The 67,983-nt window shown below is 36.5% G+C and overlaps 5 protein-coding genes and 1 pseudogene across 7 annotated transcripts; 4 read left to right on the top strand and 2 right to left on the bottom strand.

The window, feature by feature from the left end:
• Positions 1 to 3,853: 3,853 nt before the first annotated feature.
• LOC132165830 (cysteine-rich receptor-like protein kinase 25) lies at positions 3,854 to 7,074 on the top strand. Its single transcript, XM_059576514.1, has 7 exons — positions 3,854 to 4,753; positions 4,835 to 4,951; positions 5,039 to 5,229; positions 5,322 to 5,532; positions 5,639 to 5,876; positions 6,028 to 6,178; positions 6,561 to 7,074. The coding sequence occupies exons 1-7, from the start codon at positions 3,979 to 3,981 to the stop codon at positions 6,858 to 6,860; spliced, it is 1,983 nt and encodes a 660-aa protein (XP_059432497.1). The 5' UTR covers positions 3,854 to 3,978; the 3' UTR covers positions 6,861 to 7,074.
• An 18,716-nt stretch (positions 7,075 to 25,790) lies between these two features.
• Positions 25,791 to 32,694, bottom strand: LOC132169287 (uncharacterized; annotated as a pseudogene).
• Positions 32,695 to 35,923: 3,229 nt separating this feature from the next.
• On the top strand, positions 35,924 to 37,593 carry LOC132174578 (expansin-A16). 2 transcript variants are annotated; one of them, XM_059586222.1, is made up of 3 exons: positions 35,924 to 36,393; positions 36,523 to 36,841; positions 36,967 to 37,593. In XM_059586222.1, the coding sequence occupies exons 1-3, from the start codon at positions 36,261 to 36,263 to the stop codon at positions 37,268 to 37,270; spliced, it is 756 nt and encodes a 251-aa protein (XP_059442205.1). In that variant the 5' UTR covers positions 35,924 to 36,260; the 3' UTR covers positions 37,271 to 37,593. The 2 variants fall into 2 exon arrangements, with proteins under 2 accessions (XP_059442205.1, XP_059442199.1); XM_059586216.1 differs by having other exon boundaries at positions 35,924 to 36,841.
• On the bottom strand, positions 37,412 to 41,772 carry LOC132174595 (protein THYLAKOID ASSEMBLY 8, chloroplastic-like). 2 transcript variants are annotated; one of them, XM_059586233.1, is made up of 3 exons: positions 41,419 to 41,772; positions 39,911 to 40,300; positions 37,412 to 37,673 (listed from the first exon to the last, which is right to left on the bottom strand). In XM_059586233.1, exons 1-3 carry the CDS (start codon positions 41,734 to 41,736, stop codon positions 37,635 to 37,637), a joined length of 747 nt encoding a protein of 248 aa, XP_059442216.1. In that variant the 5' UTR covers positions 41,737 to 41,772; the 3' UTR covers positions 37,412 to 37,634. The 2 variants fall into 2 exon arrangements, with proteins under 2 accessions (XP_059442216.1, XP_059442221.1); XM_059586238.1 differs by having other exon boundaries at positions 37,412 to 37,670.
• A 732-nt stretch (positions 41,773 to 42,504) lies between these two features.
• Positions 42,505 to 47,184, top strand: LOC132174568 (glutamate--tRNA ligase, chloroplastic/mitochondrial). The gene is made up of 12 exons (XM_059586208.1): positions 42,505 to 42,917; positions 43,057 to 43,178; positions 44,099 to 44,281; positions 44,522 to 44,640; positions 44,778 to 44,826; positions 44,952 to 45,053; positions 45,205 to 45,307; positions 45,453 to 45,516; positions 45,893 to 46,007; positions 46,269 to 46,369; positions 46,511 to 46,667; positions 46,828 to 47,184. Exons 1-12 carry the CDS (start codon positions 42,554 to 42,556, stop codon positions 47,056 to 47,058), a joined length of 1,710 nt encoding a protein of 569 aa, XP_059442191.1. The 5' UTR covers positions 42,505 to 42,553; the 3' UTR covers positions 47,059 to 47,184.
• A 6,403-nt stretch (positions 47,185 to 53,587) lies between these two features.
• On the top strand, positions 53,588 to 65,113 carry LOC132176637 (brefeldin A-inhibited guanine nucleotide-exchange protein 1). The gene is made up of 11 exons (XM_059588904.1): positions 53,588 to 54,885; positions 55,601 to 55,918; positions 57,878 to 58,208; positions 58,471 to 58,893; positions 59,306 to 59,598; positions 59,981 to 60,254; positions 60,591 to 61,093; positions 61,507 to 61,828; positions 62,174 to 62,534; positions 63,147 to 63,829; positions 64,301 to 65,113. Exons 1-11 carry the CDS (start codon positions 53,822 to 53,824, stop codon positions 64,910 to 64,912), a joined length of 5,184 nt encoding a protein of 1,727 aa, XP_059444887.1. The 5' UTR covers positions 53,588 to 53,821; the 3' UTR covers positions 64,913 to 65,113.
• Positions 65,114 to 67,983: the final 2,870 nt, after the last annotated feature.

The raw sequence follows: 67,983 nt of genomic DNA, 5'->3' as shown, positions 1-67,983 counted from the left end.
CCCTCAAACTACCACCCAATTGACAATGTCCCCCCTAAACTTTAAATTGCGACAATGTACCCCCCAAACTACCAAAACATTGTCAATGTACCCCTCATTGACGAAACTACCCTTAGTAAAATTTAAAAAAAAAATACTAAAATTTCTGGAAAAACCTAAAATAAAATTAAAAAAAATCTTTTTATTAGAAAAAAAAATTAAAAAATTTCGATTTTTTTTTTTATATAAAAATTGAAAATTTTTCGTTTTTTTTTTTTCTGTTTTTTTTTTTTTTAAAAAGTTTTCTTTTATAATTTTTAAATAAAAATTTCCGTTTTTAAAAAAATTAAAATTTTTTCGTTTTTTAAAACATATTTTTAAAAAAATCTAAAAAGATAAAAATTGATTTTTTTTAAAAAAAATAAAAATTTCGGTTTTTTTTTTAAAAATCTTTTAAAAATTAAAATAATTTTTTTAAAAAAATTAAAATTTTCGTTTTAATTTGTTTTTTTGAATTTTAGGGGTATTTTTGTCATATTGATAAATATATAGGGGCATTTTGATCTTTTTGCTAGCTTTGGGGGGGATATTAACAATATTTTGGTAGTTTGGGGAGTACATTGTCGCAATTGAAAGTTTGGGGGGGACATTGTCAATTGGGTGGTAGTTTGAGGGGGGTATGTGGACTTTACCCAATAAACTTTTATATTTGAAAGTTCAATGTAAAATTGTAGGAAAAATGCTTTTTTACTAGGACTAAAAAAAGAGAAAGACATAATGATTAAATTTAACTAAAAAGCTAAGTTATAAGTACTGTTGGAGTTTTTGAAGCTGAGCCAACCGTAATGCCCCCTCCCCCACAAAAAAAAAACTAATCTTTATGTACAAATGTTACAGGAGACCCACATTTGTGCATAATATATATATAGCATTACTTTTTGGTTAAAGGACCGTGTCACATAGACTTTGCATGTTGGGTGGATGAGGGAGTGGCAAATAAAATTACTCTAATGGATTGCCAAAATGAGTAATTGTTTATTTATTTGTTCTTCTACATAAGCTGCAGGTTTAATTGTTTTCTTATTTTAAAAAAGCTATCTTTCTTGCAGCTTGGGGTCTTATTTATTTATTTGTTCTTTTCATTTAAATCATTTACCCTTCTTCTTTTCGTTATTTTTCTTCCTATTTGCTAGAGCAAATATGGTTTATTGTTATTATTATTATTATTATTTTTTTTTTTTTGCAGAATGTTATTATTGGAAGAATCCCTATCATGTTACGGAGTAGTTGTTGTGTCTTATATGGAAAATATGAGGCTGAACTTGTAAGACTTTCTTTGAGGCTCTTTCTTGCCCCTGTTTTGTGCTTCTAGGATCCTTTTCCTATATCATGGTAAATATGATAGATTTTTATTTTTTGAATCGACTTTGAGAAATATGATAGATTTTCTAACCACGTGTACTAAAAATCTGAACTACCTTTTTTTTTTTTTTTTTTTACAAACAGATGTAGATACTTTTTTTTGCCATTTTCTACGTAGTTTTAGAACTTTGATTAATGTAAGTGTTGTATTTTTGAGTATTTGTTGATTGAATACTTGTATGATTTAGGAGTTTTAGTTGTTATCTACATAACAATTGGCAATTATATGAATAAAGTTCATAAGTTATTAAAAAAAAAAAATCAAGGTTATCAACGACTCTGTCTCTGTCAATGAGTAGAGAAGATGAGATGCTTAGGTGGCAGAATAAAGATGTGATTAGTTGAATTATTTTATCTTTTACTTTTTTAAATGTAAAGTTCAAATGCTAATGAAGAAACAGGGTAATTGAGGCTATTTGCACTGGGAAATTGAATGCAAGCATGCAATGCAACCCTTAATAATATAACATTATGTGGAGTTAGACAGGAAATCATTCATGGTAAGAATTTTTTATTTGTTTTTAATTTAATAAATAATGTAAATTATATTTATGTTGGATGGAAAATTTATATACGCCTGATTTCCATGGCAAACAACACAGCATATATATGCTGAAATGATATGTAAGGCCAACAAAGTTAGTTCTCCGAATGGACTTTACTACCATAAACATGCATATACCATATACATCCACAAACGCATGCACACCCGAATTGCATCTTCAAGAGCACCAACATTAATTTGAAGAACAATGTAAATATATGTAAGATTCACATACCCCATGAAAATTAACCAAGGAGTTTTTGATCGATCAACGGAAGCCATGTCCTTTTTCATCCACTCATACTGAATGAAAGATTTGCACATCTTTGAAAGATGGTGATATCATATTAGATTTGGAGGTAAATATAAGAGAAATAGGAAAAGAATCAAAATTTCTTACTTTCCAAACGTATGTTTGAAGGAGACCGGGTTCTCTCTAAATTATGTCATTTCACATTTAAGAAATTAAGTACTTAACATTGATAAGTTCAAATGTTTGAGGCAGTTGAGTTTTGTGAATTTCCTCGAACTAATCAGTGTTGTGTATATTAAGTCCAGGGTTGGATTTTATTTCACGTTCTTTGTTGGAATGACAAGAGAAGACATGTTGATAAGCCGATGGATCTTGTTCACTTTGATTAGTGTACAATTGGTATAAGTCCATGTTATAGCCAATAGTCTAAACAGTAGTACAGAGAGGTATTGATGAGACAGAGCAGGGGGCTACAAACAAGTGGTGCTGAGGGAGTTTATTGGATGGTGGAAGTCTTTTTCTTTGCTTCTCTGTCTTTCTGTTGGACTCCACTCAAGGAAATGTGATTTATATTGAGGAATCAAAGAAAAACCAAAATCGAGAGCTCCCACTTGCATTATTTTTGATGACTTAGAAATAACTTGTAAACGAGTCTTTGTATCGGATTGGAATCTAATAATAACTTAGAAATAACTTGTAAACAACTTAGTTGGTACGACTTTTATCTCCTAAATGTGATAGGATATTGAAAATTATCATTGAATAAAAATCTAATAATAATTCAATAATAATTTTAAAAAATTATAGGAAATAAAATTCTTATGTATAACAGTACACCTCAAAAGAATCCTAAATTGGCTGGGAGAAGGAGACTTGGGCGGCTGAACTTGAAAACCCAGTTAAAAAAAAGAACTGACAGTAGGCGCACAATATAATTCAAAAACAACTCGGACTCGGAGAGTAAATAACGGCCCTGTTTGCCAATGGCCCTGGAACAAATCCAAAAAAAAAAAAACTTTTCACCTCAAAATTAATCCCAACATCTCTACTATTTATACCACATCAATCATTTTTATTATTATTATTTAAATAAAAAAATCATTACAAAACAAATTTTTTACATTTTCTCATATAAAATATATTTTTTCACTTTTTCTCACAAAACATTTTCACTAAAACCATTTAAACACTTATTCCCAAAAAAAGGCTATAGTACCGGCCCTGGAACAATACCGTTCCAGGGCCATTGACAAACAGGGCCAACGTGAGCCAAAAAGAAGTCTTTTTTTAAAAAAAAAAATTAAAAAATTAAAAAAATTAAAAAAATCAAGTCATTCACGCAACATAAGCTCGGTCCAAGAGCCATTTGTTTACCTATAGTCAACATCAATTGTAATACTTCTAAAAAAAATAAAAGAAATCGAAAATAATATTGGAGATGTACCTCCAAACAACATTAGTAAGTTACAAGTAAATTTAATAATGTTAGTCGATTATTTGACTCTTACCTTGGTGAACTCCATTGACTATTCAATAAACAAAAACAAAAAATTAATGATAATATATACTATGGGCTTTGGTTGGTCAACTCACGAAACTACAGGTAAATTTGTTCAGAAAAAAGATTTTGTCAGTATCCAGATCGATGCAGCGCGGAAGTTTCTGTGCAATTTCAGCGGTTTAACATGACACAAGCTTGAAGATAAATCGGGTTGTCGAAGGTTGAAATATTCAGCAGTTCAACTGAAGCAGTCATCCAATTTTCTAGCATATTTGGAAGATGGAAAAAGATGATGTTGTTTCAGCTATGGTTTTCTTAATTATACCACTTATAATGCGCCCTATACTTGCCAGCGGAGATCCTGTCTTTACATTTTGTAAGACAGATTCCGGAAATTACACACTCAACAGCCCATTTGAAAGCAATCTCAAGCTTCTTCTTGAGTCATTGCCATCCAATACTGCGGTAACAGGTTTCTACGACAACTCTACTGTGGAGGACCCAAAAGTCTATGCTCAAGCACTTTGTAGAGGGGATGTCAACTCCACAGTTTGCCGGGATTGCACAAAGAATGCAAGCCAGGAAATCTTGAAGCAGTGCAAAACTGAAGATGCAATGATTTGGTTTGAACTCTGCCAAGTTCGCTACTCCATGCAGAATTTCTTTTCCTTGATGATTTATACTGGAAAGTATCCAGACCAGAATTATCTGGAGAAAAATCTATCAATTAATCCAGTTCGTTTTGATAAAGTATTAACCTACTTAATAGATAACATCTCAAGCGAGGCTGCGATTGATCCTTCGAAACGCCTGTTTGCAACAGGGGAAATTAAATTTTCCAGGAAGGAAACAATTTATGGTCTTGTACAATGTACTAGGGGCATCTCTGAAAGTTCCTGTCATAATTGTCTGGTGGATGCCTTGGGAGATCTTCATGCATGCTGCGATTCACGCCAAGGTGGAATTATTGTTAGTGCGAATTGTAATGTGAGGTTTCAGCTCTACCAATTCTACAACGCCTCAAGTGTGTTCTTAACCTACCCAAGTTCCAAAGGTAAGGACATAAGAATTTTGCTGATTGATTTCCTTTTAAATAGTGGTCTTGGTGAATCGAAATCTTCTTATGGAAAAGCAGGGCCTAAATTGAAGATTTGGATGGTTGTGGTGATTGCTTGTATCCCAATATCGGTTATAGCAGTTGTTGTTGGGTCTTGTGCTGTTTGTCATGGGAGGAACAAGAGAACACAAAGAGGTGAATTTATCTAACAGGCTAACTACTAATTACCATCACCATCATAGATGTTTACCAACAAGCAGGTAATTTCATGTTTATTTGCAGATGATGAGAAAAGCCAGAAAACACTATTACATGAGCTGACGAGCCACACTGGAGTTGCCATTACACAAGATGGTGAATTGGTGAGTGCTGAAGAATTGTCCTTCATGGATCTATCGACAATAGTGGCAGCTACAGACAACTTTTCAGATTCAAATAAGCTCGGACAAGGTGGCTTTGGCACGGTCTACAAGGTAACACCAACTTTTCTATTTCTTTGTCATGGCCTAATTATTGCTTTATTTATATGGGGCCTAAATTTATTTATGGATGATTCTCCGAGCAGGGTGTGCTGGCAGATGGTAAGGAAGTAGCAGTCAAAAGATTGTCAAGGAGGTCATGGCAAGGCTTAGAGGAACTTAAAAATGAGGTCATACTTATTGCAAAACTTCAACACCGAAACCTTGTAAAGCTCTTGGGATGTGGCATAGAGGGAGAGGAAAAGCTGCTTGTCTATGAATTTATGCCCAATAGAAGCCTTGACTTCTTTATCTTTGGTTTGTTCTTTGACCCTTTTTCTTTATTAACTTTCTTTATTAGCTTAAACTTTTTTATCAGATGATAGGTCGTGAATTCAAATCTAATTATCTTTCTTATTTTTAGATTCAGAAAAACGCATTGAGCTTAATTGGAAGACATGCTATAACATTATTGCTGGTATTGCTAGAGGACTTCTTTACCTTCATGAGGACTCCCGTCTTAAAATCATTCACCGGGATCTAAAGCCTAGCAATGTATTGTTGGACGATGAAATGGAAGCCAAAATATCAGATTTTGGAATGGCTAGGATCTTTGGTGAAAACCAATACTCGGCTAACACTCGAAGAATTGTTGGAACATAGTGAGTTCACTTCTTCTTCTTCTTCTTCCTTTTTGTGTTATTTCTTTTTTTCCAATTTTGATTTTTAAATGAAATTCAGACAAAAAAAAAAAAAAAAAAACAACAACAACAACAATAACATGCATGGTAATGCTATATATGCTCAAAACAGTGGATACATGGCTCCCGAATATGCAATGGAGGGACTATTTTCTGTAAAATCTGATGTCTTTAGCTTTGGAGTGATATTACTTGAGATTATTAGCGGGAAGAAAAATAGCGGCTTCTACCTCACGGAGCATGCCCAGACACTGCTTGCATATGTATGGTTCTTTTGTTGGCCTTTTTGTTTTTTTTTTTGTTTTGTTTTGTTTTTTTTTTTTTGGCACAAGAGTGGGGATGCCACCTAATCCAAAAGCTTAATAACCATATGAGTTTGAATCCAACTTTGTTATATCAATCACTCACATTTATTACATATTTTCATTATGGGTCTCAAACTTGTCCACAATACTCATAATTGTATACTAAAAAAAATTCACTCATTTTTATCTGTTTAAGCTTTTAAAAAGAGCGGTTATTTATCATATATATCTTAAACTCGTGAACTCACCCACCCTTTGCTCATGAGGGAGGAAGTGCTAATTTGTAACATGATGTATTGTATGCATAAGAAATATATTTACTTTAAATGTGTATTGACAGGCATGGAGACTATGGAATGAAGGAAAAGAATTGGAATTTGTAGACCCTTTGTTGATGGAGTCGTGCCCGACAACAGAAGTTTTAAAGTGCATGCATATTGGGCTTTTGTGTGTGCAAGAGGATCCAGCAGATAGACCCACGATCTCATATGTGCTTGTTCTGTTGGGAAACGAATCAGCATCTCTTCCTCACCCAAAACAACCTTTATTTGTTGTGGCTCGAGTCATTCAGACTGATCACATTCCCACAACTAATCTTTCTGTAAATCACCTTACTGTTTCCAGTCTTTCACCTCGATGATGACTACTCACAAGATTGCCCCCCTTCGTGTTATATAGCATGCTAATAAACTGGTGAAATTGTATCATATTTATGGGATATTATAGAAAATAAAAGGATCATGCACTAGATGTATTAATTGAATAATTTAGATTTGTATATATTAAACTTTTATAGTAATGTGATGGAGGGTGTTCTCCCTGTGAGATACCTTAGGGTTCCCCTAATTTCTTCTAGGCTATCTTTTGCTAATTGTGGTGTGCTTTTGGATAAAATAACTGGTAGAATTGATTCTTGGTTATCCAGGAATCTCTCTTATACAAGCAGGCTTCAATTGTTGTCTTCTGTTTTGTATAGCTTGCAAGTTTATTGGACAGGTATTTTCATTCTCCCCAAGAAAATTATAAAGGCTATAGAGCAGAAATTTAATCAGTTTCTGTGGAATGGAAAGGATGTTGAGGCTGCAAAAGCAAAAGTGGCTTGGTTTAATGTTTGTTTTCCTAAGAAAGAGGGTGGTTTGGGGTTGAAGAGTATTGGTGTTTGGAGAACTAGAAATGATATTAAACATGCAGGTCAGCCAAGCACAGAGGAGCAGATTTTGAAGAAAATATTGTGAGAAGTTCGTGCAAGAGTTGTTGGGAAAGGAAAGTTCCCAAAGACTAGGGAAAATATGGGGCTCTGTTCCTTATGGAACTTGCCTGCAATTTTACTTTGCTGATGCAAGTTGCTGCTGGTTTTTGTGCTTCTGGACCTTGCTTGATATTTTCTTTGTTGATGCAAGTTGTCTGCATTCTTATTTTTTCTGCACTTGTTTTGCTTCTGTTTTGAGGCATTTGTTTAGTCCTTTGTAAGGGCTTGGTTTTGTTTGTTCTGGGTTGCTGTTGGGGTTTATGCTGCTTGTGCTTGTTTTAGTGTGTTTTGGTTTGGCCTCTGTGTGCTGGTTTTAGCTTGTTTAGACAGGCTTGTTTTAGGTGTTGAAATGTAGGTTATTTTTCGATGGCTCTATGACTTCTTGGGCTTGTAAATTGTAAATGATGAATAATCGGTAGTATCATGGAAGCATGAACATTTTCATTTGCCAAACGCTAATACCAAATTTAATCTGGGCCGTTTGTCCAAACAAAGCCCATTTGTGAAGTGAAACACCTTCCATGTCCAACAAAAGAACTAGGGACTCCCTCCTCCCATCTGTCCATTTATCATCCAAGCCCACCAAGACTAAACGACTAACAGGATAGCTTCGGCCTTTATTAGATGAAATTATATATTCCCTTGTATACTTTCTTGTCGTAAAGTCAATATAGAGTATGATTGTTCTTCGGCTTTTTATCCCCATTGGGTAAGTAATGAATCCTCTCCCTCCCAGAGTCCCACTGGGCCACTCCCAAGTACGCTCTGTTTTTTTCTTCACATGCATGGTACCATAGCGAGGAAAGAACCTGGCCAGAACAGAATTGTTTGCCAAATTTTTCATCGCAGAAGCCAGAAGGTCTTTCTTCTGAAATAGTTTTTTTTTTTTAATCAAAATTTAATAATAATTTATCACAAATTCAATAATAATTTTAACAGACACATAAAAACAAATGAAGGTATCAGGTCAAGCAGGTCTTTCCCTAGAGAGGAATTTTCATTTTTGATTTGGTAATTAATTGAAATCCTAAGTTGGAAAACTGGTCTCCCTCTCTAGATTTCCCATAATGGAATTTTCTTTTTAGATTTGGAATTTTAAAGTCTAATGAACCTAGTCTGACAATATGTGGGATCCGCATCCTCTCAAGTCCAAATATTCAGATAATGGTCAAGATTTTTCTAAAGATCTAGAGGCCATAAATATGACATATATCTTATTAATAAAAAAAATAAATAAATATATATATATATATATATTTTAAAAATTAAAAAAAATTAAAAAAATATTAAGGGGTGGTAGGCTACCCCATTGGGGTTGGGGGTGGCTTTAGCCACGGTCTGGGGTGGCTGAAGCCACCCCCATGGCCCTTGGGGGTGGTCCAGGCACCACCAAGGGCCAAATTGGCTGATCCACTCCCAACGGCCATGGGGTGGCCGAAGCTAGGGGTGGACAGATTAACCGGTTACCGATTACCGGCCGTGTACCGGTTTCGACCGAACCGATATTAACCGTAATCGATATACCGATATCCTTATCGGTTAAATTTTTTATACCGGTATGCTTATCGGTTCGGTTAGAAATTTCATATCAGTTAACAGTTTAACCGATATAAACCGTTAAATATTGATGCCAAAACGACGTAGTTTTGGGATTATATATATACCTATGTAACCTTATCTTAAATAGTAACATCCAAATTAGTAAATAGTAACATAAATAGTAAATAGGAAACCAAGTTGACACGTTATTAAATAGTAACATCCAAATTAGTAACATGCAGCACATGTTACTAACATTTAGTAACGTGTTAAGCCTATTGACACGTTACGAATGTGTCGTTACTAATCAGAAGGTTTTTTGTAGTGATACAAATCAAAACCTAAGGAGAAAAAAATAAAGTGTCCAAACCTATGGGAATTTTTAGTATTTAACCCAACAAAGAATTCAACTTATCCAACTTCGTTAAATAGCAGATGGTCATGTGTCCTTATAGCCATGACAGCTACTCATTAGTTTTAATAAAGAGTAGACATCTTTTCCTCCAAGTTTGGGCATGGTCGCTTCCAGACAACACAAGAGAAACAGAAGTTCTTTGGACGGGTCAAGGCATAATAATATCCCCTTGTCAGGTGTTTTGGTCATCAGGTTAATTTAGGCTATGCCATGCAATTTTCTATATGGACAACTATGAGTCTCGTAATTTGTTTCTGTGGTTTGACATGCCGAGGATTTATTTCTTTGGTTTGTCATGTTGAGGTTTTGAACAGTATTTTGTCTAAAGTTTTGTATTGGTAAGGATATTGAGATTTCAAATGATTATTACTGCTTTGAAATTTTGGTTGTCAAAAAATAAATAAATAAAGAGTAAACATCTTTAATTATACGTCCCTGTGGCCGGGTTAGGCCGCGACATTGTATATCAATACTAATGACTAAATTGCATTCATCGTACTTGACCCCAGAATAGTATCCAATGAGAAAATTCCGAATGTTCGTTAAAACGTCAAAGCGGACTAGGATGCTAGTAATCAGCCTCAGCATGACAACTAAATAATGGATTGAAATTTCTTCGTATTTTTTAAAATATGATATTTTTATATTGTAAAATTTGACCTATTCATTTCATTTAACAGTTTAAATAAATGCACAAGTTTGTATATTATTGAGATAATTAATTTTAGTTTTTCAATATATAAAATTTATTTACCTCGGTAACACAAATTTTTGCATTTATTTAAATCGTTAGATGAAATAGATAGTTCATATTTTAGAATATGAGAATCTCATATTTTAAAAAATTGGGTATAGTTCACTTAACAATTGATAGTTTATGAGGTAAATTGTTATTGGAGTGATAATTTAAAATAGACTTTACTCTAAGAAAATATGAGGAAATTCAAATCCTAAGTGATTTAGTATTTTTGCTGATTTACAATAATTAAGATATAAAAGCTGTTGGCTGAATGCTGTTCTCTCATACTGAAGGCTGGTTCTGGTAAGTGGTGATGAATAATTGGTGCATATTCTCAAGCCTTCTTCCTGGTATATGCTTTCACTAAAGCATTATGAATAAGTACAATAAATATGAGCATTCAAAGTCTCATGATCTTTGCTGGCTAATAGGGGTGTTAAGTGAGCAAACTTGAAATCGACTCGTATAAGCTCGGCTTGTATTCGACTCGATTATTAAATGAAATACTTTGTGAACACAAATCATGGCTTGAATATTAAACAAAGCAAATTCTGTTCGAATCGGTTAGGCTCGTGAGCAAGCTCGTATAAGCTTGTGTGTGTGTGTCTATATATATATATATAAAATACATAATTAATTATAAATCTCATAATTATTAAAATCTTAAAATTGCATTTATATTTAAGCGTTAGAAAATGAAAAATTCTAGACCCTTCGTGATCAAAGGGAGAAAGAGAGATCAATCATTAAAAAGACCTCGATTCAATTAGAGCAGACACAAACGAAAGGAAGAAAAATCAAGTAGAAACTATTGAGGGAGATTGCGAAAAATAGAAACTATTGAAGAATCAAACAGACCCAAACACTTTCACTACCTGTCTGGTCAGCGAGGGTGAGAGAGTGGGAAATGAGAGTTCAGGTGGAAGATGTGCTATGACTGGTGAGGGAGATTGAGAGAGAGACGTTAAAAAAATATTTTTTTTGTAGGGGGCGTTGTCCCAATGCAGTCTGAATACAACCTGTTAACTTATCTCATATTGCTAAGAAAACACCAATCCCCAAGTTTGCTTATCTAGAAAAGGATGCATATTCTCTCTCTTTGAAACCAAGTGCCTTACTGTATTGACTCAGGCTCTATACTCAACTAGCCACTCTAAGCAAATGCTCATATGCAAGCTGGCTTCTTAAGCCGTTTAAGAGTACTTGATGTTTAATTTTTTTTTAAAAAAAAAATTAAATTAAATATAAGAGCTCGACTTATTATGAGCTCGAGATCGAGTAAAATTTAAACGAGCCAAACTTGAACATGAAAAGTTCGCTCAAGCTTGACTTGTTTACATCCCTACTAGCTAACTACTGCTAGAGTTACTGCAAACGAGTGTTGTTTAAACATATATAGTTGTTGCTACTCATAAGTGGACACACAAGCCTTCTCCCTGATTTTAATTACCATGTCAAAAAATTTGTACTTAGAGCATCTCAGTTTAGCTACTGAAAAAGTACAACTCATTACTTTAGCTACTGTTTTTTCACTACACACTCCAATAGATCTTCTATTTTACAGTTTACTTCCTTTTAAATATTATTTCTCATTTTTTTTATTATATTTTTTTTCCAACACTCAATCAAAGAGAAAATAAACATATATATGAAATCATTCATTTCATATATTGTTGTGAAATACTGGAAAATTATTATTCTATGCTATTCTCTTGTAAATTCACACACAAAAATTGTGTATATATAGCCATGTATATTGAAGAAGTAATCAACATTAACATTAAACCCCAATTGTGACGAACATCAACATTAAACCTCAATTCACCACAATGTCTACATATATACAAACGTTCACAGCCAATTTAATTTAAAAAAAGTCCCAATTTTTTACAGGAAATTAAACAAAAATTCATCAAAGCTTCAAAACCCAAATCTAGTAAAACCCATGAAATCTGATTTCAACCCTTTGAACCAAAATTTCGTAAAACCCATCATCTTGATCAACCCTTTGAACCAAAATTTCCTAAAACCCATCATCTTCGTTGACCCATTAAACGGAAATTTCTTAAAAAATTTTCACTAATTCAAGAATTTTCTTTCCAGCTTCCTAGAGTTTCAGAGACAAAAGTTTCGAGGAAAAAAAAAATTGGTTGCTGAGAATGAAAGAGAAGAGAGAAGAAGAGAAAGTTGGAGAGAAAGAGAAGAAGAGGAAAAAATATTTTGGATGCTGAGACTGAGAGGTGTTTCGGTGGAGTCTTAACTCTTGAGTCTTGGAGATGAACCCGAGAGAGAAAATGAGGGAGAGAAAGAAAAGTTAAAGAGTAAAATAAGAAATTGAAACAGTTGGAAATGATATTATATTAATATAATTGTAGAGAAAAATGCTATTTTACAAAATGATTGCTGGAAAAAAAAAAAAAGAAAGAAAGATATAATTGCTAAATTTAACTAAAAAGAGGAGTACTACACATATCAAATTTTTTTCCCAAAAATTAGTTCCCAAATTAATAATGTATCACAATCTCATGAGATTTATTATTTTGGGAAATATGTCACCAACTCATGGGATGGTGACATATCATTTGGAAACCAACTTTTAAGAAGAAAATTTAGGATGTGTAACATTTCTCAACTCAAAAACTAGGGGAAAGTCTACATACCCCCTCAAATTAACACCCAATTGACAATGCCACCCCCAAACTTTCAATTGTGACAATGTCCCTCAAACTACCAAATATTGTCAATGTTCTCTCAATGAAGAAACTACTCTTAGTAAAATAAAAACAAAAAATAATAAAACTTCTAAAAAAAACCCTAAAACTAATATACATATATACACCAAAGGTGGCAAATTAAAAAAACAAAAAAAAAAAAATCCTTTGTATAAGAAAAAAATTAAAAAAATTCAATTTTTTTTTTTGTTATAAAAAATGAATTTTTTTTTTTTTTTTTTTGTTTGTCTTACAACTTTTTTAAAATAAAAATTTCTGTTTTAAAAAAATTAACAATTTTTGTTTCAGAAAATAAAAAAATTTCGTTTTCTAGCTAAATTTTTTTTTTTTAAAAAAAATGTTTCTTTTAAATAAAAATTTCAGTTTTAAAAGAAAAATCGTTTAAAAAAATTCTTTTCAAAAAAGTAAATGAAAAATTCCGTTTAACAAATAATTTTTTTTAAAAAAAATCGTTCTTTTTAAATTAAAATTTTTCGTTTATATATATATATATATGGGTATTTTTTTTGTTGAGAAAAATATAGGGGTATTTTTATCTTTTTACTAGCCTTAAGGGGGATATTGACAATGTTTTGGTAGTTTGGGAAGACATTGTCACAATTTAAAGTTTTAGAGGGACGTTGTTACAATTTAAAATTTTAAAGGACATTGTCAATTGAGTAGTAATTTGAGGTTCATGTAGACTTTACCAAAACACTAAGTTACAAGTACCGCCGGAGATCCTCTCAGTTCTCAAAGAGACAACCTCTAAATTCTCGAAGGCCAACAGTACTTACGAAAGTGTGAAAGATTAAAGCGAACGTGCGGCTTAATTAAAGCGAACGTGCGGCTTAATTTCTCACATTCTTGAAGCTGAGCCAACTTAATAATGCGCCTGGCCAGCTATTTCATGTAAGGTGGTGGCCTTCTCCCACCAAAAAAAACTAATCTTTATGCACAAATGTTACAGGAGACCACTTGGGGATGGGGATATATATATATAGCATTACTATATATATATATATATATATATATATCATTACTTTTTGGTTGGAGGACCATGCCATATAAAGGGGTGGAACAAGAGATTTGTGTTTGGGAGAGCAAAATTAAAAAAAAATAGTTTGGGGGTCAAAAATTAAATTTTATAAGAACTTTATAATTTTTTTTTTTTTTAGACCACCTTGGGCCTTGAGAGGTCTAGGGTCTCCCCAAGGCTCAACTTGGTTCTGCCTCTGGCCACATAGACTTTGTTGGGAGGTGGATGAGGGAGTGACAAATAAAATTACACTAATAGATTGCCAAAACGAGTAATGTTATAGGTACGACTTTTATTTCTTAAATGTGATAAGATTTTGAAAATTATCATTGAATAAAAATATAAAAGTATGCTAAATTCAATAATAATTTTAAAAACTATCTCACGTTTAAAAAGATAAAAAGGAAATAAAGTTCTTATGTACAACAGTACACCCCAAAAGAATCCTAAATTGGCTGGGAGAAGGAGACTTGGGCAGCTGAACTCGAAAACCCAGTTAAAAAAAAAAGAATTGACAGTAGGCGCACAATATAATTCAAAAAACAACTCGGAGAGTGAAAAACGTGAGCCAAAAAGAAGTCGCAACATACGCTCGGTCCAAGAGCCATTTGTTTACCTATAGACAACATCAATTAATGAAGTATCAATTATAATACATCTAAAAACAAGAAAAGAAAATCGAAAATATTATTGGAGATGTGCTCCAAACAACATTAGTAAGTTACAAGTAAATTTAATAATGTTAGTCGATTATTTGACTCTTACCTTGGTGAACGCCATTGGCTGTTCAATAAACAAGAACAAAAAATTAATGATAATACTATGGGCTTTGGTTAGTCAACTCAAGAAACTACAGGTAAATTTGTTCAGAAAAAAGATTTTGTGTCAGTATCCAGATGCAGCGCGGAAGTTTCGGTGCAATGTTCAGCGGTTTAACATGACACAAGCTTGAAGATAAATCTGGTTGTCGAAGGTTGAAATATTCAGCAGTTCAGCTGAAGCAATCATCCAATTTTCTAGCATATTTGGAAGATGGAAAAAGATGATGTTTGAAAAATTCTAAACAGATAAATATCACAATTTTATGCGGAATTAACAGATATATATCAAAACAAACATTCACCAAAATATGAACAATCACACACAAAGATTTTGGTGACGAAGAGGAAACCTTTTAGAAACCGATCTAAAAGTAAAACCTCTCCGGGGCAGCCAAACCCAGGAAATCACTATCAAAAGATTATCCAGAGATTACAAACACTAAGAACACTTACAACCCTTTGCAAGACCTTGGCTCTGTAAGATCGACAAGCCTACAACTCGTTTCCTTGCTCACAATCTTCTTCAACGTGATTCTCCTTTACCGGACCCTTCCGATAGACTTCTCAACCGTAGATTTATCAAAGGAATAATTAAAACTCTAAGAGATTCACTTTAACGCTCACCACATATGATCTCTCTTAGCACAGCCTCCGACGAACTCTCTGGGGGTGAAAATTCGTACTCTTTCTTCTATAATGATGTATATATACCCCCGACAAAACCCTAGACCTAATCCACTTAAAATCACGTTTTTGGGCCTAAAACTTACGGGGTGTCCGGACATGTTAATGGGCGGTTCGGACACGGCTTCGCGGAGCAAGATTTTAGTTTCTGGAAATGAGGTCCGGACCCGGGGAATTGCGGTCCGGACCCGACCTGTCCAGTCTTCATCAACAGCTCCGATCGATGGGCGTTTGTGGTCCGATTGAGCTGAAATTTTGTAGGGACATTCATAACACATGAATCTACATTATGAACGGTGGAGATTGGATTCTGAGCATTCTATATCAGTGTTTGAGCCGTGAACAGTAACATCTGCATTTTGGAACTGAATTAAGCCAACACAAGAACTAACAAACTCTCACTTTGGCAATTCAGTGACAAAACCAAAATGTCGAGCCAATCCCATCATCTCCCCATATTTACTCTCCCTTTTTGTCACAGAATGACAAAAGGTCTTCATATTTCCTAAAACACTTCACAAAATACATCAAGGCATATGTGGAACAAGAAGACATAAATAAAACTCATGATAAAAAAATGACGTAGAATGCGTGATTATAAAGAAATATCAGCAAAACTCCCCCTCAATGTATAACTCAATTAACAACAGGAAACTGGAAATGCAAAGCATGTTTCTCCCTCTTAAAAGTTAAATGAACACACATGATAACACATCAATGACTCATGTATTGCACAATGAATATCCAAACATGCTCCAAATATGCAAAATATACATGAGACTAGAAATGGCTAGAAACTCATATTGCTTAACCCAAGCCAAGAAAATGTTTCATTCAACCTATGCTTGTATGGTGTGTGGGTAAGCCATCCAAAGAGAAAAATTTTCAATTTACAAAATGAGAAGAAAGTTTCACCACCATGAGGTTTTGACAAGTATATCAAATCAAAAGTCAAACTTTATCATACTAGGGCCTAGCCACTCTCATCCTATACAATTCTCTTTGTAAAATATTTTGCACAAGTTTGACACAGTGAAATAAATTCTTTTTGGAATATGATCTTTTGATTTTATTTGTTTCACTATTTTGTTTATTTTTCTCTTTGAGAAAGTGTCCTTAAACTTTTGGTGCTTATCACAACAGAGAAAGCAGGAATTTTTAAGCCCTAGGTTCAACTAGCATATGGTCAATTTGAAAAATATGACTAGTCAAAAACCTCATATGGCTACCTAACAGACCTCACAAATAAAGTGAAACAAAACCTCAATTTAAGCTTAAATGTGCACAAAAGATAAAGCGTAGGCAAAATGTACCACATAAGCTCAGGCTTTAGGTAACCACAAAAACAAGTCCATTAACACAAATTTTCATCTCATGCATATTAAGAACATTCCAAGACGTAAGGAATTACATCCATAAAACGTAACATGAGAAATTAATGGACTATCTAGGTGCATAAGACAAAAGAAAGAAAAAGAAACAATCAAAGTAACATATTTTTGTCTTTTTGAAATTTTTCACAAAAGAAATGCACACAAAAGAAAAAACAAATGCAAAACAAAGAAAAATGCAATGCAAAACAAAACAACATGCTTGAATTGAGATTACAACAGGCAAGACATGAATGTCCTTTAGCATTAAACTTTCATCACATCTTATAGGTCCCACTACAAAATAATGATTTGGTTTAATAACTACTTCTAGGTCTTCACAAGACATTACACATTCCTGAACATTTGATTAGCAAGTAGACAAAAATCTTGGTGGTCCGCACACAATATCTCATCTATAAGCTTTTCAAAGATCATGATATATGAATTTCTTGAAAAATCCTTTATGAATATGCCTCAAAACATGAATCTCAAAACAATCATGTATATATTCTTCATACAGAAAGTGTAACAACAAAAACAATGCAGTGCATAAACAATAAAGCAAAAACAAAAAAAAATGCAATGCAAAAAAAAACCAACATGCTCTAGGATATTACAAAATAAGCAAAACAATCAATCCTAGGCATGTTATTCACTCACCTAACTTTAGGTGAGATCACTACCACTCCCCCTCAATGGGTGAATGGTATCATCCTTCCTAACCCACACTTGAGAAATCTTAGGTCTAGACTTATGACTTTGCTCAAACTTATCTAGCCTAGATAGCACTTCTCTCATCATTATGACCAAACCCTCACTTTCTTGCCTAGAATAGGAATTTTCACTTTTATGCTTATGGGATTTCAAATCAAAACACTTTGGTCGAATATGACCAACCTTTCCACAATGATGACAAGTGGGCACAAACCTTTTAGGAGGTAGATTCCTAGGAGGATGGACGACTCTATATTTGGGGTAAGATACATAAGGTTCAATATGAATTTTCTTAACTTTCTTACCTTGTGAGTTCGAGGCAGCTTCTGTTTTTCTTTTCACCACAGAGTCTTCTACTTTTTCTGATTTAACAAATATTATCTCGGAAGTAGAATCATTGTTAGAAGACAAAGCAACATGACAATCAAAACTTAACTCAAATTTATCACAATCAGAATTCTGAGTATGTAACATATTCTCAAGGGAATTGCTAGAGAATTTTTCCAATTGAGCTTCTGACTCTTTTAATTTATTCTCTAACAAATCAACATTAGAACTTAAAACAGAATTTTCAGATTTTAAAGAATCAATTAAAGCATATGATTCAGACAATTTAGTAACAATAGATTCATTCACATGCTTAAGATCTTGAAACTCCTCCAAACAATTTGTGTATTGATGTCTCAAAAGAGTGAATTTTTCTAACAAATTGTTGAAGGAGTTTATAAGATCATATTCCCCTTGAGAAGTATTCATAGCAAACAGGAGTCAACAGATCTCACTCAAGAATTTAATCCAAACTGAGTGAACCCGCTCTGATACCAATTGAAAAATTCTAAACAGATAAATATCACAATTTTATGCGGAATTAACAGATATATATCAAAACAAACATTCACCAAAATATGAACAATCACACACAAAGATTTTGGTGACGAAGAGGAAACCTTTTAGAAACCGATCTAAAAGTAAAACCTCTCCGGGGCAGCCAAACCCAGGAAATCACTATCAAAAGATTATCCAGAGATTACAGACACTAGGAACACTTACAACCCTTTGCAAGACCTTGGCTCTGTAAGATCGACAAGCCTACAACTCGTTTCCTTGCTCACAATCTTCTTCAACGTGATTCTCCTTTACCGGACCCTTCCGATAGACTTCTCAACCGTAGATTTATCAAAGGAATAATTAAAACTCTAAGAGATTCACTTTAACGCTCACCACATATGATCTCTCTTAGCACAGCCTCCGACGAACTCTCTGGGGGTGAAAATTCATACCTCTTTCTTCTATAATGATGTATATATACCCCCGACAAAACCCTAGACCTAATCCACTTAAAATCACGTTTTTGGGCCTAAAACTTACGGGGTGTCCGGACATGTTAATGGGCGGTCCAGACACGGCTTCGCGGAGCAAGATTTAAGTTTCTGGAAATGAGGTCCGGACCCGGGGAATTGCGGTCCGGACCCGACCTGTCCAGTCTTCATCAACAGCTCCGATCGATGGGCGTTTGTGGTCCGATTGAGCTGAAATTTTGTAGGGACATTCATAACACATGAATCTACATTATGAACGGTGGAGATTGGATTCTGAGCATTCTATATCAGTGTTTGAGCTGTAAACAGTAACATCTGCATTTTGGAACTGAATTAAGCCAACACAAGAACTAACAATGTTGTTTCAGCTATGCTTTTCTTAATTATACCACTTTTAATGCGCCCTGTCCTTGCCAGTGGAGATCCTGTCTATACCTTTTGTAACCCAGAGTCCAGAAATTACGCACTCAGCAGCCCATTTGAAAACAATCTAAAGCTCCTTTTTCAGTCATTGCCATCCGGCCCATCCAATACTTCGGCAACAGGTTTCTACAACAACTCTACTGGGGAGGACCCAAAAGTCTATGGTGAAGCACTTTGTAGAGGGGATGTCAATTCGACAGTTTGCCGGGATTGCATAAAGAATGCAAGCCAGGAAATCTTGAATCAGTGCAAAACTGAAGATGCAACGATTTGGTTTGAGCTTTGTCAAGTTCGCTACTCCAGGCAGAATTTCTATTCCTTGATGGTTTATACTGGAAAGTATCCAGACCAGAATTATCTGGAGAAAAATCTTTCAATTAATCCAGTTCGTTTTGATAAGGTATTAACCTACTTAATAGATAACATCTCAAGAGAGGCTGCGTTTGATCCTTCGAAACGCATGTTTGCAACAGGGGAAATTAAATTTTCCAGGAAGGAAACAATTTACGGTCTTGTACAATGTACTAAGGACATCTCTGAAAGTTCCTGTTATAGTTGTCTGGTGCAGGCCTTGGGAGATCTTCATGCATGCTGCCATTCACGCCAAGGTGGAATTATTGTTAGTGCGAATTGTAATGTGAGGTTTCAGCTCTACCAATTCTACAACGCTTCAAGTGTGTTCTTAACCTACCCAAGTTCCAAAGGTAAGGACATAAGAATTTTGCTGATTGATTTCCTTTAAAATAGTGGTCTTGGTGAATCGAAATCTTCTTATGGAAAAGCAGGGCCTAAATTGAAGATTTGGATGGTTGTGGTGATTGCTTGTATCCCAATATCGGTTATAGCAGTTGTTGTTGGGTCTATCAGAGCACAGGTTCTGAATCACCTCAAAATTTTTTTGCGGCTAAATATTTTTCCTCCGGCGCCGCCAGTGTTATTCGGCGAATCCTTCTCTCTGATCTTCACGGTTCTCTATCTTCTCCTCGAGGTTTTCAGCTTATCACTATACCGCTTGAAAGCCAGGAAGACAACCGTCCCAGAGCCGCCTCACACATCCATATCGGAGCCCTCACGCACCCTCACGCGCCGTCCAAAGGTTCGGCAATTCCGCCACTGCCGTCCAGCCACCGGCCGCCACGGTGGTCCGATTGCTTCCTCCAGGTCACCGATCGATAGATCTGCTCCCCAGGATTCCAGAACAGGCCTCAGATCCTCCATACGAGGCTCCACGCGCCGCCACGCGCCCCCAGAAGGTCCGCGCGTCAGATCCATGCGCCAGCGAAAGACTCCTCCGTTCGCGCGTGTAACACACGCGCCATCGCACCCACGTGCCACGCCATTCTTGCCACGTCAGCCCTAATTGCCACGTCAGCATAACCACGTCAGCCCTACGTGCCACGTCAGCCTGTGTGCCACGTCAGTTGTATCAAGTCAGACCCTGCCACGCCAGCGTTGACTTTGACCGTTGACCGTTGACTTTTTGTTGATTTTCAGAGTTGACCAGGTGCTTTCTTACCTATTTTTTCGTCCTGATTTCATATTTGTAGTCTGTTTTTGCATTTGAGCCTTCCAGATGGCACAAAACGAGATTTTTCATCATGTTCAGACTGTATTGGATGGAATAAACTATATGTTGTGGTCTCAATCTATGCGCAGCTTTCTTAAAGGCCGCAAGCTTTGGCTTTATGTCACTGGGGAGATCCAAAAGCCAGTTAAAAAGGATTCTGAGGCAGATGAGGCTTTTACCACTCGTCTTATTGATTGGGATAGCAAACATCATCAAATTCTTACATGGTTCCGTAATACCACTATCCCATCTATTTCTGCACTCTTTGGCAGCTTTGATGAAGCAAAGGGTGCTTGGGATATGCTTGCTTCTCGTTATTCTTCTGTAGATGGTGCTCACGAGTATCAGCTTTTGTTTGAACTTTTCCATCTCAGACAGGAATCTGGTCAGAGTATTAATGATTTTCTTGCCCGCATGCAATTCTTGTGGAACCAAATTGATGTTTCTGATCCTATTTGGAAGGATCCCACTGATGCTCAGATGTATGTTACCCGTAGAGATCAACATCGTCTTCACCAATTTTTGATGGCTTTGCGTGATGATTTTGAGCCTGTTCGTGTGCAACTATTACATCGTTCTCCTCTTCCCACTTTGGACACTGCCATCTTCGAACTTGTCCGTGCCGAGACTAGATCGCAGACTATGCGCTCTCAGCCTAGTCATACAGTGTTGGATGCACCATCCTCTGGCTCCTCGTCATTCCAGCGAGAGTATTATGACAGGTCAGGTACTTCTCGACTCCCTCCTAAGTCTCGCGATAATAATTACTGTCGCTATTGTCGACGTCGAGGGCACACTATTGACAAGTGTTGGCGTAAGGGAAGATCTAATGCACCCACAGCAGCAGTTGCTCATACTGAGAGTGGTTCATCTCCAGCTGCTCCCTCTTCAGTTGCCCCCTCTAGCCACGCATCAGGATCCAGTGTCACCTTATCTGCAGCTGACTTCGAGACAATAGTCAACCAGGTCGTCCTATCTCGTTCTGGTAATGCATCTTCCTCTGTCCTCTCAGTTTTGCCAGGTACCTCTTCCTCTTGGCTCTTTGACTCTGCTTGTTGCAATCACATGACACCTCACCATGTTAAGAATATTACTTGTTATTTACTTCTTTAGGTATTATTAGTCTACTAGGTTTACCTTTTCTTATTCTACTAGGTTTATCTTTCCTTATTCTACTATGTTTACCTTTCCTTAATCTATTAGGTTACTTGCCTCTCTATAAATAGAGGCCTCTGTATTCATTATTATTATCAGAGTCAATACAATGTAGTCCATTGTGTGCTTTCGCTCTCTCGCTCTTCTCTCTCTTTCTTCCGCTTCTAATATATTATCCAATATATTTAACATGGTATCAAAGCCACTTTTCTGTGGCCTCCAATAAACGTCTTTGACGTTTTCCGGCGCCGCCAGTGTTATCTGGCGAATCATTCTTTCTGCTCCTCACGGTTCTCTATCTTTTCCTCGAGGTTTTCAGTGTATCACTATACCGCTTGAAAACCCGGAAGACAACCGTCCCAGAGCCGCCGCACACAGCCCCATAGGAGCTTCCACGCCCCCTCACGCGCCGCCCAAATTTTTGGCAATTCCGCCACTGCACTTCCACCACCAGCGGTCCGATCACTTCTCCAAGGCCACCGATCGATAGCTTTCATCTCGGTGATTCCAGAACAAGTCCCATATCCTCCATACGACGCCGCACGCGCCCCCACGCGCCCCCAGAAGTTCCGCGCGTCAGATCCACGCGCCAGAACACGCCTCCTCCGTTCGCGCGTGTACCACACGCGCCATCGCACACACGTGCCACGCCATCCTTGCCACGTCAGCATAACCATGCCAGCCCTACGTGCCATGTCATCAGTGCCACGTCAGCATGTGTGCCACGTCATCAGTATCAAGTCAGACCTTACCACGTCATTAGTGCCACGTCAGCGTTGACTTTTCAATCGTTGACCGTTGACTTTGACTTTGACCACTGAAAAAAGTTGACTAGGTGTTTCCTACTCAATTTTTCGTCCTGATTTCAAATTTGTGGTCTATTTTGCTTTTGGCATCTCTATATGGCAGAAAACAAGACTCTTCTTCAAATTTAGGCGTTTGTTTTATGCGGTTCAAGTTGGGTTATGCTTGTTCAATTCGGTTTTATAGCCTGTTCTTTGGCGCAATTAAATCCGGTTCATTCTTCTTGCGGATGGCACTCTCGGGTCAGACCAATCTTTCCTTAGGTCCATGGGTTTTCGGGCCAAAGAAGCCCCTTTCAACCGGCCCACTTATGCCTTGTCAAATGCCGCCATCACCGGTCACTGATTTGCCTCTTCAACCGGCCCTTTTTCTCCCTACTTAGCTCAGCCGGCTAGGCGAGACGGTCTACTAGTTAGATGGGCCAGACTTTAGTTTAGCCGACAAGGCGAGACGGTCCAAGGGTTTCAGGCATGATTAGCCTATTCAACCGGCCCTGCTTATCTCAGCCGACCAGGCGAGACGGTCTACTAGTCAGACTTTAGTTCAGCCGACAAGGCGAGACGGTCCAAGGGACATGATTAGCCTCTTCAATCGGGCCTACTTATCTCAGCCGACTAGGCGAGACGGTCCAAGGGTTTCCATGATTAGCCTCTTCAATCGGGCCTACTTATCTCAGCCGACTAGGCGAGACGGTCCAAGGGTTTCAGACATGATTAGCCTCTTCAACCGGCCCTACTTATCTCAGCCGACCAGGCGAGACGGTCTACTAGCTAAAATTTTTGGGTCAGACTTTAGCTCAGCCGATCAGGCGAGACAGTCCAAGGGTTACGGGCCAAACAAGCCCCTTTTAACTGAACCTACTTTTCTCAGCCGACCAGGCAGAATCCACGGGTCTCTAACAACTTTTATGGCGTTACTTCGGCAATTGTTTCGGCACAAGCAGCTTTTTCGGCGAATTCCTTTTTCTTTCCCTTTTCGTTTATCCAAACTCAAGTTTACACATTGAGTTTGAGGGGGGATGTTAAGAATATTACTTGTTATTTACTATTAGTCTACTAGGTTTACCTTTTCTTATTCTACTAGGTTTACCTTTCCTTATTCTACTAGGTTTACCTTTCCTTAGTCTATTAGGTTACTAGCCTCTCTATAAATAGAGGTCTCTGTATTCATTATTATTATAAGACTCAATACAATGTAGTCCTATATGCTTCCGCTCTCTCTCTCTATTCTCTCTCTCTTTCTTCCGCTTCTAATATATTATCCAATATATTTAACAGTGTCATATCAGCAAAAACGTGTGGTATTTGTCTATATTTCATGTCATCATGCCACATTGGCAATTTATGTATAATTATTACAATTTTTTTTTTTAAAAAAAAAAAAAAAATCAGGAAGTTTTGGGACAATTTGATGAGATTTGTGGGTGGGTGCAAGGGAAACGGCAAGAAAGATTCATTTTTGATGTCAACGGTTTCATTGTTTCAATTTGTAGACATGGAGGTGGCCCCTTTTTTTGACCCCGCAAGCAGTCATGGAGCTGACTGAACCGGTGCTACTGGACCGAATCATTAAAACCCCATTAAACATACCCTTAGGATTTAGGAGTAATGCTATTTTAAACATTTTGCATATAAGATAAGAGTAATGCTATTTAGTATATACGATTATCATATAACTACGATAACATGACAGTTAAAATCAGCCTTTGGATCAACACGGGCTCGTTAAAAAGATAGTTAAGGGCCAATTTTTACTACCATGTTGTCCTAGTGTATAGGAGTCTACAAAGTAGCATTTCTCAAAAGATAATTCTAACAATAAATTTTGTAAATTTGTGAGATTTAGGTGCTTGTCAAATGAGGATTAAGGGTACATTTGGTAAGCGGAATGACTTTTTCATTAGAAAAAAAGTAATAGCCTTTATTAAGAATGAAGGACGACGGAATAAAATAGCATTGGTGTTAAAGTATACATATACTCTTAACACTTGAAATAGTCATGCACATGGCCCATAATGGAATGACTATACCTTAAAATGAGGAATAGCTATTTCTCTCAATTATTCTAAGACTAATTCATTCCATCTTCTTTTATTTTCAATAAAAACTATATATATATATTTTTCTAATGGAATAGCTATTCTGCATACCAAACGTAACCTAAGCATTATCTCTCAAGGCCTATATCTCATCATGGACATGTCTTTTCCAAACCCTCGCACTTATGTTTTAGGGTTTTCTTGTAAGAGGATTATTAGATCATTCTCAGCAGCTTATTTGCCATTTTTTTTTTTATATATATATTTAAGGATCCAAACTACTTTTTGCTTTCTTATGTCAAAATACACTACAATAGCTTCCCTTAATCATTCTCTATATCATTAAAATATTTATTTTTTTAATTTTATATATATATATATATGAGAGGAGAGATGAGAGAGAAATGTGAAACATGAGATGAGAGAGGAGAGAGGAGAGATTTTTTTTTTTTAATAATCATAAGGATTGCAATAGTAGAACCCAAAACATTGGGTTCTATTGTAGCAATCTTAATGTTTAAAGTTCATTTAGGAAGTCTGTTGTGCGACCTTTTTTGCGATTTTTTTTTTACATATTTCCTAAACTTAGGAAACAGACTCTCTTATAAGGAGTTGCTGGGAATGCTCTTAGCAATGTCACCAAATTTTACTCATCAAAATAACTAAAAGTATACTTTTCTCAATTTTAAATAACTAAAACATGGTTTTGGTGAGATTGCAACTGGTGCTCGGTCTGTTGTACTGGTTTTGGTAACACCTCCGTAATATATGTCTCCCAACTCACCAATTGCACTGGTCTGTTGTAGTTTAGAGTTTAGACCTCTAATGATTGGTGTAACTTCCAAGTCACCGAATCCCCAAACAGATAGCAGGCAATCTCCTATTTGCTTCCAAAATTTGCCGGACAACAAATTGCAGGATCTCTATACTTAACCTAAAATGACACCCAATTCATCAACAAATAAGCTCCAAAATTGAGTCTAACTTATAGTTGGAGTCCGCGTGCCCGCCTTCAAGAACACCATATTAACCGAAACAACCTCGCCCTCAGCTTTTAAACCTGCCTTCACCAAATCCAACTGCGAAGCTCGAAACCTCCTCACACTCTCAATGCTTTTCAACAGATTCTCCATAGCAGAATTGTCATACAACCTCGACCCATGGCCTGGCTGCCCAGTAGCCTTATCACCAGCCACCACGGACCCCTTTCCGCATAAAACGCCTTGTACTTCTCACTAATCAAAGCCAACCCTGTTCCCAAAATTACACAAATACCTTAAAACAGAGTACAACAAATTACCTTAAACAATACTAAATAGTGCCAAAAATCAGTTACCTTCGTCAAGTAAAATGCTCACATTCAAACTCTTGAAAACATCGGAATCCACGAACTTCTCGGCACCATCGTGGCCGCCAATCTCCTCGTCCGGCACAAAGGACAGGTAGACAGAGCGAAGGGGCTGGAACCCAGAAGCCTTCAACTTGCGAATGGCCTCGAGGTACTGTATGCCAACGCACTTCATGTCCTGGGACCCTCTGGCGTAGATGTTGCCGTGCTGGTCGAGGTGGGCACTGAAGGGATGGTGCGACCACTTGTCGAGCTCGGCGGCAACAACGTCGGTGTGGGAGTTGAGAAGGATTGTGGGGAGGCTGGGATCGGAGCCGGGCCATTTGAGGAGGATCAGAGGTTTGCCCTCCACGAACTCCAGGGTCTGCGCCTCGAGCGCGATGGACTTGGCTTGGGAGAGGATGAAATCGGCCGATTCAGCGTACTGTTGATTTGGAGGTACTGTTGGAATCTTGATATAATTGACGACGACGATGATGATGATGATGGGTCTGCTTCAGCTATTGCTGTTAATGATGATGATGAGAGGAACAATAATAGTAGAGAAATGAAGTAGAGGATAGTTCTGCAACTGAGCTCCATTGGCTCTTTTGCTCTGTTTTCTCTGTTTCAGTGAAGGAGGATGAGACGTATGACTTTCTAGGTGACGCTTAAGAACACTATCCAAGAATAAAACTAAAAAAACTGAACATATTTAAAAAGAAAAAAGAAAAAAGCTAAACAACATTTTTTAGAGAATATTCGAAGAATTGATTCGATTACTCGAAATGTAAAATCTTATAATTAATTATTATTATTATTATTATTATTTTTAAGTTCATTTAACCATCTCAAACTATCACCCAAGGACAATCTACCCCTCAAATTATCAATTACGACAATTTATCCCATAAACTATCAAAACAATGATAATGTACCCTCCAATACTAGCAAAATAATGAAATTTTCACTCTAAAATTTTTAATAAGACAAAAATACCCTTAAATTTTGAAATAAATAAATAAATTTTAATATTTTTGTTTTTATTTTAGTAAAGGTAATTTTATCATTTTGTTAAAATCGAGGCTACATTATCATTATTTTGGTAATTTGGGGGGTAAATTGTCGCAATTGATAGTTTGATGGTAGATTATCATTGGGGTAGTAGTTTTAGGGGATTAAGTGAACTTTACCTTCTTTTTTTTTTTTTTTTTTTCATCATTCAATGTAAGGGAAGAGAAAGAGAAGCGTTTAATTATTTAAATATAATGATGGACTTCTTTTTTTTTTTTTTTTTGAAGGAATATATAGATATTCATTGATTCAAAAAGATCCAAAGAAGATCACACAGGAAGAAGAGATTGCTCCCTTCTTACAATGTCACCAATACTTGATGGGGTATTCCCCAACCAAGTAGAGAAAATGACATGGGTGGTAGCCAATTTTGCAAGCACATGCGCAGCATTATTGGCGTCCCTCAAAACATGTAAAAATCTAGCATTCTCTACACCACGTAGCTCTAATTTTATACCTTCTATGAATTGTCCATAGCTACTAAAACACAGCCCTTTTGAGTCAATCGTCTTGATAACTTGCATGGCATCACCTTCGAAGAGAACGTTATCAAAACTCATTTCTTTGCTAAAGAGGACGGCATGCAAAGCAGCCATGGATTCTGCTGTAATGGGATCTGTTATAGCTTCATGGGTTATACTGCGTGCAGCCAAAAATTTTCCCGTCGAGTCCCTTGCAATGAGACCCAGCCCAACTCTCTTTTCCTTCACATTCACCGCCGCATCCCAGTTCATCTTCACCATGTTTGCTGGTGGGGGTTGCCACTTAACAATGGCCCGTTCCAAGTCATGGTTCCTTTGCGCTGAGTTGCCCTCATTCACCCGATGGTACTCATCCAAAGCACATTGTGCCTCACGAAGGAGCTGGTTGGGATGGAGGAAAGGATCTCCATGTACCACAGCATTCCTTCGCAGCCAAATGCGTCGAGTAGTAACAGCAAAAAGCTCCATTTCAGTCCTATCACAGCGCTCCAACAAATTCCCAAAGATATCAGAGAAACTGCCACTCATTCCGCCAGCTTTTTGTAATTTTGGCGGACCACTACTCCATACATCTGATGTCGACAGGCAGCTCCACAAAATATGTTCTACTGTCTCATTTTCAGCTTCACAAATAAGGCACAAAGGACTTTTAACGACACCTTTTTTAAAAAGATTAAACTTTGTAGGGAGCAGATTATTAAGGGCTCTCCATAGAAACATTTTGACCACATTTGGAACCGACAAATTCCAGCATTCGTTCCATGCAAAACTCTTCGTTGTTTTTGATCCCCTACTTCGCCTATTTGCCATTGATTCCATCTCAAGATGGTAAGCACTCCGGACAGAGAAGGTGCCATTTTTTGTACATCGCCAAATAAGTCTATCTTTTGTTTTTACCGGACTAATAGGTATACTTTTAATCACCTGTGCTTCCTCCTCAAAGAAAATTTCTGACACAAGTTCGACCTTCCATTTTCGTGTTTCTGGATCAATAAGGTCCGATACCCGGGCTTGCCTCCCCAAACTTGTTGGCGGTGATTGGGCCATAAAAGTAGTAGGTTTCGGAATCCATCTATCCCCCCACACTCGGATTTCATCTCCCTCCCTAATCCTCCACATCAGGCCATTTTGGAGAACCGGTTGTGCAGCCATGAAGCTTCTCCAGACGAAAGATGGACGATTCCCCAAGTTTGCTTCCAAAATAGAGCTAGAAGGATAATATTTGGCTTTGAGAATTTTACTTGCCAAAGAATCCGGACTTTGCAGCAACCTCCATATTTGTTTTGCAAGAAGGGCCTTATTGAAGACCCCTAAGTCGCGAAAACCCAAACCTCCATTTGCTTTGAATACTCCCATTTTTTCCCAACTCATCCAGTGTATTCTAGAGGTGTTCTCCTTATGACCCCACCAAAATCGTTGCATCATGCCTTGTATTTCCTTGCACAAACCAAAGGGGAGTTGAAAAACGCTCATGCAATATGTTGGTATTGCCTGTGCCACTGCCTTTATTAGGATCTCCTTTCCAGCTTGCGACAAGAACTTTATTTTCTAGTTGTTAAGGCAATTCCACACTCTATCCTTAATGCATGTAAAAGCCAGCGTCCGTGACTTACCAACAAGAGTTGGAAGTCCCAAATACTTATCATAACTTTGGGTGGCTTGGAGACCCGATTGTTGGGAGATCTTAATCCGCTTCTCCGGGCTAGTATTGCGGCTGAAAAAAATGCCGGTCTTCTCCTTATTAAGCATCTGTCCCGAGGCAGCTTCATATTTTTCAAGAAGCTTTGTTAATCTTCTCCATTCAACCGAATTCGCCTTGCAGAAAATCAGGCTGTCGTCTGCAAAGAAAAGGTGACTCAACCTAGGGCCGTTTTTGGAAGTGGGCACCCCGGTTAAAACCCCCTTCCTTTCCGCTTGGGTCAAAAGAGAGCTAAGTACTTCCGCACACAGCAGGAACAAATATGGGGATAGCGGGTCGCCCTGTCGTAGTCCCCATGAGGGTCTGATACTACCCGCAGGTTGTCCATTCACCAAGACAGCGTAAGATACGGAGCACACACATTCCATAATCAGATTTACCCATACTTCCGGGAACTCCATTTTTCGCATGACGGCTTCTAAGAATCCCCACTCCACTCTGTCGTAAGCCTTGCTCATATCTAGCTTTACCCCCATGTAACCCACCTTACTCCACATTCTAGTATGCATGGAATGAAGCGTTTCATATGCTGTCACAATATTATCAGAAATCAATCCCCACCTTGAGTCGGTTCGCCAATACCTTGGAGATGATTTTGTATATCACATTGCAGAGGCTAATAGGCCTGAAATCAGAGACACAACTAGGATCTATCTTTTTTGGTATTAGTGCAATATGCGTAACATTTATGTTCGCCTCCATTTTATAACCATTAAAAAAATGAAGAGCTGCATTACATACCTCTGGGCCAACCGTAGCCCAATTTTGTTGATAAAACCCCGCCGTAAAGCCATCTGGACCCGGGGCTTTGAGAGGTCCCATCTGCATTAGAGCTTTATGCACCTCCTCCTCCGAAAAGTTTGCCACCAACTGTTGTTTCATTTCATCTGTGAGTCTACCTTCAACTGCTGCTAAGCACTCCTCTACATTTTGGGGGACAGTTGTAGTGAATAATTTCTGGTAGTAGGTGACAAAAGCATTCTCCATAGCTGCCTGGGTTGCACACAACCGTCCCTCACAGTCAAGAATTTTCTCGATATTGTTTCGACGTTGGCGTTGGTTTGCACATGCATGAAAATATTTTGTATTACGATCTCCATCACGCAACCAGTCTTCTTTTGCACGTTGACGCCATTTAAGTTCTTCTTGTTCCATAAGCACATTCATTTCTTCTTTTAAAGCCCTCTCGGCTTGCGCATTGTTGGCGTTTGCTTGATGGACTTCTTTATGGAATCTCATTCTCAGCCAAATCATAAAGAAAAATCGTCGGCTAACAATTTACCGGACCAAAAATTGCATCAACACATTGTATGGCTTAATCTAAGGAAGGCAATTACTGATTAAAACCGATCAATTTCAATAAACAATCTAAATTGAAGGAATTAGGTTTAGCTGACAAATAAAAACCAATTATATACTCAAACATTTGGCTCTTAACGTGAGTATTAGTCACATGGTGGCTGTTCTTATCCATCTAGCCACATGTCACACATATTACCTACCCCCTCATATATGTCACAAGTATTTACTACGATAAACATTTAAATATTATTTAAACATTAAAAAAAAAGAATTATTTAAACATTATCTTAACATATGGCAGCTCAGCTCTTTATTTTTAAAATTATGACAAAACTCACAAAAAAACGCTATTTAACAAGCTTTCAACTAAATGTTAAATTTAACTCATATCAGCGATGCTCTCCCAATCCAAAGAGCTCAAAAGTGAAAGTCATTTGATTTTAAATATTATGATTAAATACTTTATTAGTACTTGAGTTTACAAATTTTTATTTTTTCTCATTTAGGGTTTAAATCCTACCATAAATGAATGGTACATGACTTACGGAAAAAAAACAATTCAGTACTTCCGTCACACGTGTCATCACATAGAAATGACATGTGTTCTAAAATTAAAAATAATTGAAAAAAATAAATAAATAAACCTTCAAAAACAAAAATTGAAAAATTAATGGGGTGGCCTACCACCCTATTTTGGCCAATGGGGGTGGCCCGCCACTCCCATTTTGGTCATTGGGAGTGGCCGAAGCCGGCATAGGGGTGGCCAAAGCCACCCCTTTTGGCCATTGCCACCCCCAATGGCCAAAATGGGGGTGGTGGCGGTGACCCTCACTGGCTAAAATGAGGTGACCAGTCACTTCACAAATTTTTCAATTTTTATTTTAGGTTTAGTTTTTTTTTTTTTCAAGCCACGTGGCATTCTGTTAATTTGGGCAAACGAAACCTAACGAAAGTACTAAATTAGTCTTTTCCCGTAAGTCAAGTAACATTTATGAAAGGATTTGAACCTCAAGTGAGAAAAAACATAAAAATTTACAAAACTAGGTACTAATAACGTATTTAACCCTAAATATTATTTGGTTCACTTGGCACAAGACATTTCGTTGTTTTCGCATTTCTTTCAAATTGAAGAATGAAAAAATTGACCGAAATAAAAAAATACATATGAAATATCTCTTCATACTTGAAAAGTAGCGTACAACCATTCTCACTTTTCTAATTTGATTGAATTTTTGAACTTGTATTCTTCTTTTTCTCCCTAATTTGGAAGGGATGGAAATTTCCTCCAACCACAGCTCTAGTTAAGAAATTTTGTGACCATTGTTATTGTAGGATGACGTGGTATCAATTAATTTAATACTCGATCTTAATGCTCTTGATTAATGGATCAAGATTCTTTAATATTTTTAAAGATATTACTTTTAAATAATAATTAAAATTTGAATAAAAAAAATAGAGTAGAATATATCGTTTAAAGTGATTTAACCATAAAAATGGCCTATTATGGAACAAAAATATCAAAAAAAAAAAAAAAAAATCAAATCTCAATTAAGGGAAGGGGAGAGACCTTGGGTTTCCCTGATCCAACCACTGCCTGACACGTAGGCCGAAAGGCACCGCTTGAAACAAAATAACAGGTAGGCCCAAATTTGCCTCGCCAGATTGCGCTGCTCTTTTTGTTTCCTTTCTGAGTCCTACTCCCCTCGCACCAGAAATTACAAAATCTCCTCCTTCTCTTTCTTCTTGTTCTTCTTCTTCTTCGTCTGCTTCTTCGTCTTCTTCTTCAATGGAGGAAGTTGGGTGTGCAACGGAGGGAGGCCGATTCAAAATGGAGAAGTTATTGAGAAACCTGTCGAAGAAGCTTGCGCTGTGGTTCACGCGGACCTTCAAGCCCATCATGACTCACGACGAGCTGGAGCCTATCATGGCCGCACTGGGCTTCGTGGGCCTTCCTCCCTCCAGCAACGTCGCCCTTCCCTGGAAGGAGTACGCCTACCCCGCCGGAGGTTGGCGGAGCAACCCCGACGCGCCGCCGCCACGTCCCAGGCTGCCTTACCCGAGGATCGACGGCCTCCACGTCTACACCTACCAGGCCTTCCTCGACTCCCTCAACTTCTACCTCCACTTGCCTGACATCTCCGATCTCTTCCACATCAGGTGCCGGTACTCCTCTTTCAAATATCAAATACGGCAGTCGTACAGCTATTATGTTTTCTTTTATTATTGTGTTTCTTCACTGTACGACTCCCATCCATTTTGTCCTAAACAAATTTAAAAATTAAAAAAAGCTAAAATATCTTTTCGATTTTATAAATTCTGTGATAATGAATTTTTAAATTTTAAATTAATCGGTATTTTCTTTTCTAAAGTGTGTGTTGTTTAAGCATATTGAATTATATGAGACAATGTTATATTATATAGGACTATATTTAAATAGAGATAATATTAATGAGTAGAAAACAAGTAAACTTAGAATAACTAAAAAAAGGGAATAAACCCTAGATGGAAACATAATATTAGAAAACACAAAATATTTTAATAGTAACAAAATTAATGATAGGGTTGTATATCATCCTCTTTTCCGCCTCCGCATCCGCCTTCTGTGGAGGGCGGATTTGAGTAATAGTCTATTTGTAACCACCCATATGTGACGAGAAAGGCCGAAGGGGTCCTAAAGGAATTTTAGGAGCAACGAAAAAAAGGCACATTCATGAGACATCCCACCCCTTATTTTACATATTCATTTTTATCATTCTATTCAAATATTATTTTTCAAGAATTTATTTATTTATTTATTTTACTATAATAGCTATTGGATTTTACATTCTTGATTAGTTAAAATAACTTTGAAGTAGCCGGGTTGGGATGTTGTAACATTTGTTTCTCCTTTTCGTAGGGGTGTTCAAACGGGGCAGTTATAACCATCCCGTCAACCACTAACCACTTATAACCGCTAATTGTTTTGGTAGGTGGTTATAAAAAACTGTTAACTGCTTAGGTGGTTGCGGTTAGCAATTTTAAGGGTGGGAAAAAATGATTAATAACCGCTAACCGCCTATATATATATATATATATATGCCAAGCCTTATTCAAGAACATTGCCTAGTAAAAAAAAAAAGCATGTTATTTTCATCTTTTTGGAAACACTTCGGCTAAATACGTTTAAAATTAGCCCAAAAAATAGGTTCAGTAATAGCCCAAAACACTTAAATAGCCCAAAAGCACATATAAAAATATTGGTTTGAATAACCACTAACCGCCTAACGGTTGCGGTTACGGTTACTAAAAATCAATATCGCCTAAGGCGGTTGCGGTTAGCGGTTATAGCTTATAACCGTTTTTTTTTTTTTGGTATAACATGAAATTTGTTATTTTATTTTTAAAGTTAGTGTATGGGCATGTTTGTTAATGTGATTTGGGATTTGATATATATATAAATTGTTTTGTAGAAGAGTTGTGCATTTGCCTTAACAATTTTCATATGTATATATTTCAAAATTTGGAACAGGGGAATGCCATTACATCAAATACATGATCGAAGGAGGAAGTGGCGCGAAATAGCAGACGTTGTCTACATATTTGTTTACAGAGAAGGAACACTAGATCAAGCGGCATACAATCTATATCACTCTGATGAGAACGGCGGTGATAGCAGCACCTCCATCGTCATTCGAAATAAGGGCAACAATACCCCACCCACCTCCATTGTCTCTTTAAAAGATATAGTATGAATTATTATTGTTATTGGGGTTGAAAAAATACAAGCAAAACAACAATTTATTTATTTATTATTATTATTTTTTTAACAGATTTGGGGAAATTGTCTCAAATTTTTTAAATTTTGTCCTCGACGAGATTTTAATTTTGACAATTCAAGTTTTGGCTTCGAGACAAATAACTTCTTTTGTCACATTTCTCATCTTGCTTTTAACGGAAGATTTGTCAACTGTCATATTGTCTGTCTAACAAAAACGTGTCGGTATTTGTCTATATTCCTATCATCATGCCACATTGGCAATTTATGTATAATTATTACTATTTAAAAAAAAAAAAAAAAATTCAGGAAGTTTTGTGACAATTTGATGAGATTTGTGGGTGGGTGCAAGAGAAACGGCAAGAAAGATTCATTTTTGATGTCAATGGTTTCATTGTTTCAATTTGTTTGTAGACATGTAGGTGGCCCCCACAAGCAGTCATGGAGCTGACTGAACCGACGCTACTGGACCGAATCATTAAAACCCCATTAAATATACCCTTAGGATTTAGGGTTTTTATTTTTTATTTTTTTAAAGTAGGATTTAGGGTTTTAGAGCTCTGGCTCATTGGACTTTCCTGATGTATCTTTTTTGGGCTATAAGTAAATATTTTCATTAAAGAACATTTTTTCTTTTTTAATTTTAACTCTTTACTTTTTTAAAATATTTACATTTTAGTCATTCACTCTTACTATTTAATTTAAAATATTTTTTATTTATCTCTTTTCATTATTTCCAAAGAAAAAGAAAGAAAAGAGCTAACAAGGTTTTTTTTTTTTTTTTTTTAATAATATAATTATGCATTATTGAGCTACAATGCTCCACTTAACAAATCCTATAGCTATTTTGGTTAGCTCATGGTAAATGCTCTAAAAATCTTTTTGGAATTGCATATGAAAAATAAAGTTTTTATCCATAAAAAAAAAAAAAAAGAAAAAAAGTAATTTAAGCTTCCTTCAAAACACAATTTGAGTTTTCCTAAAGCAAAAAGGTTAAAAAAAGTTTTTTTAAAGTTTTTTTTACCAAATATGTTCATTTTGAGACAATTTTCACAAATTTCTAATGAAAAAACTTTTATAAAACCCATCCATCCGAATAATAGGATTAATTATCCAAGACCTATTATAGCAAATAGACATTGTAATAACTCATTTGCTATCCAAATTACTAAATTATCCGAGTGTCCAATGGGAGGAGATTTCCATCCAAGAAACTTAACAGGTCCAAAGGACTTTTTGGAGACCCTAAAGTCACAACCATATCCGAATTTTCTGTTCCTCTGGGGTCCCTTCTAAAAAGAAGAGCCCGAACCCAAACCACATTGATTGAAAGAAATGGATCCAAACCCGAGGAGGAAAAAAAAAACCAAAAAGAAAAGTAAATTGAATTTTCAATTACTTATTTTTAAGGCTTTCTGCTTCTGCTATCAATGCCTGGTGTCTGCCACCAGCCATCTCTCTCTCTCTCTCTTCCCTCGAATATAGCCAAATGCTGGCTCCAACACGCCTTTTTTGAGTCTCCATTCGCTGCTGAAAAGAGCAAAAGAAACAAAGAAAGAAAGAAAAAGAAAGCATATCCCCTCTTTTGTTTTGTATGGACCAACCCCAAGCCCTTCATTGTTTGTTGCTGCACAATGTGAAAGGACTCCATAGTTGCCTCTTTGTCAAAGTTTCTTTTTTTTTTTTCAAGGTTTTTAATCAGGCCATCAACAATCCCTACGAAAAAAAAAGAAAAGGTCTGCTTTCTTCACTCTTCAGTCCCTCTACAAGCCCCAAAAGAAAAAGGGGAAACAAATCATCCTTACTGCTTAAATGGGTGCTCTTCAAGCCACATTTCTCTTCCTGATTCTACTGAAAGCATGCGAGATTACTGATGCCGAGGATGAAGAATGGAAGACTGCTACTGCAACATACACCAAAGAAACTGATGGGTCAATCATTACAGGTAGTTTTCTTGCTTCTTTCAGAGTTTTGTCAAGTTTCTGTCTTTTCTACATAATGCTGCTGCACGTTTACAACATACTCAAAATTTTACTAGAAAGTGATAAAGGGTTTGGTATTAAATATGTTGCAGAAGGGGCTTGTGGTTATGGAGATCTCCACAAGACTAGCTATGGGAAACACAGTGCTGGACTAAGCACCATTTTGTTCAACAGGGGGAGTTCTTGTGGGGCTTGCTACGAGGTGAGATGTGTTGATCACATATTGTGGTGCCTGCAGGGGAGCCCCTCTGTTATTCTCACTGCCACAGATTTCTGTCCTCCAAATTATGGACTCTCATCCGATTATGGTGGCTGGTGCAACTTCCCACAAGAACACTTTGAGATGTCTGAGGCCGCATTTGCAGAAATTGCAGAGAGAAGAGCTGATATCGTGCCAGTGCAATACAGGAGGTAACAAATCAAACACATGGAAGGAATTCTCATTTGGGGGAATGTGTTTTTTTTTTTTTTCTGGTTTCTACTCATCTTACAATTAAGGGAAACATTTGTTTGTGTTTGTGCCTAATTTTGTGTAGGGTGAAGTGTGCAAGAAGTGGTGGGTTGAGATTCACTGTGAGTGGAAACCTTCGCTTCTTTCAAGTTTTAATTACCAATGTAGGCTTGGATGGTGAAGTGGTTGCTGTGAAAGTGAAGGGATCAAGAACGGGGTGGATAGCTATGGGAAGAAATTGGGGACAGAACTGGCAATGCAACATTAATCTTAGAGGACAGCCTATATCTTTTGAGGTGACCGTCAGCAGCGGAAGAACACTAGCATCTTATAATGTTGCTCCAGCAAACTGGCAATTTCCTCAGACATTTGAAGGGAAACAGTTCTAGTTATAGAAGCTTTTGAGCTAAAATGTGGAAGTTTGCTTCATTTCTGGAATATGAAAACTTTTGTAGTCTTAATCATGAGTTCATCAGTATTGATGATCTAACCACATGTTTAGTTGTTTACAGAGTCACAAACACCTCTAGTCACTCAAAGTTTCCTCTACTATCTCACAAAGTTGAGGTTTTGGTCAAAAATTAGGGGAAAAGTTGCAGAAGAAAGTTGAAAAAATAGGTATACGAGGTCCCAGTTTTGTCTCTTAATGATATCTTGATTGGAAAGCTTTGTTGTTGATGGAACGTGTAATAGTTAAAAAAGTAGCAGTGTATATTCCCTGAATTCTCTCCCTTTGTCCCGGCACTTGACGAATTAGGCTGCCTTGGAAGGTGATTCCCTCAGTATTTGCTTCTATAAGAAAGATGACCATTCAGAAAAAGAAAAAGACAATCAAACACAATTATAAAACTCGATGACAAGCAAAAGTTCTCAGCCAAGAGAGTGCACAAACATGGCATTGTGTAACTAAATAATATTGTAGACCAACTGATGCAGGACAAAAGCAATTTGAGAAGAACTCTTTAAGAAAGAGACCAAGAAGAGAGGGAGAGAAGAAAATAAGCCAAAGAGGGGGGAAGAAGCTAGAAAGAGAGAAGAAAGAAGCCCAAAAAGCCTAGAAAGAGGGGGGAGACAGAAGAAAGAAGGGGAGGGGAGAAGAGAAAATCACTTTCTCAACAATTTTATTATTCCATATAAAAGTCTGCCTCCGTCAGAATACAAAACATGCTTAAACAGACCCGACTAAAAATAAATAACTCATCTAACATAGTTTTATTGACTTGCCTAACATAACCTAAAGCAACAGTAATGCCCATTTATTGAATTACACAAATAAATAACTCATGAAATAAAACAAAACATAACTTAATACACCAAACTAAAAACCTACCTACATAAAATTAAAGGTTGTTGCGTGCCGCATCACCAACAAATATGAAAGCTACAAATACTATTTAATTTCCAAATTATACAGTTGTGAAATGTTCATGGATGTAATTCAAGTATAACAAAAAATGTAAGTTAGGGACGGAACTAGAATTTCTTATTGAGAGGAACCAAAGTATGAATGAGGGGCTAAATCTAATTTTGACACAAGTCAAGCATAATTTAGAAAAATTTAGAAGCAACATTTTTTTATAAGTTTCAAATTCTTATTCATTGTTGGAACAAGGAATACTAACTTACTTATGTGACCAAATAAATATTTTCATTTCACTTTTTTTTTTGTTCTTCTTTTTTGTGACATAGAACCTTATCAAGGTAGGGCTCTTCGTACCTATCTCTAAGGAGTAAAACTCGGATATAATCACCTGTTAGAATCATGTATCAGATAATCTAGGGAACTCCTAGTGCAGAATCGAATCCAAAATGTTTGAGTCGAGGACTCATCCCAGGCACACTCTTTGACCACTAGGTTGTACCCTAGTGGGTAATATTTTCATTTCGCACAAAGAAGGCTCATATAAGTATTTTATTCAAAATAGAAGTCTAAGATATTAAATATAGAAGAAAAGATTGTACAGAAACCAAGGATACCTGGGAACATACTAAAACCTAGAGCATTTCCAAATTGATATGGGAATTTTCAGGTTCCAACACCAACTCAGATAACCGAAAAAAAAAATGAAAAAGTTAAGGTAACTAATGATGTCCACGCTTGAGAACATCATCTGAAATATCTCGTGATCTTTGCATGCGCCTGTTATCTTGAAATGTTGTAAAGCTATAAAGGGTTACATCTAGATGTCCTAACCCAAAACATTATGCTGTGAAAAACATAAGCAGCAGGACCCAAAAATGTTGGAGAATGGAATAAAAAGTTAGCATTCTTAGAGCGTGTTTGATATTGTGATTTCACATACCAAAATAGTGATTTTAAACCATTTTCAAAAAAAAATGTATCATTTGGGAGTAAGGATTTAAAAAAATTGCGATTTAAAAATGTAGATTTATGTTTTCTAATCGCAAGCAAGGGTTTGCATTTTAAAAAATATGCACGATTTTAAAGGCTATACTGCAATTTTAAAAGTCAAATTGAGAACTTAACAAATGATGAAATGTGTTTTTAAAAATCGTGTTTTCAAATCACACATTTTAAAATCATTATTTTGAAATCACATACTCAAATGGACCTTAATTAATAAGTATAAAAAGAAGGATTGGGGAGAGGACCATGCCCTCCTATAGGTATTCACTGAAGTATCAAGTATCAACAGGGTTTCGCTCCTAGCCTCTACATTAATGCAATTGACATGGATACACACCCTAGATAGGCAACTTAAGCTACCAGCTAGAAATTTTTGGAACCATAATGGCACCATCACTTCTGGTATGCAAACCATTATAACATGGCAAACGATCTAAGGAAATTCTTATCTCTCTCATTTGTCATGAAACTAACAGATTACATGCTATACAGGGGTACCCATAAATCAAACATGTAAAATTACAAGAACCATCATCAAAATGGGTATTAATGCAATCTGTTTTGTTTCAATGGAAGTAACATAACAGGCTTAACAGCCACTCATTCTATCATATAATTGTTAATTATGTAAAATAAGTAATTAGTTCAATCATTTGCTCACCACCATCTCTTCCTCCTCAAGAAACTCTAGATCTTCACCATAATACATTTGAGCATCCTGCCTTAAGATAGCCGACGCTCCTGTTTCTCCATTTGATTCCAAGGCAGTTATAAGTATCGTAAAGGATGACTTGTCTGGATCACATCCAACTTGTTTCATCAGGTAGTAACATTCCATTGCAAGTTTAGTATGGTTAGAACTCACCAAAGCTCTCAAGACAGCATTAAAGCCCTCGATTTCAAGCCCTAAGCCACCAGCTTCTGTTTTCAAATAGGAGTGAAGTAGTTCAACATGTTCAAACAATCCATTGCTACCCAATACTTTGATCATATCAGCATAGAGTGAGACTTGAGGCCTATACCAGTATTCCTTCCGAATATCTTCGAAAACCTAGGTAAGAGCAATGACATTAAGACAACAAATATAGATTATTGCAGAGATTACTTTCACAAAATTTAGTTGCTATTTGCTTATAAATAAATTTCTTTTACCTCCTATCCGCTATTCAGTTGGACTTTCTATAGTCAAATGTGTAACAACAGATTAAGAACCTCATTAAAGCACACCATATAGAGATCAACCTAAGCCATTTGTTAAATTACTACTTATTTTAAAAGCTTAAGCTAATAGGAAATGATGAATTGATCATTTAATTTACATTCTAATACTCCCATTTACCTGTGAGCTTAAACTCTACCTTAATAAATGGGGCCTAATACATAAAATATTTATTTGAAACAAGAGGTGAATGACGGAAATAAAGTTCGGATAAAGAATCTATGCTTTGATACCATGTTCAATCACCACCCATCAGAACAAAAGTCCTGAATTCGATTTTTATCCTTGTCATTCACCTCTTGTTTCAATAAAATATTAATTTAAATGATTAAATTCATTCCGCACTTTTTTTTTAGTAAAGTTTTAGCCCACACACAAGTGAGTGGGGTATTAACATATTAATTTCATGAGACCATAATATAACGCGTATTAGAACATCATTCAATTCAAAGGTTTAACCTAATGAGGTTGAACCCAATTATGATATGCCTATATATATATATTGTTAGAATATATTATTTCCTTTGTTAGAATATTTTATATTTATGTTATTTAGTTTGTAATGTAGGGTTTATTTCTTTTCTTATGTATTTTAGGGTTTAATTTGGGTTTCTTGGTCACTACTCATTGTCTCTCTATAAATAGAGAGTTATGTAATATTGATTGATACAATGAATATACAAGATGTAGCCCATACGTCTCTCTCCACTTCCGCTCTTTGTTCTTTCTCTTTTATTTTAGTATTTTATATTTTATATATATTTCAACATATATATATATATATATCTTCACAAACTTAACTCTTTTTCACTCACTTGTCTGAACTCAACAATTCATAATTCGAATAACACAAATGGGTGGAGCTAAAAGTATAACAATGAGGATTAGAAATTAAAAATTTAGGTTAAAACAGCAGTACAGATGATAAAAAGGGAACAAAAAGTGGGAACCTTGAGGGCCAAGAAGCATTGGTTCTGGCGGAGGAGTTCGCGAAGAACGGCAATCATATCGAGCTTGAGGAGGCGCTTGAACTTGGACTGGAACTCTTGGTCCAATGAAGGTTGGTCTTTCTGGGCTCGCTTCAACGCCTGCACCGTTTGAATTGCTTCGATGCTGAGGTTTCTCCCCTTCTGCAACGGCTTCCGATTCTTGCTTCTGTTGCTCATTCCCACCACCACGCACCGCGTTTTACCGTTCGCTAACTCCACGGTATTGGATGGAGAGCTCCAAAGAGTAAAGCATGGAGCTCGAATTGCACACGAGCTCATCTCTCTCTCTCTCTCTGTTTTCCGATTTCCAGTCTACGAGGATCAAACAAATTAAAGAGTACACAGTGAAAACGGCAGTCGTCTTGTCTTTTTTAGTAATTTGCCCAAAATTATATTATATTTATAATTCTAACTATTATTAGTGGATTGATTTTTTAGTAATTTGTCAAAGCAATAATGACTTATCTCCTATTTTTTCTACTATTATCCTAAATAATCAATTCCATATTTTTTAATTTTCTGTTAATTTTCTTCAATTTATGATAACCACGCCTAATGAAACGGAGGTCACTAGTTCGAATTCCCTTCCCCCTTTTCTTGTGTGGACATGTCAAAAAAAAAGAAAAAAAAATTCTATTTATAGATCTGTAAGAGCTTTAAAACATGCCACTTATTTTGTTAGTATTTAAGAATTAATTTGATATAAATTTATTATTTGATTTAAAAGTGATATGCTTTTTTTTAATACTTGAACGACCCAATTTATAAAAAAGTCTTTGCCTTTAAAGATTGAGAGGGGGGAGAAATTCGAACTAGTGACCTCCGCTTAATGGAGCGTGGTTTTTAGCCGATTGAGTTACCTCTTGGAAAAAAAAAAAAAAAATTCAAAAGAAAGGGAGAAGAAAGATAAAAGAAAAATAAGAAGAAATTGCCAGGAATATTAATTTGATTATTTAAAACAAATTATTAAAAGATTTTCAGAAATAAAATTCGGAAATCTTCTGTTCCTTCCGGGGCACGTGAGCGTGAAACATAAGATAAAGGGGGCAGCCAGCCGTTGAGTGAAGCAAACGGCAAAAAAGTACGAGACTGAGAAATGGCGGCGACATTGGCAGCCCTGGGAACGCCGTTACCGTGGATGACGATGAGGATGAGGACAATTTCAGAGGCTGCCTCTCCGATGACGATGATTTTCCGTCGATCCTCTTGGCGGAGGAGTTTCTCAATCTCCGCCACTGCGAACAATGAAGGGCAAGTCCGCGTGCGCTTCGCTCCTTCGCCCACCGGAAACCTTCACGTTGGCGGAGCCAGAACCGCCCTCTTCAACTACCTGTTCGCCAGGTCCAAAGGTGGGAAATTTGTTTTGAGAATTGAAGACACTGACTTGGAGAGGTCCACTAGAGAGTCCGAGGAAGCCGTGTTGCGAGATCTCTCTTGGCTTGGCCTTGATTGGGATGAAGGTAAATATACTTATTCCCTTTTTATTATCATCCAATTTCTTCTTTGGATTTGTACCAAGTCCTACATTGGTTGTAAACTAGGTGATAATTAGGGCTTGATTGAGAAGGAAATAATGTTATGTTTTATGAACCTTATTAGGTCCTGGTGTTGGTGGAGACTATGGTCCGTATCGGCAATCCGAAAGAAACTCATTGTACAAGCAATTTGCTGAGAAACTATTGGAATCTGGTCATGTTTATCGCTGCTTTTGTACTAACGAGGTGATCCTCATTAAACTTTTTAAAGCTTAGTTTTGGTATTTTAATTATGACCTTGGAATAACAAAAAATTATCCCAGATGAAACAAATGAAACTTGTCATTATATCATTTAGCAAAAATTCTTGTTTGTTTAAAGACTTCTCTAATTTGCTATTGTAATGCCTAGAATGTGGTTGAGTTTTGATTTTCGTTCTAAAATCTCTCTCTATTTGATTGAAAGTAGAAATCTTTTTGGCCTTTGCCGTGCTTTTGTCAGCATAAATAGTATCTTTGGGTTCTAAACGTGAAAGAAGAATGGGGAGTCTGTGGACTATTTTTTTCTCCATTGTGAGGTTCCTTGCGAATTATGGAATGCTACTACCAGCCACTTTGGATTATCTTGGGTTATGCGTAGACAAGTTGTTGATTTGCTTGCTTGATGGTGGGACTGCTGGTAGCAATTGGAGTGCCATTCTGTGGAAAATGTTGCCTTCTTGCCTCTTGTGGTGTATTTGGAAGAAAAGAAATGATAGGAGTTTTGAGGACCACAAGAGGCTTATATCTTTTTTCTTCTATACTCTTTATATTTGGATAGCTGCTTTTGTTTCCCCTTTTGTGCTCAATTTTCATGATTTTCTTGTTCTTTTTTCTCCTCCTTGTTAGATGCTTTCTCTTGTATAATTTCCGTGCAGTCGGGGGGGCGCCTTACACTTTTTATACATACATCTTGATTACTGATCAAAAATTGTCTGATTGTCATTTATTTTGGTCACAAGCCTTGTTGCTTTTAGCCCCATCGTTTTTGCATTCTAGAATGTATGCTTTTTTGGTTTTTAGTACTTGCAGATCCTAGTACGTTGTGAGGTTTTTTGTTATCTGTATAGTAGTGGGTTTGTGAAAATGTATGCTCTGCTTATAGATTCTTATCTTTACTGTCTTCAGGAACTGGAAAAGATGAAGGTGATTGCAAAATTACAACAGTTGCCTCCAGTATACACGGGAAAGTGGGCAACTGCAACCGATGAAGAAGTACAAGAAGAGCTGACGAAGGGAACCCCTTATACATATCGATTTCGTGTGCCAAAGGAAGGGAGTTTGAAAATCAATGACCTTATTCGAGGCGAAGTTAGTTCCTCTCATTATTATTTTTATTTTATTTTATTTTTTTGTCATTGTACCCTTCTTATATACACATTTTTGTTTCCTTGGGAATTTCAAATTATCAGATGCGCTTTTGCCCTAAGGTGGTTCTTCCATTAATATAGTTGCAATAGCTCTAAGTAAATAATCTGCAAATGCAACTAAGAACATCTGACAGCAATCGAGCTGTATAGGATGTTAACTTTGTTTGATAGTGTAATGAAGGTTAGTTGGAATTTGGACACGCTTGGAGATTTTGTAGTTATGAGGAGCAATGGACAACCTGTTTACAATTTTTGTGTCACAGTTGATGACGCTAGCATGGCTATATCACACGTTATAAGGTAATAAGTCCAACCTCCTTACAGTTATAGTAATCTGCCATGTTCCTTGTCCATAAACATAGAAAGTTAACTTTTTTCCCCGATTGTGGTGCATGTTGTGTTAATTCATCTTATTCTTTCAATACTTGCATTTTCAGGGCAGAGGAACACTTACCAAACACTTTAAGGCAAGCACTCATATATAAGGTAATGTTGAAACCTGAATCCTCTTTATTTCTTTTTTTTTTCTTGGTTTTGCTTGCTTTCGGGACTTTGTTATCTTTCAGCAATAGAAGAAGCTGATTTTGTATCCATGCATGATTCTACCGCAGGCTCTGGGATTCTCCATGCCTAACTTTGCACATGTTTCCTTAATTCTTGCACCTGATCGAAGTAAACTGTCAAAACGCCATGGTGCTACTTCCGTGGGTCAGGTAATTGTTAATCATTATTACTAATCTTCACACACACAAAAGCAAAATATATATAGAGAAGTTGGGTATGAGGTCTTCCTGTGCCTTTTTTGTGCTTATTAGCCTTTCTTTAATAAGGAGAACTATTTCCGACTTTGCTACCATCTATCAGTTCAAGGAGATGGGGTATCTACCCCAGGCAATGGTGAACTATTTGGCACTTCTAGGTTGGGGAGATGGCACTGAAAATGAATTTTTCACCCTTGAGCAACTTGGTTAGTGATTTGCCTCGAATACTCTCTTTCTTTCTCTTCCTATGCAATCATGCTGGTTGGCTACTGGGGATAATTGTCTAAACTCTAGATATATTTTCTTTTCATTTGAGCATTTCTTACTTGAATATTTTCATGCAATTCACAGTTGAAAAATTCTCGATTGGTCGTGTTAACAAAGGCGGTGCTATTTTTGATTCTACTAAGTTAAGGTAATGGCTTTCAGCTACCATATGCTGAGAAACCCCATTCTTTTGTTACTTTTGACGAGCATTCCCTAAAAACTTTGGGATGTAGATTGAAAAAATGTTCTGCAAAGGCACGATTGTTTACATGTTCTGGTGGTTGCATATATTGTGTAATACTCCAAAGTTTGATTTTTGATTTCCATGATTTGCTTTTGATCAGTTCATGAGAATTTAGGCTGCTTGTCATTAAAAGAAAGATGGTTTGTTATATTCTTGAATGCTGAGACTATTACTTTATTGTGGAGGTTCTGGAAGTTAGCTATTTAATAGTATGCAAGGTATTATTATGTATAGTAGCTTTCTAATTGTTTTGCCTTTAACATACATCTTCAAACTAAAGGTGGATGAATGGTCAGCATTTAAGAGCTCTTCCATCAGAGGAGTTGACCAAGGTTATTGGTGAGCGCTGGAAAAGCACCGGTGTCCTCACAGAGTCAGAGGGGACTTTTATCGAAGTACGACTCTTTAGATTGAAATATTTCAATTGCTTGAATTATTATAATTGTAAGTTTCCAGTTATAGCATTTCTTTTGTCTTTATTAGAAGCAAGGTGATCTTATAATCTTCCTTGGCATTGTTCTGGATTATACTGTTCTTTAAATGATGGGATTACTGTCCAACATTAATTTTGTTTTGGTTTTATGTCGTTCTAATATCCTATAATCAAGCAAAGCAAGCATGTTATAATACTCTCGCAATGTGATTCTGTACAACAGGAGGCGGTTCAGCAGCTCAAGGACGGAATCGATCTGATAACAGATTCAGACAAAGCACTCTCAAACTTGCTATCTTATCCTTTACTTGCTACTTTAAAGAGGTTATATTACCATGCAGTTAAATCCGTTGTTTTATGATTGAGAGGTTGTTAACTTCAATTGATAAAAAAAGTTTCCAAATATTAGGTTTAGTCCCCCAGATTTCAATTATAAATAACTGTAACTTCTTTTGCTCTCTGCAGTACTGAAGCTAAACCTGTCTTAGAAGATAAGCTTTCTGAATTTTCAGCCCATCTTGTAGCTGCCTATGATAGTGGTGAACTCCTCGGTGCTCTTGAAGAAGGCCATGCTGGCTGGCAGAAGTGGGTGAAGAACTTTGGCAAATCGCTGAAGCGCAAGGTGGTCTTTTATGAGATAGGGTGATATGGGCTCGTTTGGCAACACTTTTTAAGATAGTTTGTTTGCTTTTTAGAAAAAATAAAAATAAAAGACATTAACAAACAAATTTAAATACAAAATACTCACAAGACACCTAAAACTATTTTCATCCTTATTGCAGGGAAAATCACTCTTCATGCCTCTCCGAGTGTTGCTAACCGGCAAACTCCACGGTCCGGACATGGGGGCTAGTGTGCTTTTACTGCATAGGGCTGAAGCCCATGGTATTGTTGCTCCGGAAGCTGGGTTTGTGACATTGAATGAGAGGTTCAACATGCTTAGGCAGCTTGACTGGGACACATTAATCAATGATCAGCCTCTTATGGAGTCCGCTGCTACTATATCCAACTGAAAATTCAGAGTTTTTGACGGGCTATCAAGCAAACTAACTCTATATATCATATAAGTGCTTTAGAATTTTTGGCACCTTTGTCAAGAGCAGTTGATTAGATAATGAAAGTTCGATCTTTATTTACCATTTTTTGAATGCCATCCACATCTGTATGAATGCGAGAAGTGAATTTCCATATCTTTTTTATTGGTATTTCAGGTGTTGGAATTTTTTTGACTGATAGAGTGAATTTGGCTCCTCGATTTTGCTTGTGAAACACCTATTTTTAAACAAAATCACATAAAGTGTTTCGTCTGTAAATTTGTTTGAAAAAGAATAGTGGTTTAAATATGTGAAAAAATTCACGTTTTTGTACTGTAGGTAAGGGGTTACGTTTTTTAAAAGAGTAATGCTTTATACTACATTTTCATTCTATAACTATTCCACATAATCGAGATGGCAGTCATGGGGTGCGTTTGAGATTGCGATTTTGAAAGAATAATTTGTGTTTTTAAAAGATATCGCAAAATGTTAGGTGTTTGGCATTGCGATTTAAAAAGCACTTAATTTAAAATAGAAAAAAAAAATCTACGATTCCAATAAGCAGGTTAGGGGGTGCTTATTTGAAAAAAGTGCGAATTTAAACTAAAATCATGAATTCGCATAACAAATATTTAATAAAAAAGTATTTTTTAACATATTTTACCAAACGCCTTTACGATTTTAAAAGTAATTATTTCAAAAACGTTATTTTTAAAATCGCACTTATTGAAACCGCAATTCCAAACGGACCCATAACCTATCTTTCGATTTTTCTTTTTTTAACAAGATTTGATATAATAGTTGGTTGTGACTGTCACATCAATATTATAGGATACAAATGTAATATATAATATAATATTATTATTTTAAAAACACACAAGGTTGGTTGAGGTTGTCAAGTCAACATTGTAGAACGATTATGTGATAAAAATGTAGTTTATAGCATTACTCTTTTAAAAACATATAATTTTAAAGGTCATTAATCTGCGTTTTCATTAATTATATTTTGAAATTACTATTTTTTAAAACAATATATTTTGGAACCACTAAACCAAATGGACAGTTAATAGTAATATAAGAATATGAATTAAACATATGGTTTTGTCACATATGTTTTGTTTGGTACATGAGAAGATTTGTTGGAGAGTTATCTTATCTATTCTTGGGGATTAAGTGTTACCATCGACCTACCTGCCAAGTGCCAAGTGCTAATATAATCCCCCCCCCAACTGTTTCTCTCAATTTCGGTTCGTATCTTCGTGATTACGACGGAAGAACATATAAAACAACTTCTTTTTTTTTTTTCCTTATTAAAAAAGTTAGAATGTTCATATAATGAATGTCATTACAGCCTTCTACCATCCAACTTTTTTTAAAAATTATGTAGAATTTGAATAATGATATAAAAAGGACTAGAGTTCTTCTAAATATGATGTGACTTTTAAAATCATCAATAGATCGAAATTCAATCATGATAATCTCAAATTCAATTGTGATTTTAAAAGCCACATCACATTCGAAAAGATTATAATCTTCCTTATATCATTACTTGTAAAATCTACATAAGTGATTCTTTTAAGATTTTTTAAAAGGATTCCATGTAAGGACTAATTTTCTTCCAGTTTAATATATTAAACTCGCATATATTTAAAATGCATTGAGACTCGTAAGAATTTAATGGCTCGCATGACATGTCATGTATGAAAATTATTAGACTCTTAATGTTATAAGGTTATATAATCCTAATCCTATTAAACTTTGAAAATGCTTCTTCTTTTTTTCTCCAATCCAACTCTCATCCAACATCATTCATATTTTTTTTTTCAAATCTACCATGTGAGTCATACAGTTTCATTGACGAATTTGAAAAGAAAAATGTTAGAATTCATTTTTTTTCAACTATATTTTAACCATCTCCATACTAAATAGATTAATCTATTATTAAATTTATGTAGGGTCTACATGAATCCACAAATTTAATAGAACCACTACTTAATTTCAAAGAAATGAATTTTGGTGAAGCAGTAAGTGTTCTCCTAGGGGGCTTCAAGTTACCCAGAGATGCACATAAGATTAGGTGCATCATGGAGAAGTTTGCAAAGCACTATTATAAATGCAACCCAGATGCTCATGCCCATTATATCATAGACAGGGTATGCTTGCACCACCTTTTACTAATTTGTCATATTATGCCATATCTTCCAAATTTTAGGTCAATTTTGGGATGATTATTTGTTTCCTTCTAACTTTATATATTGATTTAAATGTTAGATTATCATTTCGAGGCATGTTATACATCATTCTCTCAATCATTTTTTTTTTTTTAAAAAAAAAAAATTAATTAATCAACCATTGAATTTGTGGATTTATGTGAGACCCGCATAAATTTAATGGCGAATTCATTAATTTACTATATGAAGATGGTTGAAAGAATGATTTTTATCATTTCTCTCATATTTGGATTATCCTAGATTTTGGGATTTGATGAACATAAGGGTTAATTTATATTAAGAAAAGGTAAAAAGGATTACAAATTTTGGTAAGAAATAAACAAATAAGAGTTAATTTCTTTTCGCCCCCTTCAACTATCACCCATTTACATATTGCCCCATAAACTAACACCCGCCACACTCAATCTCCGTCAACTACCAATTTCGGGCAAAAACCCTCCTTTAAGAGCATTATTAGCAGTCTTACCAAATTTTACTCACCAAAATAACCAAAAGTACACTTTTATCTATTTTAACTACTCACTTTTTTAGAGCTTTCCAACCGTCTTATTATTTTAACAATCTACTTTCACTATTCTATATTTCTATTTAAACATTTTTTTTTCGAAGATTTGTTTATTCTTTCTTTATCCATTAAAGGATGAGAGCAAAATAGAAAAGAAAAATGGGAGAGAGAAATCATTTTTTTATTCAATTGGTGAGTGAATAAAAAATAATAGTGAAAAAAACTATTAATAGTGAGTATTGTTCACTCACTATTTTTTTTTTTCATCAAAGTAGTGAGGCTGAAAACGAGACTTTTTAGGCATTTTTACCAAATTACCTCACCAAAATAACAAAAAATTAGTTTTGGTAAGGCTGCAAATAGTACTCTTAGCTAGGACGGTTAAATCTGATAAAAAAAAAAAAAAAAACACATGTGACCTGCATGTGTTCTTTTTTTCTGTGAATTTACAAAAATCCCTCAAATAAAAAAAAAAAAAAAATTTTAAAAATGCCACTCTAAGCATGTTTCCCCAAATGTATTTAGGGGGGGTGGCTCAGCCGCCCTAAGTATGTTTTGGTGTTAAAATAAAAAATAAACTTTGATAGCATTTAAGTAAATTCAGTTTTTAAATTCGGGCTACTTTCGCCATTTCACATATATAACATCATGTATATGGCACATGATCAATATTCAGTTCATTTTAACGATTTTGGTTAACATAAGGGTTTTTGATGACAAGTGGTAGTTTGTGGAGGCAAAGTGTAAATGCATGATAGTTTTTTTTTAAGAGAATTCTTTCATCTTCATTCCATAATAGAGCGTAAAGCTTTTACAGATAAACATAGCTAAAAGCTATGAAAAGTACAACATTGTAGATATACTAAAAATCTAACAATAAAAAATGTGTCTACTTTCTCTGATCCAACTCATATGTACACTTCATTTAAGTGGCAGATCTGCTCTTAGCAGATTAGATCTAAATATATGGGTAGGTCTTATCCATAAAGAAGTAAGCTTTATTGATTCGGTCGTGAGACAAATTCCTTACACTGAAACTATCTCTCCTCAACTCAAAGACTAGGATAACACAACAAAACAAGAACAAAACAAAGAAAACCAGCATCAAGGGCAAGATCTAGCAAGAAAATGGGAGGAAACCCAGTGCGTGAGGCTCACACGCAAAGCGCATGAGATCCACATGATCCACACTCTGGTTTGCACGAACCACATTCGGCACGTGCCAAAAAGAAGAGAGAAAAAGTCTGGTGTCTATAGGGCACAGTGGCATCGGGGAGAAGCGTGTAGCGGCGTGTATGAGCTTGGGCCAGCAGCAAAAGAGTAGATCGGCAACACAATGAGCTTATCTAAGTTTTTCAGCAATATATTGACAAAACCCAAGTGTGAGGAGTAGGGGTGGGCACAGACCTTGGTGGGTCGGATATCAACCATTTCTACAACCCAACCCGCATAATGCAAGTTTGAAAAAAACTACCAGAAACCCAGCTACAATGAACTATATCTCAGGATCTCGGGTGTTGCAGGGCAGGGCAGAGCGGGATGGGTTATGCGGGTTTGGATGGTTTTGTGAGAGAGAATGAAAGAAGTTGAGAGTGAGAGAGAAAAACCTAGAGCCGTGGCTGTGGAAGCGAGTTCATGGGAAACCGTTTGCTCTCTTGCAGTTTCGAAACGAGAGACAGAGAGAGAGATCCGCAAACGAGAGACAAAGAGAGAGACAGAGAGAGCAAATCAGAGAGAGAGAGACGAAAACGCCCAAGGGTTTCTTCACTTTTAGAGGAGAGCTTCAATTCGGGATGGAGACGAGAGAGAGAGAAGCAGTGGCAAATCTAGAGAGAGAGAGGTGGAAGAAATTTTTAGGGTTAGGTTTTTTTTTTTTTTACTCAAGCAAGGCGGGGCAGAGTGGGTATCCGCTGAACCAAAATTTTTATACCCGCAACCCACCCGTCTCCATATGGGTTGGAAGCAATCCAACTTGTTTCCGCAAAAAAAAAAAAAAAAAAAACACTAAAACCAGGCGGATCGGGGCGGGTTTGCAGGTTGTGTGAGCCCACCCCCTAGCGAGGAGAAGCCAAAAGACAAGGTGGAAGGGACGGCTGTTGCTATTGCTGAATTTGGACGCTGTGGTTCCAAAATCAAACTATAACAAAGAAAATGAAAGAAAGAACAAAAAAAAGGGGGAAGGGGAGAGGGACTAGCCTCCCTCCTCCAGGGTCTCACCGGAGAGGGACTAGAATAAATGCATGATAGTTGAAGGGGCTAAAAGTAATTAATTCAAAACAAAAGTTAGAAAAAAAATGGGAAATTTTACTTCCACCTCAAATTATAAGTAGTTTCGCAATTATAACTTCAAAGTTTAAAAAATTGTAATGTTGGTATCTCATGTTTAAGTCCCCCTTTTTTTTTTTTTTTAAGTTAAAATGCTCAAAATACTTTAAAGGGGGAAAAAAAAAATCTGAAAATTTTAGTGACCATCCAGACTGATGGCAAAGCAGTGGGTTAGTCCAATGCATTATTTATTTTTAAATTTACAAATTGTATTTTTTTTTTCTTTCAAAAAAGGGGCATTTTAACAAAAAAAAAAAAAAATTGGTGAAATTAAAAGGGGTTCAAACATGAGATATGGACATTACAAAATTTTTAAGGGTTAAATGCCTAATACCCCCTGAGGTTTAGGAACTTTATTTTTACCCCTTTGGGGTTTTATTTTTGTCACAGGACCCCATTGGAGTTTTGATAAAGGACCAACTTAGTCCATCCGTTAGTTGACCGTTAAGACTGACACGTGGACCAATCAGATGTTAACATGTGGCATCTATTTATTTATTTTTTAAAAAAATTAAAAAAAAAATATTTTTTTTAAAAAAAAAAAGAAAAAAGAAAAAGAAAAAAAAAATTGGGGGGTGGCTCCTTGGCCCATTTTAGAATTAATTCGAGGAGCCACCCCAATCTTACTATGGTGGCTTCCAACCACCGGGCTCTGACCACCCCCAATTTTTCCTCATTTTTTTTAAATACATTTTTTTTAAATTTTTTTTAAAATTAAGAAAATAGGTGCGATGTCGATATCGGAATTGGTCCGCGTCTGCGTGTTATTACTCGAATGGTGTCGCTATCAAACTCCAGTATCTGTGATAAAATGAGCAGGAGTAAATAAAGTTAGAAGTAAATGATTTAATAATTTCGCTTTATTGTAGGCAGTACTGTATGTTTCGAGAAGATCCTCTCAAAATTCAAATACTCTAAATTTATACCCATAAAATTTGAATTTCAATCAATTGACCTCACTCTGTCAGATTTTAAACGTTAAAAGTGATAAAATAACGTTTATACCCCTAATTTTTTTTTTTATATATATATTTTTTATAAAATTCTAAATTTACCATTAATTTCAAATTAAAAATTTTAAAAAATAAAGTTATTAAAATAGAAAAAGGATAATTTAGTCTTTTTATGTATTTCGTTATAAGTTAACGGCTAAGACTAACGAAGGGGGTAAATTAATTGAAATTGAAAAAGTTTAGGGGTGTAAATTGAGAGTTTCTGAATTTTGAGAGTCTTTTCAAAATACGCAATAGTTCAGAGATCTAAAATGAAGTTTACTCTTTCAAAATTTATGATCGTAGAACCGCTAATACTTTAAAGGATATTTTTATATTATAGGTGGTGGTGTTGTCATTTTTGTTAGTTTTTTTTTTTAGGGGATCTATGTCATTTTTATTAGTTGAAGAGGGGTCATCACAACATTAAGATACCACCGCCAGCAGTTTACTATGGCTATTTGAAGTTGTTGGCAAGTCGGTTGGCATCCAATTCCAGGGGACCGTTTTTGGTCACGTGCCAAATACACCTGAGATCAGACCATGAGCGATTACATAGGGAGAAAAATGGCAATCAAAATGGATGGATGAAGGAAATGAACAGAGACACAAAATGTAATTGAAATCTACAAGACGAAGACGAAGAAGAAGAAGAAGAAGAAGACGACGACGACGACGAAGAAGAAGAAATGTCAGCTTCGCAAACCCTAGGCGGCCCATCACGCTGCGGGCGAGTGCTTGGGCCGTCCCTCGACAAGATCATCAAAAACGCAGCGTGGAGGAAGCATTCCGGCCTCGTCTCCGCCTGCAAATCCACGCTAGACAAGCTCGAATCCCTCTCCGACTCCCCCAATCCAGACCCCGCATCCCCTCTCTCCGGCCTATCCGATGCCGATGCCCAGTCCGTCCTCCAGCCCCTCATTCTCGCCCTCGACTCTGCCTACGTCAAGGTCGTCGAGCCCGCCCTCGATTGCGCCTTCAAACTCTTCTCCTTCAACCTCGTCCGCGCCGAGATCGACCGCTCCGATCCCAGCCACGCCGACGATAAGAGCGCATCAATTGTTTACAGGATGATCGAAGCTGTGTGCAAGTCGGCGGGTCTCGGAGACGACGCGATCGAGCTGGGGGTGCTCCGTGCTCTGCTCTCCGCAGTTCGATCTCCGGGCGTGTTGATCCGCGGGGATTGCTTGGTGCATATCGTGAGGACCTGCTACAATGTGTATCTGGGTGGGTTGAATGGTACCAATCAGATCTGTGCCAAGTCGGTTCTTGCTCAGATGATGGTGATTGTGTTCTCACGGGTCGAGCAGGACTCCGTGAATCTGGGTGTTCACATTCTGAGGGTCTCCGTCGCGGACTTGTTGGAATTCACGGATAAGAATTTGAACGAAGGGAGTTCCATTCAATTTTGTCAGAATTTCATCAACGAGGTCATGGATGCTAGTGGGGAAGCAGATGGGGTTGCTGGGCAAAACAAGCAATTGCCCAACAACCCATTGTCTGAGCCAAATGGGAATGCTCAGGTTCAGGTGCAGGCTTCAAAGAATGGGGACGAGAAGGGTGAATTAGGTGCTACCAGTAAGATTAGGGAGGATGGGTTTTTGCTTTTCAAGAATCTGTGTAAATTGTCCATGAAGTTTTCGTCACAGGACCAATCTGACGATCAAATCCTCTTGAGGGGCAAAGTGTTGTCTTTGGAGCTGCTCAACGTTGTCATGGAGAATGGGGGTCCACTCTGGCGCACCAATGAGAGGCAAGCCCTTGTCTTTGTGTGCTCTCTATCGAAGTTCTGGGCTTGACCCATTTCATGTTTATTCATTTCATTTTCTGTTTTGATTCAATTTTATGAATATGATTCCAACTGGCTCCCCGGAAGAAGATTTTGTTGTGATACTGTCCATTCTAACATGATGATGATAAATCTACCACCCTCATTGTCATTTCACTCTTCCTCTATATTCATAAAAAAAAAAAAAAAAAAAAAAAAACTCTTCCTCAGTATATACTATATAGGGCCATCTTTTCTTAGAATCAGGATCATCTGAAATTAATTAATGATAAGAGGTTTTAGATATTTTTATCAAGGAAGGCTTTGAATAAACAGCGGAATAGCTATTAAGTATAATGATTAGCCATGAGGAAGCTATCAGCTTTATTTTTATGTTTCGCTATATAATATGACGCATAAGATATGAATCTTCGCATCAGATACCATATGTTTTCAGTAAAATAATCAGACCTTCACTGCGTTCAATTATGTGATTCATTTATGATTTATAGTATGTACCTTTCCTTTTTCTGGCAATATAATTTTATCTCTACTTCTGTTGCAGTTTATGTTACAATCTTTCTGAGATTTTGTTTTGAAACTTAAGGTTTTCTTAATGATGTGGTATTTAGAATGTTCTTCTGTCCTGTTATGATAAACAATTTGTGAAGAATCCAATATTTTCTTTTACTTGGTGCAGGTTCCTTAACGCAATCAAGCAGTATCTTTGTTTATCATTGTTAAAGAACAGTGCCTTATCAGCTATGGCTATTTTCCAGCTTCAGTGCTCTATTTTTATGAGCTTGTTATCAAAATTTAGATCAGGATTGAAAGCAGAAATTGGTATCTTTTTTCCCATGCTTGTCCTTCGTGTGCTTGAGAATGTGCTCCAGCCGAGTTTCTTGCAGAAAATGACTGTCCTTAACTTGTTGGAGGAGATCTCTAAAGATCCACAGATTATGATAGACATATTTGTCAACTATGACTGTGATGTGGATGCTCCAAACATTTTTGAAAGGTATTACACATCTCTATTACATCTCTACATTTGGTGTCACTACTGCCCTTAGATCAGGCACTTTGGGAGATTCTCAGTAGTCTATTTTTTATAATTTTGAAATACAAATATTTTTAGTTTGTGTAGGGAGTGTTATGTAAACATCCTGCCTTCATTATCATGGCTGCTATTTTGACTCTCTTGAAGGAAGTCTTTAATACTTTTTATTCTTATTTTTATAAGTAAATCAATTTGATTAGACGTGCAGGGCGCAGCCCTAGTACAGATAAAGTATATAAGAGAAACCCCCTATTAGTGAAAAAGAAGAACAAAAGTCCGAAAATTTAGAAAACTAGAAAAATGTGGACTATTATATGCTGCTATCCATGTGTAAAGGGACTTGAACATAATATTCTTAGCTCTACCACTGAAGCCTTGCGATCTTCAAAGCACATTGCATTTTGCTCTTTCCATATACACCATAAACTTGTAAGCTATTACGGCTACCCAACTGCCTTATCCAACATGTCAACAACTCTATAACCCTTCTACGCATGACCTATTCTACACCAAAAGTTGGAAAATCGAAGCCCATAAATCTCTTCCCACTTCACAATGAAGAAGAAGATATACTAACTTCCCACATCTCTTGCACATACAACACCAATCTACCACTATGACGTTTCTCTTCCTAAGGCTATCCAATGTCAAATTCTTCTCTGGTGTCGCTGTCCGCACAAAGAACGCCACTCGTGAAGTAGCCTTTACTCCACAAATACTCTTCCAAGGAAATGGGGACCCAGGTGGATTAGACATCACATGATAAAAAGACATTACTTCAAACTTCTACCTTTTAGAGGGGTCAGTTTTACTGGTACTGCCTTGTGACTTTCTTTGTTTATGGGCAGATAACTATTTAGATTTTTGACTTCCCCCTTAATTCAAAGTGAGAAACTCAAAACATATTTTTTGCCTCCACAAAGCACGACTCGACAGAGGTGTGGTGGTTAGGGAAGTGTGTTTTGGGTGCTGCATTGAATCCTCCATTCAGTCACATATAATTTTAAAATCTTGCTTGAAAGTGAAAAATTGATGTAGAATGAAGGGAACCTGTTGGGAGTTTTGCTTAAAGGCTGCTATTGGAGCCTCTTAACTAACAAAAAACTTGGAAGCTCAAGAAGCATATTGGGTGTGAGCAAAAAACTTTTAGATTCTTTAGTTATTTTGCTTTGTTTAGTAGTTTGAATGTGAGATTGCAATTCGGATCATGAGTTTCTCATAGCATTAGTGGGGTGGGGGCGCTCGTGGTTATGAGAGTTAAAAGCAAAGTAGTTTCGTGGTCAAAGAAATAAAAGATCTGTCAAGTGTTAATTATGGTATGTTTAAAGCTTAGTTCATTGTATGAAAGGGAGGAATATTGCCTTGCAATCTGTGGTTCTTGGCTGCCAGGCTATTGCAGACAGATCCTATTTTGATCTAAAACCTAAGAAATCCTCCTCTCACACTTCATGTTACTGGAGGATGTTGCATTTGAAATTACTAATTGGAGTTTCTGTAGTGAATTCTTAATCAAGCTTATAAGCAACCTATCAGATTTCCAACAATAGTACCTTCTTAAGATGTGAGGGATTCCCCAACCGAACTCACTGGTGGGGCAAATATGGATCATTCCTCCGGAAACCCTTCCAAAGCCACAGGAGCTCTATTTGAATCTAAATTGGGCCTGATTTTTCATTCTGATGTGAAGTTCAAACATATGGTTACATTTATACTTTGGACCATCTAATGGTTTTTCAATGTTCATATGGAGAAGAAATACCATTTTCTCTATTTTGGGACTATTTATTCTCCTTATATCCAGGATATAACTCATTAGTTGTGCAGAAATTTATAATTTTGACCTTTCTCATTGTTAACTTTTTTGCGTTGTGTTATAGTAAAATGTATTAAAACCCTTATAATTCCATCAGATGTTTTCAGGGTTGTCAATGGCCTTCTGAAAACTGCTCTAGGACCACCTTCTGGTTCAACCACAACTTTGTCTCAAGCACAGGATATGACTTTCCGGCATGAATCAGTAAAGTGCTTGGTTAGCATCATTAAGTCAATGGGAGCCTGGATGGACCAGCAGCTCAGACTAGGAGATTCATATCTGCCAAAGAGCTCTGAAACTGATACTTCAGAGAATCATTTGACTCTAAATGGGGAAGATGGAACTGTTTCTGACTATGAACTACATCCGGAAGTAAATTCTGAATTTTCAGATGCTGCTAACCTCGAGCAACGTCGAGCCTATAAAATTGAACTCCAGGTTGAGTATTGTTTTACTTGGAGAGGCAACATATTAATTCTATGATTATGTTATAATGGTCTCTTCATTTTAATTTACCCCTAGAGTATGCTCCTGTTTACTAACAGCTGTCCTACTAGTTCCATTTGTAATTTGTCCTTTCACTTTATTGGTTTCTGTGCTATCAATTTTCCCCCTATTACTTCTATTTATGCTATATTTTCTTTTACCAGGAATTATCCTGGTTCATCCTTTAGTGACAACTTTACTGGGTTAAATGCAGAAAGGTATCACTCTTTTCAATCGGAAACCTTCCAAGGGAATTGAGTTTCTGATAAGCACCAAAAAAATTGCTGGTTCTCCAGAAACCGTGGCTTCTTTCCTGAAGAATACTTCTGGCCTAAATGAAACCGTGATTGGTGACTATTTGGGCGAAAGGGAAGAATTTTCTCTCAAGGTCATGCATGCTTATGTAGATTCATTTAATTTCAAGGGAATGCATTTCGGCGAAGCAATAAGGTTTTTCCTACGGGGCTTCAGGTTACCTGGAGAAGCACAGAAGATTGACCGCATCATGGAGAAATTTGCTGAGCGCTATTGTAAATGCAATCCAAGCTCGTTTACTAGTGCAGATACTGCGTATGTTCTTGCTTACTCGGTGATAATGCTAAACACAGATGCCCATAATAACATGGTTAAAGATAAGGTATGCTTGCAGGACCTTTTTACTAAATTTGCCTTATTCCAAACCTTCCAAATTTTAGCCTTTGCTATTGATCTATGTAGGTCAATTTTGGGATGAATATTTGTTTGCTTCTAACTTTATATTGAATTCAAAAAGGTGGCTTATGTTAACGCACTGTAAAAGATCTCTCAAGATATCATTTGTTATCTTTCTGGAAATAATGGGTCAAAGGTTTTTTTTTTTGATAAGTATAGTGGGTCAAAGTACTTAAAAGAAAATGGACATATGTATACAAAATAAATTTTTAAGTTTTTCTTGTGCCTAATTTTTTAATTTAAGCAAATGATTCAAATTATGTTTATTGATTAATTATGAATGCAGAACTAATTTTGATTCTCATCTGATTCCCATTTGACATTGATTGGCTGAGCAGATGACGAAGGCTGATTTTATTCGAAACAACCGAGGAATCGACGATGGCAAGGATTTGGCTGAAGAGTATCTCGGTTCCCTTTACGATCAAATTGTTAAAAATGAAATTAAGATGAGTGATGAGTCCTCTGCACCACAGAGCAAACAGGCTACCAGCTTTAATAGATTATTGGGCTTGGATGGTATACTCAATCTAGTCACCGGGAAGCAGGCTGAAGAAAAAGCATTGGGCGCAAATGGGCTTCTTATAAGGCACATCCAGGAGCAGTTTAAGGCAAAATCTGGAAAATCAGAGTAAGCTAAGATGCAATACAGTTAATAATTTGACTGCTTTTGGATTGTATTTGTGGAACTTTTTATTCGCTTAAAAGGAAGGTCATGCTATGAGTCTATGACCAAAGGATTGATGGGGCTCAGAAAAATGGGATGAGCTGCAGTGGTTTAGGGCATATAATCATTCTGCTTAGGTATTTTATGACATGTTTGAACTGGACAGTTGGGCTATTTCTTCTTTTTCTGTACCTACCGAAGATTGCGATATATCATGTTAAAAGCTGAGGTCTTTTTATCTAATGAATGTGGGTCATTTATGTGTCTCCTGATCTTTTGAGCCTTGTATTGTCCTTTCTTTTGATCCCTGTTGTGATTAGGAACTCATTATGCTTTGGTGTTGCAGGTCTGTTTATCATGCTGTCACTGATGTAGCAATATTGAGGTTTATGGCGGAGGTTTGCTGGGGTCCTATGCTGGCTGCATTCAGTGTGACGCTTGACCAAAGTGATGACAGGCTTGCTACTTGTCAATGCTTACAGGGCTTTCGACATGCTGTGCATGTTACTGCAGTAATGGGCCTGCAGACCCAGAGAGATGCTTTTGTGACATCTATGGCCAAGTTTACTAATCTCCATTGTGCTTCAGATATGAAGCAAAAAAATGTTGATGCTGTGAAGGTAACTCTGCAATTATTGTGGAAAATCTTTCTCTATTTTAAAGAAACTCCACTGCAGGAGTAGATTAAGAAGGCGTTAGAATGTTTGCATGTAAATGTGGATCTGATTTGATCTCTTAGCCATATATAAGGTCAACAGAGTGAACTATTGGATCAGGATCATTCCCATTGGATTAAAAAAAATGTAGAAGTGAGATTTTTTTGGATAAGTAAAAAAATGTGGAAGTGAGATTACTGAGTTATTATTCTTACATTCATAAAAATTTAGAAGTAACTATTGGATTAGGATCACACAATGCTTTTTTGTCTCTTTTACCAACATATTTGTTTTGGACAGGCAATAATATCAATTGCCATTGAAGATGGTAATTATCTTCAGGAAGCGTGGGAACACATATTAACATGCCTTTCCCGAATTGAGCATCTGCAACTGTTGGGGGAGGGTGCCCCGCCTGATGCATCCTATTTGACTGCATCTAATGCTGAAACAGAGGAAAAGTCGCCAAAACCTATGGGTTTTCCAAATTTGAAGCGGAAAGGAACTTTACAGAATCCAGCTGTGGTGGCTGTGGTTCGTGGGGGCTCATATGACAGCACCACTGTTGGACCAAATACTTCAGGACTGGTAACTCCAGAGCAGATTAATCACTTCATTTCAAACTTGAATTTGCTGGACCAGATTGGGAATTTTGAGTTGAACCATGTATTTGCTCATAGCCAAAGGCTGAACAGTGAAGCAATAGTAGCTTTTGTTAAGGCCTTATGCAAAGTTTCCATGTCAGAGTTGCAGTCTCCAACAGACCCTCGTGTATTCAGTCTCACAAAACTAGTCGAGATAGCGTAAGATTCTTCCCTTTTCTTTAAGAATTGTATTGCAAATTTATCACTTTTCATAGAAGTTCTGATGCGGCATAAATATTTAATAATAACAATCGTTATTTCAAATGTAATTTTTTATATATCAAGCTTAATAATTTAAATCAATGAAATGTAATTTTTATGCATTAAACGTAGTAATTTAAACCAATAAATGTAGATAGACTGTGTACGAGTTCCAGGGGAGGCTTCTTGTCTTTTGGTTTCTGGTTAGTGTATTTTTGAAATTCCTCACTTGTCCCAAAGTCCCAGTTGCTCCCCCCCCCCGGGTCTTCCCCCTTTTTCATCCATTGATGTTGAGAATGTCCTAATGATGAGTCATGCTTTGAACAGAAATGAAAGTGGAATGGATGATCAAATAATTGTTTCTTTTGCAGGCATTACAACATGAACCGCATTAGATTAGTGTGGTCTCGCATATGGAATGTTCTCTCTGATTTCTTCGTTTCAGTTGGACTGTCAGAAAATCTCTCAGTTGCAATATTTGTCATGGATTCTTTGAGGCAGCTTGCTATGAAATTTTTAGAACGTGAGGAACTGGCAAATTACAACTTCCAGAATGAATTTCTTCGACCATTTGTAATTGTTATGCAGAAAAGCGGCTCTACAGAAATTAGGGAATTAATAGTCCGGTGCATCTCACAAATGGTCCTCAGCCGTGTCAGTAATGTGAAATCTGGGTGGAAAAGTGTTTTTATGGTATGCTAGAATTTGATTATTGATTTCTGATATAGTAGATGTGTTGACCCCGCTTTACATTGAGATTCATTGAAATTCTGGTTAGACACCAGAATTTTCATCTATTAATCCTTGTGAAATCATCTTGTATGTTGCATGTTGTGGAGAGGATGACTGGACTTTGCCATGCGACATGTTGACTCATTGAATATCACTATCACATTGAAATAGGTTGTTACGTCCATATATACCCTTTCGTTGTAAAGGGGAAAAGGGACATTTGTATCAACTAGTAAAAATGCTTGAGAATTGGACAATTCTGCCTTCAAATGCCTTTCTTCTGATGCCGTGCTGTTCGTTTCTCAGGTTTTTACAGCTGCTGCAGCTGATGAACGGAAGAATGTAGTCTTGTTGGCCTTTGAGACCATGGAAAAAATAGTGCGAGAATACTTCCCTTACATAACTGAGACGGAGACGATGACTTTTACAGATTGTGTCAGGTGCCTCATAACATTCACAAATAGCAGATTTAATAGTGACGTTAGCCTCAATGCCATTGCATTTCTTCGCTTCTGTGCTGTGAAGCTTGCTGATGGAGGACTTGTTTGCAATGAGAAGAGTAAAGTAGAATGTTTGCCCAATTCTGTTGTAGCCGAGGATGCTTCAGATATGCAAACTTCTACTGATAAAGATGATCATGCATCCTTTTGGGTCCCTTTGCTAACAGGTAACTTGCTTTCAGAGCTAGATTATCCACAAATGCTACAACCGCTGCACATCAGTCATGGTGGATAGCAGAACCAGCTGTTATTGAAATGAACCTGATGTATAATTTATTTTTACGCATGCACGTGTCAATGTTTGCATTTCCATATCTATGTATGTAGATTATCCAGTTATCTCATTTTAAGCCTCAAGTGAAAATGACTTAAGTTCTATAGTTACAATTATCAAACCAAGTCCGATTTGGGTGCTGACTTTCACATCTCCTGCAATATCTTTGGGCTCCATTTGCCTTTTATATTTTGTGCTGATAACCAATATGTGAGCTCTATTTACTTGGTAAAATTAGCTTAAATTGATGTTTGCTATTATTTGAGTAAGGCCTCTTTTGTTCTCACCTCCTTAATTACCTCAATAGTCCTACCTTACTCTCGTTAGTGAGCAAAAGAGGCTGTGTAGTAACTTCATTGCCAGATTGAATGGCAATGAGGAAACTTCTTTACTAGCATCACTTTCCTACACATTCTGTCTTATATTGGATAAAGACTGATGCACTTTTATTTTTGGTGGTGAGGAGTGACTGGGTTTTTGTAATTCATATCTTTTGTCGTTTCAGGGTTGTCCAAACTAACATCCGATCCCAGATCAGCTATTAGAAAGAGTTCTTTGGAAGTGCTGTTTAACATTCTGAAAGATCATGGTCATCTCTTTTCACTCCCATTTTGGACTGGTGTCTTTGATTCTGTTGTTTTCCCCATATTTACTTGTGCATCTGACAAGGGAGATATGCAAATAGAAGATGACGAGTGTTCACCGGCTTCAAGACCTCCACATTATGAAGGAAGTACATGGGACTCTGAAACTTCTGTAGTGGCAGCACAGTGTTTAGTGGATCTTTTTGTCAGTTTTTTCGATATAGTCAGGTCTCACCTACCAGCTGTGGTATCAATACTAACAGGATTTATAAGAAGTCCTGTTCAAGGTACTGCTAGCACTGGGGTTGCTTCTTTGATGCGTTTGGCCAGTGATTTGGGCAGCAGGCTTTCCCAAGATGAATGGAGAGATATTTTTCTTGCTTTGAAGGAAGCGGCCACATCATCGGTGCCTGCCTTTATGAAGGTCTTGAGATCGATGGACAAAATCGAGGTGCCTGGCGATGCTCAATCTTATACTGACTTGGAAACATCTTCTGATCATATCTTGACAAATGATGATCTTGAGGATGATAATCTGCAAACTGCGCAATATGCAGTTTCAAGATTGAGGAGTCATATAGCTATGCAGCTACTCGTTGTACAGGTTTCTCCCCCCATTTCTATACATAGATACTTGCATATATGTCTGCATAGAAGTGCTCACACACACATATTTGGATGCATACACGTCTAAGTGTGGTTGTCATGATCTAAAAATACAGGGGAAATTAGGATACCGAGTTCAGATTGTGTAACATAATAGTTTCAACAATATTTTTCGGGTTGAGTTTTGGGAATTTTGAACCTTCATGCTATTTCCTTTCGTATGCATTCTTGATCTATTGAATAGGTAATTTTGTCGTAAAAAATGAAAAAATGAATGAGACCTATTGATCTATATGGGTTGACACCCTGTCATAGTATGAGAGGACAGATATATATATATATATATATATACAGAAATTTCCTCCAATTTCCTGAAACTTTTTCATTGATAATATTCGCGGGGGGTGGGGGGTTCTATGAAGTTGAATTTGTGACAAAGTTTAACATCTTTTATCTTTCCTCATTTCAGGTTGTGACTGATCTTTGTAAAACACACCTAGAATCCTTATCAGCAGACAACATTGTGATCCTTCGCGAAATATTTTCTTTTATTTCATCGCATGCCCACGAACTGAACTCTGAGAGAATCCTGCAGAGGAAGCTGCCAATATTGTGCTCTATCCTGGAGCTTTCTGAACCACCCCTGGTTCATTTTGAAAATGAGTCTTTCCAGAATTACCTCGACTTCCTAAAAAGATTACTTGCGGATAATCCATCTGTGTCCGAGGAAATGAACATTGAAGCAGAACTTGTGGCAATATGTAAACAGATATTGCAGATATATCTAGACTGTACTGGTTCTCAATCTGCCCAGGTGAACTCATCAGGTCGTCCAATGCTACACTGCATTATTTCATTGGGTTCGGCCAAAAAGGAAGAATTGGTTGCCAGGACTTCTTTACTAGTCTCAGCATTATGGGGATTGAGTGGCTTGGAAAGGGATTCTTTTAGGAGGTACGTTTCACAATTCTTTCCTTTGTTGGTGGATCTTGTGCAGAGTGAGCATAGCTCTGGAGAAGTTCAGCGTGTTCTAAGCAATATGTTCCAATCATGTATAGGCCCTATAATAATAATGCAATGATTTTTTTTTGGTTATGTCATACATACGCCATCATTGAACCATCAATTTTGTCAAAATTGGCTGGAGCACAAGCCATGATGTCAGCTTATTTATTATTATTATTTGTAGTATATGCCAAGGGTTAATTTTCTTACCCCTTGAATAGAATGTATGAGCTAATTGCTATTGACATAAATTGAAAAAGTTCTCTCATTCCAAATTCCTCCAGTTTTTTTCTGTGCAAAAATGGCAAAAAGACTCGTGATAAAAAAATAAAATAAAATTAAAAAAAAAGACAAAATTCAGAAAATAAATAAATAAATAAGACAAATTCAGGAAAAATGATGGTATTGTAACTGAATTTTTCATTTTTGTCACTACATCTGCCTTGACAGCTGTCTCTAAGAGGTAGTTTAATCGGCTGGAATTACACTTGATGAAGTGGAGTTCACTAGTTCGAATTCCCCTCTCTCTTTCTTGTGAGGACATGTCAAAAAAAAAAAAAAAAACAAACAAATCTGCCCTGATAGCTGTTGTTCCACTACAAGTTGGACATTATTATTGTTACGAACAATCTGTTAGTGCACTCTTACTGTTGACTGACCATAAATTCCATAGTTTATATCTTACTAATTATCAATAGAGAAGCGTAATGCAAGAAAGAGAAGAAAGGGTGCTATTAGAAGTCAATACAGTTTTTATTAATAAAAGAGAAAACCTTCCATCAGGATGTGGGGGTAAAACCCATCTTTTATGGTCTCCAATCAAATATTGACATATCAACTAAAAACATAAAATAGAATGATGATAAAATCACCGGATCTTTGACCTAAACGCTGTGTACTTCACCGAACGGCGCCACTATTTTCTCGCCGCCGGCCATTGCTCAAAGCCACTGAAGGGTTGAGATTTGTTGTCGTTTTGGTTTGTCCAGGTGAGATAAATTCAGAACTATGTTTTTTGCAATTTTTTTCTCAAATTCTCAAGAGCTGGTTTAATTGAAAGCGCTATTTCTGCTTAATAAATTTTTAGATGTCGGTGTCTGTTTGTTTGATATTGACGTTTGCTAGTGGGGCTCCTAGCGAATGGTGGTGAAGTAATGTGGGAAAGAAAAGGAAAAATATGGTAGGTAAGATGTGTTTATCTTCAAAAATGTTGTGAGAAACACTAATCTCTAAAAGCTGCAGATGATTTCTGCGGTGCCCTTTGGCTGATTTCGACGGCGGCGTTCGGATGCTCCGGTGGTTTATGTTGAGTGGGGGGTTTAGGGCATTGAACGGGTAAGACAAAGACAAACCACGGTAAAATTTATTTAAGGATTTGGTGTTTCTGAGTCTATTGTAATTTATATACTTATTCGACGTGGCAACTTCTAATTTGATGCTGTAAAATAAGGGATTTATAGCCTATCCCGATAGAAGGGGCTCTCTTAACAAAAACTCTTTATAAACCGACTTAATACTTCACGTGGCATTTACTATGTCAGTAGCTAAAATTTGAATTGTGGATTATGACGTGATAGTCTACATAATACTTTAATATATTTTTAAATTGATGTAACAACTCACATATTATTTATCATATCAACTACTAAAATTCAAACAGTTATATAATAATTTATGTGACACTCATTTTCGTAAAATAGTGACAGACATTTGAAATTTGAAACTTGTAAGGATATAAATTCTAAATGGAACCACTGTTACATGTGGCTGTTTGATGTTTCATACCCTCTTTTCGCTCATCCCACTCAGAAATTGGTCATTTTAATGATAATAGCAAACTTTGGGTTTGGTGGGCCGTACTGTACGGCTGGACTTGATTAAAGTTTGAGAATGATAGTATCAATTCCTATAAATAAAAAAATAAAATAAAATAAAATATCAATTCCAATAAATCAAAGGAGAAATTACATTTTACTTGCCTGAATTATTCACTCATTTACACTTTTAACCTCAATATTTAAAATGTGATACTTTATCTCCCAAACTTTTAAATTGTTGCAATTCGACTATTCTGACTTTTTTTTTTTTTAAATGCCCCAATCCCAAGTTAAAAAATAAAAAATAAAATAAATTACTTAAAAAAAAAAATTAAAGAGTGGCCGGTCACCCTAGTTGGGCCTGGAGGTGGCCAAAGTCGAATTGGGATAGGGGCATTTTGTAAAAAAAAAAGAAGTTAGAATGGTCAAATTACAACAATTTGGAAGTTTGAGGGGGATAAAATGTTACTTTTAAAACATTTGAATTAAAAATGCAAATGCAAATGAGTGGATAGTTCAAAGAGTAAAGTGTATTTTCCCCAAAATAAAAAAAATTACAAGACCTACGTTACAGCCCATTTATGGACTACTAGTGCGTTGAAACTTGAAAGCAACAGAGCAATAGTCAAGAGTGAAGAAGACAATCAATGGCATTCTTCCCAATCCACAGAAAATGAGGGGACAGGGGGAGTTCTTCAATTTATTTTGTCTTTTTTATTTTATTTTATTTATTTTGGGAGCTTTCTTCCATTGACTTCATCGTTAATTTAGAGGTTTGAATGAACAATTAAACATTTTCGAATTACTTACAAAAAAAAAAAAAAAAAAAAACTAATATTAGATAATCAGTAGAGTTGGTCAACGATCCAAACCCCTTAACCAGTATTTTGTTTCACATTTAGGACGAAAATACTAGATATTGGCACTCTTCAAAACCACATCATTTTCGGCATTTGTCTACGTCATAATGTTCCACCTACAAAGAAAAAAAAAAAAAAGAGTTAAAAGGGATATTCATCATATTTACACACTAATTAGGGAGGGAAAATATAAGTAATTGTTGACCGAAGTTAAACAAATAATGCAGCTTTCAGGTTGAAGAACTTTTCCTTTGTAATCAATTCAAATTATTGGATAATTTTTTGTTTTATTAGCACAATGTTTTTTGGTGTCTCGTGGAAGTCGATGGGCTATAGTTTTAACTAAGGGTGTCAATTTGTGTTCGTGTGTCGGGTTCAGATCGTGTCAAGGCATGCGTATAAGACTGTAGGTCAAATTCTTCAACATGAGTCTTCTAATTTTGTATTGAGTTTGTGTTAGGTTTATTGTC

Source organism: Corylus avellana, chromosome ca1 (genome assembly GCF_901000735.1).
Source record: "Corylus avellana chromosome ca1, CavTom2PMs-1.0".
In the NCBI taxonomy this organism is placed as follows: Eukaryota; Viridiplantae; Streptophyta; class Magnoliopsida; order Fagales; family Betulaceae; genus Corylus; species Corylus avellana.
Note: the sequence above shows the minus strand (reverse complement) of the source record. Positions and strands in the feature narration are given on the sequence as shown.

Excerpts from the sequence above, each read along its gene's own strand:
- LOC132165830 (XM_059576514.1), top strand. The coding sequence starts at position 3,979 with ATGGAAAAAGATGATGTTGTTTCAGCTATGGTTTTCTTAATTATACCA. Across the intron at positions 5,533-5,638 it reads CCTTGACTTCTTTATCTTTG|ATTCAGAAAAACGCATTGAG; the intron begins GTTTGTTCTTTG and ends TCTTATTTTTAG. Across the intron at positions 5,877-6,027 it reads CGAAGAATTGTTGGAACATA|TGGATACATGGCTCCCGAAT; the intron begins GTGAGTTCACTT and ends TGCTCAAAACAG.
- LOC132174578 (XM_059586216.1), top strand. The coding sequence starts at position 36,261 with ATGGGTGCTCTTCAAGCCACATTTCTCTTCCTGATTCTACTGAAAGCA. Across the intron at positions 36,842-36,966 it reads GTGCCAGTGCAATACAGGAG|GGTGAAGTGTGCAAGAAGTG; the intron begins GTAACAAATCAA and ends AATTTTGTGTAG.
- LOC132174595 (XM_059586233.1), bottom strand. The coding sequence starts at position 41,736 with ATGAGCTCGTGTGCAATTCGAGCTCCATGCTTTACTCTTTGGAGCTCT. Across the intron at positions 40,301-41,418 it reads AATGCTTCTTGGCCCTCAAG|GTTTTCGAAGATATTCGGAA; the intron begins GTTCCCACTTTT and ends GCTCTTACCTAG. Across the intron at positions 37,674-39,910 it reads TTGAGGAGGAAGAGATGGTG|AAGCAAATACTGAGGGAATC; the intron begins GTGAGCAAATGA and ends TCTTTCTTATAG.
- LOC132174568 (XM_059586208.1), top strand. The coding sequence starts at position 42,554 with ATGGCGGCGACATTGGCAGCCCTGGGAACGCCGTTACCGTGGATGACG. Across the intron at positions 44,282-44,521 it reads ATGACCTTATTCGAGGCGAA|GTTAGTTGGAATTTGGACAC; the intron begins GTTAGTTCCTCT and ends AGTGTAATGAAG. Across the intron at positions 44,641-44,777 it reads GCTATATCACACGTTATAAG|GGCAGAGGAACACTTACCAA; the intron begins GTAATAAGTCCA and ends TTGCATTTTCAG.
- LOC132176637 (XM_059588904.1), top strand. The coding sequence starts at position 53,822 with ATGTCAGCTTCGCAAACCCTAGGCGGCCCATCACGCTGCGGGCGAGTG. Across the intron at positions 59,599-59,980 it reads GCAAAATCTGGAAAATCAGA|GTCTGTTTATCATGCTGTCA; the intron begins GTAAGCTAAGAT and ends TTGGTGTTGCAG. Across the intron at positions 62,535-63,146 it reads TTGGGTCCCTTTGCTAACAG|GGTTGTCCAAACTAACATCC; the intron begins GTAACTTGCTTT and ends TTGTCGTTTCAG.